This window comes from Scleropages formosus, chromosome 17 (genome assembly GCF_900964775.1).
Source record: "Scleropages formosus chromosome 17, fSclFor1.1, whole genome shotgun sequence".
NCBI lineage: Eukaryota > Metazoa > Chordata > Actinopteri > Osteoglossiformes > Osteoglossidae > Scleropages > Scleropages formosus.
Genome location: NC_041822.1, coordinates 372,063 through 444,151, shown reverse-complemented (window position 1 = coordinate 444,151; position 72,089 = coordinate 372,063). Strand labels below are relative to the sequence as shown.

General features: G+C 47.2%; 1 protein-coding gene across 1 annotated transcript; it reads left to right on the top strand.

Moving 5' to 3' along the window:
* The first annotated feature begins 19,251 nt into the window (after positions 1–19,251).
* On the top strand, positions 19,252–41,090 carry c17h5orf22 (chromosome 17 C5orf22 homolog). Its single transcript, XM_018733985.2, has 9 exons — positions 19,252–19,413; positions 19,641–19,786; positions 22,804–22,953; positions 23,378–23,870; positions 27,582–27,644; positions 27,904–28,025; positions 30,920–30,986; positions 32,605–32,744; positions 40,648–41,090. Exons 1-9 carry the CDS (start codon positions 19,345–19,347, stop codon positions 40,790–40,792), a joined length of 1,395 nt encoding a protein of 464 aa, XP_018589501.2. The 5' UTR covers positions 19,252–19,344; the 3' UTR covers positions 40,793–41,090.
* The last annotated feature ends 30,999 nt before the right edge of the window (positions 41,091–72,089 follow it).

Here is a 72,089-nt window from a genome sequence, read left to right as displayed (position 1 = left end):
TTGATACTTTGAAGCCCTCCTCCCAATTGAAATTGTCAGGGTGCTTCTCTATCTCGATTGCCTCCCTCACTCTGCAGCTTTTGTATCCGGGAGCAGGTCCACCACTGTGGTCTCCTCAAAGCGGATCTCGTGACCGGTCTGCAGCGAATGTTCGGCCACTGCTGAGTCGACGTTATTGTTCCTCGTGGCTCTTCTGTGTTCTTGGAGACATGTAGAGATAAGTTGACTTGTCTGCCCAATGCATGTTTTTCCACAGCTGCAGGGTATTCAGTACACTCTGCTGGTCTTCAGTGGCAGGTTATCTTTAACTGTGTCGAGTAGTCTTTTTGTAGTGGAATCGGTGGTGAAAGTAGTTTTGATGCCGTGCTTTATGAGTAGTTTACTTATTTTGTCGATGGTGCCTTTTACGTATGGGAGGTAGGCAATTCTGGCTGGTTCGATCGTTGTATGTTTCGTATTATCTGAGGATTTTCGGATGTTTAAGATCTGGTTGCGCTCATAACTGTTCGCTGAGAGCGCTTTCAGAAGTGTCTGTTTTTCCTCCTTCCAGGAACCTTCAGTCAGATGCCTCTTGTGATCAAGGTGTCCACGACTGCATTCTTCTGAGCCGGGTGGAGGGGGGATGCTGCATGGAGGTACCGGTTTGTATGGGTCGGTTTACGATGAACCTTGTGGCTGAGGCTACTACTGTCACTCCTCCTCATCACAAGAACATTTAGAAAAGGGAGGTTGCCGTTCTCCTCTTTCTCCATCGTGAACTGGATGTTGGTGTGTCTTGAGTTCATGTGCTGTAAAAAAATCATCCAAGGCGGTCGCTTCGTGTCTCTAAATCAAGAACGTGTCATCGACGTATCTCCACAAGCAGATGGGTTTCTGTGCAGCTGATTGGAGCGCACATTCCTTGAAGTCTTCCATGAACAGGTTGGTGACAACGGGTGATAGAGGGCTTCCCATAGGTGACCCTTCCTTTTGTTTGTAGTATGTTCCGTTGAACAAGAAATAGGTGGAATGGAGGCAGAGATCCGCGAGTGCCAAAGTCCTCTGGCAGTTTTTCTTTTATTATTTCTTTTATCCGTGTCTTTAATGGGAATGTTAGTGCAAAGGGAACAGCGGAAGCCTATGGATTTTGATGTGTGTGTGTGTGTTGTTCAAGTTGCCAAGGTGTATTCACTTTCTACTTGTGTACCTTAAACTTACTTATAGATCGTTTACTTTTGCAGTTTGCTGTGATTGTGATTTAAAAAAAAAATAAAAAATCCTGTTGCTCTGTCCTTCACAATATTTTCATTATATTCACATATCAGCATCTTGGTTACAGTCTTTCCAGTAGATACACATTCAATACTCATGTTATTGCTTTAGCCCAGTTGGCAACCCTATTAAATAATCTGCTGGATGGTGGAACTGTACAGCTTCTCAATACATGCACGATAGTTTGCTCAATGTGAATTACAGACAATACTGATAGTGACTTGCTCAAATTTTGCTTAATCTTTCAATAGATTACCCATCACTGCAGCACAGGTCAGCTTCTGTGCAGTAGCCTAAAAAGCATGTTGACCAGCTCTTGTGCAGTCAATTTTCATTAGCTGCACGTCTGCTGAAAAATCTTCAGAGTACTGTATCGTAAGATGTCACAGTCCTCTCAGTAAACTTGACTTGTCTTTTGTTCTTTTGTTATTGATTTGAAGAGCAGCAAGGAATGTCAAGTTGTTCATTTTAACGCAGGCTCCAGTTAGACAAATGGTTTCTTCTAACTGAGTGTTACAAGAAGAAATTTGCACTTCAGTGAAAAATGCAGTACAGCCAAACCTGTTGTTCAGTAAACACACTGACCTAAAATGGTTATTAAATCACTGCCTGAGCCAACACTCACACAAACACAGAGTGATTCAAATACTATTGAACACACATAGCAATGCCCTTTTAGGCAAGTTTCCTAATGGACACTTACATATTTCCAGCAAATAAGTAGCTTGTTGGAGTTAAGGAATACTTTTCATGTTTAGTATGATAATAAAAAATATAAATTTTTCCCTGTTAATCCTGCTGTTCAGTATTATTTCTTATAGGTCTTAAAGAAGATTAAGGAGGTTACAGGTTTTCACTGAACAACAGCATTAATGTGCTAAATGTAACTTAACAGAACTTATTTTATTCAAAAGAGCTTCATGACTTCTACATTTCAGATTTTTTTCAGTTTTTTTTATTCAAATGATTTTACATAATGTAAGACCTCCTGGAACATTAAGTTCCACATAAATATGTACACCCAGGCAACATTATTCAACACGTTTGTCACTTGAAGCAACTACACCTGTTGCCTAGGAAATACATACATCTGTACTAAGGCAAAAGGAAAAAAAAATCCTACAGCCTTTGCGTTAGATCTGTACTTACTAACAGTAGCTTGGCATCTAATTCTTAATTTGGCTTGGTGTAAAGTTACCACGCAGTACTGCAAAAATTGTAAGAACCATGGAAAATCATGACATCAACTGCTCCTACACTGTCCTTCAACTGGAGCTAGTATTTACCCCCTGACATCCAGTTCTATTATTACACCACATTTACATACTGTATATGTAGACCTAAGAACGGGCTTGACTTAATGCCGAGTATGCGGACACAGCTCCCGCTCCCGTGTGTACAGAGACCAAATGGCCCGCAGTAGTGGCCCCGGCACCCCATACTCTCTAAGCACCTATCACAGAATTTCTCGGGGAACACAGTCATAGGCCTTCAAGTCCACAAAACACACGTAGACTGGATTAGCAAACTCCCATACCCCCTCAATTATCTGTGAGAGGGTAAAAAGCTGGTCCACTGTTCCACGGCCAGGACAGAATCCGCATTGTTCCTCTTCAATCTGAGGCTCAGCTATTGCCCGGATACCTCGATAGTTGGCACACACTCTCCGATCCCCATTCTTAAAGATAGGGACCATCACCCAAGTTTGCCAACCTAAACGCACCTTCCCCAAGGTCCACGCAACATTGCAGAGGCGTGTCAGCCCTGACAGCCCTACAACATCCAGGGCCTTAAGCAGTTCCGGGCAAATCTCATCTACCCCCGGTGCTTTGCCACTGTGGAGCTTTCCAACTACTTCAGTGACTTCCACCAGGGAAATGGACTCTGATAGCCTGGAAGCCTCTGGCCCTGACTCCTGTAAGAGAGGCATATCTCCCCAGTTTAAGAGTTCCTCAAAGTGCTCCTTCCACCTCCCGACAATGTCCTCATTAGAGGTCAGAGTTTCTCTGGTTTTGCTGAGCACAGCTTGAGCGAAGCTCCTCCGACCCTTCCTGAGCCACCGGATGGTTCTCCAAAACCTCTGTGAGGCTGACTCATAGTCATTTTCCATAGCCTCTCCAAACTCCTTTCATGCTCTGGGTTTTGCTTCTGCAGCTGCAGCCGCTGCTGCCTTTTTTGCCTGCCAGTACCTATCTGCTGAGTCAGGAGTCCCCAGAGCCAACTCTGTCACTGTGTGAGAAGAGCGCTTCTATAAAAAATTTAAAAAATACACACACACACACACACACACACACACACACACACACGTTTTCAGAACCGCTTGTCCCATACGGGGTCACGGGGAACCGGAGCCCAACCCGGCAACTCAGGGCGTAAGGCCGGAGGGGGAGGGGATACACCCAGGACGGGACGCCAGTCCGTCGCAAGGCACCCCAAGCGGGACCCGAACCCCAGACCCACTGGAGAGCAGGACTGTGGTCCAACCCACTGTGCCACCGCACTCCCCTCATTAAAAAAATAAATAAATAAAAATAAAAATAAATAAAACTAGGCCCTAAAGGCCTCCTTCTTCAGCTTGGCGGCTTCTCTCATTACCGGTGTCCACCAGCAGGTTCTTAGATTGTTGCCATGACTGGCACCAACAAGCTTTTGGCCACAGCTGTGTCTGGCTGTTTCCACAATGGCGGTTTTGAACAGACTCCATGTCCCCTGCCTCCTCCAGGACATGGGAGAAGTTCTCCCGGAGGTGTGAGTTAAAATCATTCCGGACAAGGTCCTCCGACAGTCGTTCCCAGCACACCCTCACTAAATGCTTAGCTCTGCCGGGTCTGTCCGTCAGTTTTCCCCGCCATCTGATTGAACTCACCACCAGATGGTGATTGGTTGACAGCTCAGCACCTCTCTTCACCTGAGTGTCCAGAATATGTGGCCTCAAGTCATATGAAACGACTACAAAGTCAATCATTGACTTTGGCCCAAGGAACTCTGGTACCAAGTATATGTATGAGCATCCTTGTGTTCGAACATGGTGTTTGGTGTTTGTTAACCATGACTAGCATAGAAGTCCAAAAAAATTTCATCATTCGGGTTTAGATCAGGAAAGTGGTTCTTCCCAATCACCCTCCTCCAGATTTCCCAGTCATTGCCAACGTGAGCACTGAAGTCCCCCAGCAGGACTACGGAGTCCTTAGGTGGGGCCCTGTCTAGAACCCCACCCACACTCTTCAAGAAGGTTGAATACTCTGATCTGCTGTTTGGTGCATAAGCACACACAGCAGTCAAAGTTTTCCTCTCTGCGACCTTAAGTTGCATTGAGGTGACCCTCTCGTCCACTGGGATAAACTCCAACTGTATGGCAGCCAGCCGGGGGCTTCCCTACACCCACCCGGCGCCTATCACCCTGTGCAACTTCTGAGTGGAAGAGAGACCACCCTCTATCAAGGAGTTTGGTTCCACAGCCAACACTGTGAGTGGAGGTTAGCCCAACTATATCTAGTTGATATCTCTCAACCTCCCGCACCAGTTCCGGCTCCTTCCCCCTCAGTGAGGTCACATTCCACGTGCCAAGAGCTAGTTTCTGTTGCGAGGTGCCACGATGCCACGCGGCACCCTGCCGGCTCCTGCTGCCTGAAAAGCATCGCACCTGACCCTATGTTGTACCTCTCGGGTGGTGGTCCCACATGGCTCCTCCATGTTACCTTTTCGGGCCGAGCCCGGCAGGGTTACATGGGCTACCCAGCCACCAGGCGCTCACCTAAGAACACTTCTCATAGGCCTGGCTCCAGGTGTAGGTCCCGGTGACCCTATTTCGGGCAGGGTAAACGTTCTCCTGTTTCCTTTTTCATGGGTTTTTTTGGATCAGATATGGTTACGTATATTAATACTAGGTTGTTTTTTTTTTCAGGTGTTATTCTGTCCATGTCTCTGTATTAATTGGTTCTAATGAAACTGGCTAGAAAGACAGGGTCCTGATGGGAAAAAGTGATAGGCCGGGCTGTAATGTACAAATTGTATTTTCTCTGAGATGTACATCGCTTTGGAGAAACGTGTCTGCTAAATGAATAAATGTAAATGTAACCTAGTTTACTCATTCAGAAAACATTGCTTAAAATATGTTTCATACAGAGCACAAGGATTCCAGAGTTTTTTTTTTTTTTAAAAAAAAAACAAGTACCAAGTGCAATAAAAGATTAAACCAGGCCCTCCAGGAGCTCAGATAAATCCTGGGATGTTGCACATTGTGACCCCCCCTTGTTTGGGGAGAGGGATATAAAACATTTTAATGCAACAAAAGGCACACACACACACACACACACATTTTCAGAACCGCTTGTCCCTTACGGGGTCACGGGGAACCGGAGCCTACCCGGCAACACAGGGCGTAAGGCCGGAGGGGGAGGGGACACACCCAGGACGGGACGCCAGTCCGTCGCAAGGTACCCCAAGCGGGACTCGAACCCCAGACCCACCAGACAGCAGGACTGCGGTCCAACCCACTGCGCCACCGCACCCCCAACAAAAGGCATTTAAAACATATTCATAGACGGTAGGGCAGTACAGTTTTATTTAGCTTTACCTTTAAGCACTCTGGGTGAAGTAGTCTACATTATACCATAATGCACTACTGGTTTCCTAATCACTCATTCTTGGCTTTTCAGCATAGCACATTAGATTTAAGGCAACCTTCTCTGCCAGATCAAATAGATGCACAGGGTTCAGATATGGATTTTAATTTTTAGTTATTAAGTATTATAGAGCTAACAGTTTTTTTTTTTTTTTTAACTGAAAGAAATTTTGGGTAACTGTAAACCTGAAGCCCAAAAATGCTGCTCTGACTAAGAGCTGCAAAATCATTTTGCTGCATTTTGAGTTGTGTAGGATAGTTGCGAATGGTCTTTAGGTACAAGACATTGAGTGGACTGAGTTAATGCAGGGATTTCAACATGGAGGAAGATTCTTGGGGTTTTAGAATTCTAACATTTTCAGAGAACAAAGCATGGGTTTACATTTCAGTATTTTCTGAACTGTTGTTGTTTCACAAACCTTGCTCAGGCTTCACGTTGACTGGACCAAAATCCAGTCCAGCCTATCACTTTTGCCCGTCAGGACCCTGTCTTGCAAGCCAGTTTCATTAGGAGAGATGAATACAGAAACATGGACAGAATTACACCTGAAAAAACATCCTAGAATTTATATACGTACACTAAATTTATTCAAATGACAATGCTGCCAGTGTAATAGTTTATTCGGTTTCATTTTTCTGAGATAGCAGAATTTAATTTCAGCTGCATAACAATTATAACCCTTCTCATAGTAAGATCTGAAGGAAATAACATTAATAAGGTAAATTAGCAATTAATGGCTTTCCTCTTGCCACAGTAATAATAGGAGAACTGCTGGTGCTAGGTATAGGGATGAAAAACTGTTTTCTGCTAATGGACTCTTCTCAGGGCTTGCTGCCCTCCTACCAGGAGCGGTAAAGGAGAAAACAAACAGAAGCGCAGTCCCAAGAGTCGGGGAGAAAACTACTTAAATAATCATCTGAAGCAACAACTAAATTATGTTGTTGCAGTCAGGGCAATCTGGGATGAAATATTGATGCACTGTGTGGTGAATCTTACTGCAGTGTTGCCTGCTGGTCAAGCACAACACAACTGGCTGACAAACAAGCAAACAATGTCTCATACACCTTTTCTTGGCCACAGTTGAGAGCAGGATAACAGGATTGAAATAAAAGCTAACCCAGTGCACAATTACTTCTGTTTTTCAGTTTTCTGTTATCCTCCTATGATGTTGTTTAAACTAGATAGTTTGTCTACTGAGTGTGTCTGTTTTCAAGCTACAAATGAGTTGCACTCATTCTTTAAAACCATGCATAAAAAGAAATGGTCCATTTGGTAGTGATTTGGCATTTACTCTCAGCAAGCACATACACAGCAGTTTACGCTGAAGCCACCAGCTCTGAGAAGAGCACAGCTGTCTTGGAGGATGTGAATAATTTAGTCTGACAGTATTACTGCTCTCTCCATCTCTGCTCAGGAGCTGGAGTTTCAGGAACTGACATTTCTTTCCTATGGTGTGTGAGCTTGTGAAGCCCCCATCCCATTAATTGTTCTTACTTGTGTGAAACAGCCACCTGATTTTAGTCACCCTTTCAGATTATTTATTTTCCCTTTGGAGTCATTTATGCAATCATCATTACAGAAGGCATCTTGGATGAAATTTAGCAGATATTGCATAAATTCAAAGACAACGTAATTTGACATGTTCACTGCAAAACTATCCTTTGTGAACCAATGTGTCACACCCACACCCACAAGCCAAGCAGCCGCACTTGACATTAATCAATGAGGCCAGGGATAAAGGCAGCGCTGTTCCTGCACAGGGTTGCTGAATCTTACAATGCCTCCCTGCTCGGCTTATAAATTCAGCACTTTGTTCCCTACACCCTGTTCTACTTTCCTGTTTTCACCTGGCTTTCGACCCCGCTTGTTTACCTGTGTACTCAGTATTGTCTTACCCCAGAAACAACATTGAACCTCGGAAGACCGACACCTGTCCCTGGCCACCAATTTCATCTGCTCCTCTGTTCTGTTCTGTTCGAGTTCCCGTCCTATCTACCCCTGCCACTTGTTCTCCAGTCGTGGTCCAGAGTTCCAGTCTGGTATTTCGTCACGCCTCCGTGTTCAAGTCGTACTAACAAACACAGATTCACGTTTCACTTTTTACCCTGTGCGAATGCGCTGTGCTTTTCTTTGTCCCACGTTTGTTGTTTCACCTCCGCCCAGTACTTTACAGTTTGCACTTTACACTTCTAAAACCACTCTGCATGTGGGCTTCTTTCATTTTTAGTCCATGTTTGGACGTAACAGCAACGCGCGTCCGTGTCAGACTCCTGTCTGGACGCTACAAACCTTCTTATAATCATGCAGCAGAAAATTAAGACCAAAAGAAACTGAATGCATGGATATGAAACAGCTACTGACATGGCAACAGATAGCAAAGACTGTACCAGCTTGTGTTAGTTAAATCAGTTTGTTAATAGTACAATTACTTTAATTTATGCTTTAGTCACCTGAGTGCTGATAGCATTCCAACTATTTGTAAATGTGTACATCAATGATTGTAAGACCAATATTACGTCTGTTTTGAGAAATGTAATATTGATTAATAAGTAGCTAAACAATTAAGCACTTTGATTACAGTTCATGATTGCTACATCTGACTTTGTTCTTACAGGCCTTTGTGACAGGATAGGGTGTAACATAGCTTTACTTGGCAATGCAGATTGCCATAGTAATCTATGATGCAACTGCTCTCATCTAGTAGACTACATTTAAATTTATTCATTTAGCAGATTCTTTTCACCGAAGTGACATACATCTCGCAAAAAATACAATGTGTGCATTATGTTAGCAGAAAGGGAGACTTAGATACAGATGTAATGCTTAGTTTCTTTCCACCGTATGAACCAGTGTACTGTACATCACATGAGTAGCTGTACAAGATTTTATCTGAATACTGACAATTCATAATCACCTTACTAGTAATTTTTTGTTATATATATAAAATTTTTTACATTACAAGAGCAGCTGTGTGAAGGTTTATCCATTGTTTAACAGACATGATTTCAAAGTTATAGTGCATGAACATTTACACATTACATGAACTTAATTGATCATTATTGACGTGAGTCCAGAAGAGGTGAGTTTTAAGACCCTTTTAAAATGTGGACAGAGATTCAGCAGTTCTGAGTGAGAGGGGAAGGGGAAGAATCAGAACCGCAAAACCTTTGTGCTTTACCTTTCGTGTGCGGGACCACCAAGCAGGCGGAGGTGGAGGAGCATTGAAGTCTGGTTGGGGTGGAGCAGATGATCAAGTCTTGTAGATAGTTGGGAGCAGTTCCACTGATGCTTTTGTAGGCCATAACCAGGGTCTTAAATTTGATCCGGGCAGCTATAGGAAGCCAATGCAAAGATATGAGACGTGGAGATACGCTGGAGCGCTTGGGAAGTCAAACACAACTCGTGCAGCAGGATTCTGTATCAGCTATAGAGGTTTGATGGAAGTAGCTGGAAGGCCAGACAGGAGAGAGTTGCAGTAGCCCCGGTGGGATATCACCATAGCCTGGACAAGTAGTTGTGCAGAGTCTGTTGTGAGATAAGGACGGCTTCTGCGGATGTTGTGCAACATGTATCTGTAGGTCCAGGTTATGGCTTCAATGTGCTGAGAGAAAGACAGAAGATAGGCCAGCTGGGAGGTGAAAGATTTCTGTTTTGGAGAGGTTGAGTTGTAGGTGATGATCAGACATCCATCCAGAAAAGTCCATAGTTTGCCTGCCAGTCGAACATATCGTTTTCCAGGTGACGTGTCAAAAAATGTAAAATCTCATAGTGAGGAGACATTTATCATAGTTGAAAAGCTTTCAGCAGTGGATGCCATTTATCACTGTTTGCAAGAGAATGCCACCAGTATGATTTGTGTCCCCTGGATCTCTGGATCGGTCCATCAGCTGTTGTTTAGACGGTGCCAATAACAGCACACTCTCCATTTGTCCCTTCTCCTTGCTTTACTCCTCCACATATGGCATTCCCATCTAACAAGTTCATCCTCAACCTCCTTGGGGGTCATCCAGGTGGTCGTTTTTGTTCTCTTGGGTACCACTCAGCTAGGAGTGTGGTCCATCGGTTGTCTGCTATCTGTGTTGTGTCCTGCCCATCTCAAGATGGGAATTGGCTCAACCAAATTAGCTGCGACAACACACTACAATGGGCCCCAGTTTCCTGCAAGTCAAACAGGGCATTCTACGGTGGTGGGGCGGATACCAGGTGACGGGGCTGCAAAAAATCTCTGGTGAAAGGACCAGGCCACCACGGAAATGGACAACTCATGTGTACTTACAAATGTAGAACATTGGTGAGGGAGGAAACGGTAAATTGTCTCTTGGAAGAAATTAATCAAATCAAGCATGTCATGGGACTGAATTCCATAGCAAGCCATGTTTTATTTATTTTATTACATTCTCTCATGGGGAAGAGTCAAAATTTTCAGAGATTATTCCAATTTTATGAAACCTATTACATTTTTAATCTTATTTCAAGGGTATTTTACATTTACATTTATTCATTTAGCAGACGCTTTTGTCCAAACCGATGTACATCTCAGCAAAAGTACAATTTATGTGTCACGGTTGCGCGTAGCGCAGATGGACTCAAGTGAAGAGTGTTCGGATCGACGCGCACGGAAGCCGAATCAGAATCCATAATCGTAGTCGAGGGGCAGGCGAGGGTCAGGCGATCAGCAAATATCATAGGAAGGGCTAGGCAAAGAACGTGGTCAGGAAGAAACAGGCAAAGGGTCGAAGTCGGAATGGGTCTCTCGGTAATACGGTTCGCAGGGAAACAAGAAGGCAAAACAAGGTTCCGCGTCTGGGCTTCCTCGGCTTCCCTCTTTATAGTCGTTCCCATCAGGGAACGGCAGGTGTCGCAGAGGTGCCAGATGCGGAGAACGTGACAATACCCCCCCTTCCACGGGCGGCTCCGGACGCCCTGGGCCGGGAAGGAGAACGCCCCCGGGGGCGCGGAGCCGGGCACTCGGGATGGTCCCTATGGAAAGCGGCCACCAGGTCGGGGTCCAGGATGTCCGAAGCAGCTACCCAGGAACGCTCCTCCGGACCGTACCCCTCCCAATCCACCAGATATTGTAGTCGACCTCTCCGTCGGCGGGAGTTTAGCAGGGCTCGGACCGCATAGACATCGTCTCCTGCGAGGGGTAGTGTCGACGGTGGTGTGGTTGTTTCTACTGGTGGCTGATGCAAGGACACCCCAACCGGTTTCAGGAGGGAAACATGGAATGTTGGGTGCACTCGGAGGTCAGGGGGTTAACTGAAGGCGGTAGGTAACCGGCGTGACACGACGTACTACCTTGAAAGGGCCGATTTAGCGGGACCCGAGTTTCTTGGAGGGGGTCTTCAGCTGAAGGTCTCGGGTGGAGAGCCAAACTCTTTGTCCAGGCAAGAACGAAAGGGTGCGCCGGTGCCGGTCAGCCTGACGTTTGTGGCGTTCCGCACTGCGGAGCAGGTGGGCCCGGACCGTCCTCCAGACGCGGGTGCTCTCGTTATGCCATGTCTCCACAGCCTGAACAGGACTTGGAGAGGTCTCACTAAGGAACAGGACAGGTTGGTAGCCTAACACACACTGAAAGGGCGACATACCTGTGGATGTATGAGGCGTGGAGTTGTGGGCATACTCTGCCCAGGCCAGGTAGCGAGCCCAGTGGTGGGGTTTTTGGGAGCGGTAGGCTCGGAGAAACCTTGCAACAACCTGTTGCAAGTGTTCGACGTGACGTTGGCTTGCGGGTGGTATCCTGATATAAGGCTGACCGTCACTCCGAGCAGGCTCCAAAAGGCCTTCCATACCCGAGAGGTGAACTGGGGACCTCGATCGGAAACAATGTCTTCGGGGAGTCCGTAGAGTTTAAAGACATGCTCGAATAGGACCTCCGACACCTCGAGAGCGGTGGGCAGCTTCGGAAGGGGCACCAGTCTGCAAGCCTTAGAGAAACGATCTATAACGGAAAGGATCATGGTCTTACCCTCTGAGACCGGGAGGTCCACTAGGAAATCCAGCGCCACGTGGGTCCAGGGTCGGGTCGGCGTAGGCAAGGGTTGTAGGAGACCTGCTGCCTTCTCGGGCAGGGTCCTCGTCTGAGCGCAGGTGGCACAGGCCTGGACGAAGTCCCTGACGCCGTCGGACAGTGAGGGCCACCAGAACCGTCCTTGGACCAGGGACAAGGTACGGCGGATCCCGGGATGCCCGGCCTCTGGAGCCTCATGGGCCCACTTCAGCACCGCTGCGCGGAAGGAACTGGGGACATAAACACAGTCGGTTGGCCTCCCGGGCGGTTCTGGCTCGCTGTCCTGGGCTTCTTGGATGTCCTGCAGGAATTGCCAGCGGACCGGACCCACCACGCATCCCTGGGGTAGGATCTCCTCTGGGTTGGGGGGCAGTGGTTCGGGGTCATGAACCCGCGATAAAGCATCGGCTTTCCCATTCTTGGAACCTGGCTGATAAGAAACAGTAAAGCGGAAACGGGTGAAGAACAGGGCCCATCGGGCCTGGCGGGAGTTCAACCGTTTTGCGGTCTCTAGGTACTCTAGATTGCGGTGGTCCGTGAGTACCACAAAGGGATGGACCGCACCTTCCAGCCAGTGACGCCACTCCTCAAGCGCGAGCTTGATAGCAAGGAGTTCCCGGTTCCCAATGTCGTAATTCCGTTCGGCAGGGGTCATCTTCCTGGAGAAGAAGGCACAGGGGTACAACTTGGGAGGGTCACCTTGCCGCTGTGACAGGACTGCACCCACCCCTACCGAGGAGGCGTCGACCTCCACCACAAACGGCAAGGAAGGGTCCGGCTGTTTCAGCACTGGGGCGGAGGTGAACCGTGTTTTTAACTCCTGGAAAGCCTTCTCCGCCTCCGCCCCCCAAGGGAGTCTTCAGTCCTTGCTTGCAGTTAACGCGGTAAGGGGTGCGGCTACTGTGCTAAAATTACATATGAACCGACGATAGAAATTGGCGAACCCAAGGAAGCGCTGGAGCACCCTTACTGTGGTAGGTCGAGCCCAGGAGGTCACTGCACCCACCTTCCTGGGGTCCATGGAAACTCCCTCCTGGCTCAGGATGTAGCCCAGGAAGGAGATTTGGCGTTGGTGGAATTCACACTTCTCTGCCTTCACATACAATCGATGTTGTAGGAGCCGCCTGAGGACCGCCCGGACCTGTTGGATATGCTGCTCTCGGGTCTTCGAGTAGATCAATATATCGTCCAGGTAGACGATGACGCAGTGATGAAGGAAATCGCCCAACACATGGTTGAGAAAGGCCTGGAAAACTGAGGGGGCATTAGCTAGGCCAAAGGGCATGACCCTGTACTCATAGTGACCTAGTGAAGTGGAGAAGGCCGTCTTCCATTCATCCCCCTCATGGATCCGGATGAGGTTATACGCACTGCGGAGGTCTAATTTCGAGAACCAGGTCGATCCATGGATCCCCTCCAGAGCCGAGGTAATCAACAGTAAAGGTACTTGACCGTTATGGCATTCAACCCTCGGTAATCTATGCACGGCCTCAGTCCCCCGTCCTTCTTACCGATAAAGAAGAACCCTGCCGCCGCTGGTGACGTCGACGGCCGGATCAGACCAGCTTCGAGGGCCTCCCTGATGTACTCCTGCATGGCCCGTTGTTCCGGTAACGACAGGGGGTACACCCGGCCCCGAGGTGGTGTGGTACCTGGCAAGAGTATGGGACAAGCGGTTCTGAAAATGTGTGTGTGTGTGTGTTTCATATCATATTAAATCGTTTTCATGATTTGTATTCAGAGGATACATATGTTTTACATTTATTTATTTAGCAGACGCTTTTCTCCAAAGCAACTTCCGATGAACTTTATGTAGTGTTCTCAGCACACACACCTTATTCACCAAGGTGCCTTACATTGCTAGATACACTGCTTACAATGTATCACTCATCCCTACATCAGTGAAACATACTCTCTCTGTCACTCACACACTATGGGGGAACCTGAAGAGCATTTCTTTGGACTAAAGGGGGAACCCAGAGCACCCAGTGAAAACCCATGCAGACACAGGGAGAAAATGCAAACTCCACATAGACTGAGTGCGGATTGAACCCATGTCCTTGCGTACCACCTCAGCACTTTGAGACAGCAGCACTACTCACTGTGTCATGTTCTGAGTGGTTTCTTTAATAATAAAGATAAAATAGATTTAAATAGGTTATTATTCCTCGAGCCCTGCTTGGGGTGCCTTGCGGCGGACTGGCGCCCCGTCCTGGGTGTATTCCCTACCCCTTCGGCCTCGCGCCCGTGTTGCCGGGTAGGTTTCTGCTTGCTGCGGCCCCCGCTCAGGACGAGCGGTTATAGACATTGATTGGTTGGTTACTATTGGTTGTTATTCCATATTATTAATACTACTTTATGCAGTTGTTAAATGCTGGTGAACTAGATTTTAGTGTGTTTTTGAGCAAATGAGTGTCATAGGAATTAAAACCAGACAAATTATTAGATGGAAAGTATGTGGGTTATAATGGTCAAAATTTGCAACCCCACTCTCTGGGAAATGGAAGCTAGCTCCTCTACAGCATGAAATTTGTGCATAACATCCAAGGTTGCAGAAATCTCAAATCAAAATCAGTCACAAAGCTCCCAGTTGTCTTCACATATATCTCATAAAATGATGTAAGGAACATGGTCAGGGAAACTGGTCTTAAGTAAATGAATCACAGAACTGCTTTTTTAGCATCTAACTGCAACCTCCCATAGAGAAAATGTCCACTCACTCCATGCTGACCTTCTGGGAATGATATTTTTCACTGATTGGAAATTTTGAATCTCAAGATTTTAAAACACATTTTTATATCATTTGTCCTGTTGTGACACAAATGTTTTACTTTGACTAAATACATTTAAAAAATTATACTAGATGCTGGAACATTGAGAATAGTTCCTCTAGTGTCAGAAGTCTGCTCTTTGTAAATCATTTTCCAGCTAACCAGAAGGGAGCACTAGGGTTTTACTCTTGGGCTGAGCTGTATTACTATAGCAAAGAGGCCCATTGCATCTGAACATTTATATTCAGTATGTAATTAACAGTCTTGTGACAAATTATATTACACTGCAAATAACTACATTTTTTGCATAGTTTATATAGACACACACTTTTTATGTACTGAGGTTCAAGTTTGTACAATGTTCTCTCATAACAATCTTGTTGATCTTAAGACAATACACAAAACCCACAGAGAATCCACTATGTAGGGCATACCAGAAGTCTGTTTCCTCCGGCTGCAGCGCCAAGTAACTGTAACACTGAAAAAGGAAACTGTTACTGCTGCAGAGCAGGATCAGTTGGACGTGGACACCATAGGTATATTGACAACATATTCAATGCAACCACTTTGTGGTGGAGTTGCTGGTAAATAAATTAATGAATAGGGGCATCAACAAGGACAAGAATAAGAACCAGAACAACAACAGCAGTAGCAATAATAATAATAGTAATACAGTGTCCTTGCATTACGACAATAACGTCATACTGAAGCTCTACTCTTACTGAGAATTCTTGTAAAAACTATTTTTCATTACCATTAAGTGGGAAAGCAAGCATGTTCCTAGTCTACAGAAGGTTCATCAATTTTTTCATCATGCATTCAAAAATTCCTGCTTTATCTTCTAAACACAGGGAAAATGTATTTGTCCAGAATATCAGAACCTCTCTGAACACTTTTAAACCCAGGATTAAGAATCAAATACTCAAACTATGCATTTAAATTTATATTTATTTATCTACCAGATGTGGGAGTGCAGTGGTGCAGTGGGTTGGACTGGGTACTGCTCTCTGGGGGGTCTAGGGTTTGAGTCCTGCTTGGGGTGCCTTGTGACAGACTGGTGTCCTGTCCTAGGTATGTCCCCTCTCCCTCCAGCCTTACACCCTGTGTTGCTGGGTTAGGCTCTGGCTCCCCATGACCCTGAATGAGACAAGCAGTTCAGAAAGTGTGTGTGTTTACCAAATGCTTTTTCTTCCGTTTTATCTTCATTCATGGTGGCATGGTGGCACAGCAAATAGCACTGCTGTCTCACAGTGCCTGGGTGGTGCGAGAGGACATGGGTTTGATCCCCACTCAGTCTGTGTGGATTTTGCATGTTCTCTCTGTGTGGGTTTCCTCTGGGTGCTCCGGTTTCCTCCCGCAGTCCAAAGACATGCTGTTCATGTTCATCCATAGTGTGTGTGACCAAGCGAGTGTGTTCCACTGATGTATGGATGAGTGACTCATTGTAAGTATTGTATCTAGCAGTGTAAGTCACCTTCGTGAATAAGGTGTATGGGCTGATAACACTACATAGTATCCATTGGAAGTTGCTTTGGAGAAAAGTGTCTGCTAAATGTAAATGTAAACTCGTGGCTGTGGGTTAAAACATAGATAGACAGTGTGTGTGTGCAAGTGAGTGAAGGTGTGTGTCATTGCTGTATGTCCAGTGTGTACCATACCTTACAATATATGATTCTGGGTTATTTTATAGACTGCAGTAATCCCACACTGGACAAAATGAACCACTGAAACTTAGGGCACTTCTTTGTGACCTTCACCCTATTGTTTCAAATAATTGCATGTCACAGATTTGTGAAAATGTTAGTGTAATGTAAGCAATAGTGTTATCATTGAATCAGGTGTGACCTGATTTATTTTGTCTACCTCAAGTTTTCAAGTTTTCTAGTTTAAGCACTTCTTGAGGAAATGTCTTTTTTTCTACAGTCTGTTAATGTTTGCATTTATTTGTGCAAAGAGGTTGATTGTGGCAAAAATGTTTGAAAGCAATGCATTTAACCTTAATGTGGTGTGTGGGGTTTTTTTTTTTTTTTTTTTTTTGGAGATGTGTATGGGCACCAGCTAGTATGTCTTGCTAGCTCCTCTTTTTGCTGACTTTTGAGTTTTGTTACTCCCAAAATAGCCAAATGTCTTCAAGTATTAATACATTGATAAATGTGAAACTATGTGGTCTAGCTGTTCTTTTTTGTTTATTAGATTTTGTTGTAGAATATTGTGATTGGGTAGGAATAGATAAATACAAATTTATAAATGTTTTAAAATGCATTTGGTTTATTATTAAAAAATGTGATGCATTTTAAGTAAATTGGCTTTATTACAGAAGAATACATACTTCTGTTTCTTATGAATTTAAAACAAATTGGATTTATTGATACACACACATTTTTAGAACCACTTGTCCCATACAGGGTCACAGAGCCTACCTGGTAACACAAGGCATAAGGGACACACCCAGGACGGGACGCCAGTCTATCATAAGGCAACCCAAGCAGGACTCGAACCCCAACCCACTGGAAAACAGGACTGCAGTCCAACCCACTGTGCCACCACACCCCCTTGGATTTGTTGATACTGTTGCATAAATCTTATTCTTACCTGTTTCATTTACATATGATTTACAAATATGTATTTCATTAAGTTTATTACTTTGTTAAGGTTAAAAATATATAATTCAAATGGATGGAAATTTTATATGCAATCAAAATACATAAATCTTAATTATTAGGCCTAAATATTTCTTTGAGTGTACTATCTTGAAAGAAGAGGGCAAACTGGATCTAACCATGGCGGAAAAAGAAGCAGAAGCCCCAAATACAGAACTCCCCAAGGGGACAGGTACATAGCTGATGTAGCTACTTAATATGGTAGCCCCACTGACAGAACTACTGAAAACAGATTCAGGAGACAAGGCTCTGAACAGGTTCTCTTCATTGAATGCATACATATCCCTGGTAGCAACCTTGGCAAAAGTATGACATACAAGAAATAAATTTAAATTTTGTGAAAGAAAGTCTCCGAAATACATGTGCAGAGGGGCTTGGGGTGTGTGTACATATATGCACACACACAGAGTCTGAAACTGCCTGTCCCGAAGCCTAACCCAGCAACATATGGCACAGGGCTAGAGGGGGAGGGGACACACCCAGGAGAGGATGCCAGGACGGGACACCAGCCCGTCACAAGGCACCCCAAGCGGGACTTGAGCCCCAGACGCACCAGAGAGGAGGACCTGGTCAAACACACTACACCACCACACCCCATTTAGATTCTTAACTGATGTATTTAATGCATAGTTATATACATATTTTTAGCTAACACTTCCTTACCAAATTTTAATAGAATATTTTTAATGTTATTACATGTTGTATGCTACTAAATTGAGAAAGAGACTGAAATAATGCAATATTATATGAAACTTAGGTAAAGGTAAAGCTTGGAGATTCTCGGTTCTGGGTCCGTTGTGGTGAAATGACCTTCCCCTGTCACTCAGAACTGCGGAAACTGTCTATATTCAAGAAGGGTCTGAAAACTCAAATTTTCCAGATCCACTTCGCCCAAGATCTCTCTAGCTCATTTACGGTGTAACTGTTAACACATCGTATCTCCATAAGCATCCCCGGATACAACCTTTATTTAGCCACTATTCTGGCATTGTACTTGCTTTTTTGTGTATCTTATAATATTTTAAAAAAGTGGTGGGAGGGTATCGGGATTTGTCTAACCTGTGTTTTATGCACCTACTCGAACGATGAACCTCGGTGAAGCAAGTGGTAGGTAACAAACTAGGTTTGCTGAGACTTTCATGTCTGCTGCTTCTGTGTGCATTTGTACTTTTGCTGAGATGTACCTCGCTTTTGGACAAAAGCGTCTGCTAAATGAATAAATGTAAATGAATAAATGTAAATACACACACACATTTTCAGAACCGCTTGTCCCATACGGGGTCACGGGGGAACCGGAGCCTACCCAGCAACACAGGGCGTAGGGCCGGAGGGGGAGAGGACACACCCAGGACAGGACGCCAGTCCGTCGCAAGGCACCCCAAGCGGGACTTGAACCCCAGACCCACCGGAGAGCAGGACTGCGCCACTGCGCCACCGCGTCCCCCTGATAAATGTAAATATTTCAATATTATTTTTAGACTTTTTTAAATTCTGGATAACGTGTATATATTTAAGAGGGTGGTGCGGTGGCGCAGTGGGTTGGCCCACGGTCCTGCTCTCCACTGGGTCTGGGGTTTGAGTCCCGCTTGGGGTGCCTTGCGACGGACTGGCGTCCTGTCCTGGGTGTGTCCTCTCCCCCTCCGGCCTTACGCCCTGTGTTACCGGGTAGGCTCCGGTTCCTCGCGACCCCGTATGGGACAAGCGGTTCTGAAAGTGTGTGTGTGTGTGTATTTATACGTTATAGACATATAATTCTGCCCCATCGAAATGATCGACGTCTTTGAGCTTCTTGAAACTTGGCGCTCCGAAACGGAAAAAAAAAAAAAAAAAATTGTTTCTAGCCGACAGATATTATTTGATGGACACACGAACACCAATCACAAGCTACCATGACAAATTCAGCCAATAGGAGAAATAGGAACTTAGCGCCGCTGGTGTTTTTTTTTTTTTTTTCTTCGCATGGCTGAAAGCATGCGTACAGTAGATGAAAAACGTATTTATTTATTTCGGTTATAACGATAAAGAGCATGAACACTCAAGCATCGAAAAGGATATACCCACGCTTGCCTGTGTGGATAGTCGAGGATCATAACGATGTGAGCATGATTTACGTGTGTGATTCGACAGTGTGGCCCACGCAGTTAGGTTATCATAATCATTATCGTCATGTTACGCTCATCTATGATTTACAACGAGGAAAAAAACCCTAGTCTAGAGCGAAGAATCCGCGTTTTTATTTGCTCATGATGCCTTTACTGTTCTTATACTTATAAGTTGCATCCCGATGTGCTTTACAGTGGTATATTCAATATATTTTCTTCAGGTCGTGCAGCACATATACCGCGCGATGGGCTCGAGACACCTTCCAACGAATAACGTGAAGATGGTCCATCTGGACTCACACCCAGACCTCCTGATTCCGGTCAACATGCCCGCGGACACCGTGTTCGATAAAGAAGCTCTTTTCAGGTGGCAGAGAGTGAACCGATGCCACGCACGTCGTGTATCTCGTATCGCACACTCACGTTAGCCTACCTACTTAAACTTTATATTTCATTAACAGACACTTTTCTCCAAAACGACATGAAACTCAAAGTAAATATTTACATTTATTAATTTAGCAGACGCTACAAATCGACGTACATCTAAATGTGGTCAGAGATTCAGCAGTTCTGAGCGAGAGGGGTAGGTCGTTCCACCACAATGGAGTCAGAACTGAGAACCTCTGTGCTTTACCTTTCGTACGTGGGACCACCAAGTGGGCAGATGTGGAAGAGTGTAGCAGCCTGGTTGGCGTGTTGCAAATGATCAACTCTTGTAGATAGCTGGGAGCAGTTCTGTTGATGAATTTTATAGGCCATAACCAAGGTCTTAAATTTGATCCAGACAGCTATGGGAAGCCAGTGCAGAGATACGAGTAGAGGAGATACATGTGAATGCTTCGGCGAGTCAAACACCACTCGGGCAGCAGTATCTGTATCAGCTGTAGAGGTTTTATGGCAGTAGCAAGAAGGCCAAATGAGAGAGTTGCAATAGTCCAGATGGGATGTCACTATGGCCTTTACAAGTAGTTGCGCAGAGTCTGTTGTCAGGTAAGGATGGATCCTGCAGATGTTATGCAGGATATATCTGCAGGTCTGGGTTATGGCTTCGATGTGCTGAGAGAATGATAGACTTGAGTCTATCACTCCCAGACTCTTAGTCGAGGAGGTAGGCAAAATGAGTGCGTTTTCCAGTTTGATTGAGAGATCATGACAGGAAGACAGGCCAGCTGAGAGATGAAGGATCTCTGTTTTGGAGAGGTTGAGTTGTAGGTGGTGATGAGACCTCCATGCAGAGATGTACAACAGGCAGGCAGCAATGTGTGTGGAAGTGTCTCATGCTCCAGGTGGAAAGGAAAGGAAGAGCTGGGTATCATCAGTGTAGCAGTAGTATTTGAATCAAACTAAAGTGAATTTCACGGTAGACAAAGACCTTTAAATATAGACACATGGTTATCAAAGTACAGAATAGTTTTTTCAGTACCACCACTTTTGCCAGTACACATTATACAAGCTGTTGCCTGGAGGATAGGAAATACAAAGGTGATCATGAAAGATAGTCTGATGCAATAATATAGAGGAATTAGGAGATAAGAGAAATGAGTCTAAAAGAGTTGTGATTTGAGACCCTTCATGAATGTTGATAAGGATTCAGCAGTTCAGAGGGATAGAGGGAGCTCATTTCACCGCAATAAAATGAGTGAGACAGAGGTGGAGTAGAATATCAGTCTTGCTGGGGTTTGAGTGATCAGGCCCTGCAGGTGTCAAGGTGGAGATCTTTTTACCATTTTGTAGAGCTTAACTAGAGTCTTGAGCTTGATATGGGAAGCTAACAGGAAGCCAGCACTTTGACTAGTTAGAAACAATTTATGCTGCAGCGTTCTGTATCTGCTGTAGAGGTTTGATGTAGCAGGCTGGGAGACCAGGTTGGAGAGTGTTACAGTAGTCCAGGTGGGATATTACCATAGCCTGGCCAAGAAGTTGCATAGTGTGTGATGTGAGATAATAGCAGATTTTGTGGGTGTTATGTAGGATGTATTTGCAGAATCAGTTTATCACTTGTATATGTAGAGAGAAGGACAGACTTTGATTTTTACTCCCATGGTCTTAACCAACGAGGTGGATGAAGTGAGCGAATTTTCCTGTTTGACACAGACTTCTTGACATGTGGATGGACCAGCTGGGAGGTAAAAGATCTCAGTTCTGGATGGGCTGAGTTGTAGATGGTGGTCAGTCTTCATAGCAGAGGTCTTAGAGAGGAAAATTGAGATAAGAGAAGATTCATCTGTGGAGGCTGGGAGAGAAAAGAAAAGCTGAGTATTATAGCATAGTAGTTATAGGTCCTTGAGAGGCAATGACATCACTAAGGAAACAGATGTAGTTGGCAAAGAGTAGAGGCTCAACACAGAGACCACACGTTATCTTTTCTGTCTCTCTTGCAAAAATAATCTAACACACTGTTTTCATTTAGCTGACATGTTTCTCCAAAGCGACTTACAATATTAAGGTATTTACCCCTTTGGACAGCTGGGTAATTTTTTACTGAAGCAATTTAGGGTAAGTACCTTGCTTAAGGGTACTACAGCTAGAGGTAGGGATTGAACCTGCAACTTTTAAATCCAACAGCAGTAGCTGTAACCACTACGCTACCAGCTGTTCCGACTAGTTTCAAAATCAACTTTATTGTCATTCCACCTGTAAGTGAGTTACACACATAGGAGAACAAAATTTAGTTTCTCTTTGGACCTCCGTGTCACATAGAACATATAATTCAGTGTCTTACAAACAAGACAAATGCAAATACAGGACAGTGCAGTACACATCATATACACAGAGCATAAGTACTAGAGACAGTAAAACCTAGACATGAGGCAAAGCAGGCAAGATAGGAGTAGCAATAAAATATAATAGGGTAACAGTGTGTGCCATGACAGTTTGACAGTTTGAATTGTTTTTTTGGGGGATAGTGCCCCCAAGGAGCAGAAGATTCAGTTATTTGCATAACATGCTATTTTAATTTAAGTGACATGTGCTTTGCTCAAAGAGGGGATGCAGTGGTGTGGTGAATTTGACCGGGCCCTGCTCTCTGATGGGTCTGGGGTTCAAGTCCCGATTGGGGTGCCCTGCAATGGACTGGCATCCCATCCTGGGTGTGTCCCCTCCCCCTCCAGCTTTATGCTGTGTGTTGCTGGGTTAGGCTCCAGTTTGCCATGACCCAGCTTGGGACAAGTGGTTTTGGAGAGTGTGTGTGTTTGTTTGAGAGACTTGTGCAGACTTTTCTTTTGTATATGGAAAAACAGCCAACTCTTTCATGAGATGAGTATGCATATGGTCTGGGAAGAAGCTGTTGCACAGTCTGGAAGAGGAGTTTGCCTTGTGATCAACTTTTGCATTTAACTATAATATTTGCCAAAGTCCCTTCTGCATTTATTTTCAAATCTGCAGTGAGCTGAGCATTGAGAACTGGATCATGCCCATAGTTTACGCTGGACACCTCTCTCATGTGATGTGGCTTCACCCATACTGGGCGCAGCAGATCAAGGAGGGTGAGCACAGTATGTTTGTTGGACGAGACTCTTCGACAACCACCATCAGGTAGGTGTGACAAAACACAGTGCTGCTTGGCTTCTTCATTTTAATTACTGGATTTGTACACAAGACACCTCCTTGGGCTTTGCATGCCTTTGGTCGCTAAAGCTGCCATACTGTTACCATATAACTTTTTAAAAAAGTATGGTACATGTGTTAGCAGTGCAACTCAGTTCTGTGTTGCACTGTTCCTGGTACATTTACATTTTCAAGATTTCTCGTTTTAACACCCTCTTCCATATAATAGAACCATCAGAAATATAGGATAGGCTATGTTGTTGTGCCCTGAGTAAAAGCACTTAACCATAGCCAAATAGCTTGATAAGAAAGGATCAACTCTCTAAGAAAGTTTCCATGGATAAAAGCACTTTCCAGTAAATGCTGAAATTTAATATAATATGGTTCTTTTTTTGATTCTTTTGAAATTTAGGGTTACAAGCAAAGATGATTACTTTTTAAGCGATGGCCTTTACGTCCCTGAGGATCAGCTGGAAGAAGAAAAGCTGTTCAAGCTGAATGTTATGAGAGTGCATCCAGCCCCATCCAAAAGCAGTAAAGCTGAGGTCGATGGAGCATGTACTTCTAAAAGGTCAAAAAGTGCAGCCATTGGTCCGGATGCTGAACAAATGCAGTCCCTGGGTGACCCTGAGCAAACCGTAGCAGAGGAGGCAGAGGGGAGTTGGACTCCTGGATCAGGCATGATTGAGCCACCGGGGGGCAGCAGAAGCTCAGATTGTGATGCCTCCAGCTGCGAAAATGGAGATGAGTCACAATTCTGCACGCTGTCTGCACAGGAAGCAGGCACTGCATCACAAATCCTCAACAGCCTCCTTTCAGTTATAGAGCACACAGATCAGTACATCCTTGATATAGACCTGGATTTCTTCTCCTGCAAGAACCCTTTTAAAGAGATGTACACAAAGGTAAATGCAAAGTCTCATGGCACAGTCTAAGAGGACCCACTGCTCTTTTGTTTGCATGTCATCTTCTGTTAATTCAATACTATTGCCCCATTGAAAAATTTAATGTGGTCTCTGGTGTTTCTGACCCCAGAGAATACACCTCTATTTGATTCTGTCTGTCTCATATCTAGTCCGAGTAAGATTTGTGTTTCAGCTGAATTACACTCTTATATAGAAAGTGACAGGGGGAAAAAGTTCAGCAAGACCCTAAGGTTACAGGTTACCTTATCTGTGGAATTGATACAAACCACATTAAACTAAATGGTCATTGTGACACTTAGTTCTATCACAGTCATCTTGAGGTCATAATGAGGTGCCCTGTGGCAGTAATCATCAGGGTTACCTGTAGCAGAATCATTGCGGTGCAGTGTTTGTGACATCTAGTCTCCAGTTTAGGGACAAGGGGATGGGTCATTTTTGAGATGTGTAAATCCCAGGTGAAAATTTAGGGGTGGTATGTGTGTGTGTGTGTGTGTGTGTGTGTGTGTGTGTGTGTGTGTGTGTGTGCATGGAGAGTCAGATCTAGTAAAAAGCATGTGAAAAGATCTAAGCTGCCTGCATTTTACCGCCGAGTGACAAATAAAAACAAACGCATCACTTGTACAGAGACTGGTTTGTGATGTTGTGAGATCCGAGACAGCTAAGCAACTGAGTATTCCGCAGTCTGTAATTCATTAGTCCAGCAAGAGCAGTAGCGACCTGGACTTACAGTGATAACCGTGAGTTTGTGCTTGCCATTCTCTTCTTGCCAAAAAATGGTTGCAAAAGTTTTAGATGGCATAGATGATGTGCGAGGGAAAGAAATTGATTAGACAGTAAAAAATAAGAAATTGTGATGGGATTGGGTAAATCGCATAGTAACAATCAGGATCGGAGACAATGATAGAAGTGTGCACTGCGTACTAGGTGAGTGCTTTTGTAAGATCCACGTACTGGGAAAAGTTCTTTGTAATTTTTGCAAAGACAGTTACACTTCTGAGGGCTGCAGTGGCACAGTGGGTTTGGCCTGTGCCTGCTCTTTAGTGGGTCTGGGGTTCAAGTCCCGTTTGGGGTGCCCTGTGATGGACTGGCATCCTGTCTTGGGTGTGTTCCCTCCCCCTCCAGCCCTGCGCCCTGTGTTGCCAGGTTAGGCTTGCTGCGACCCTGCTCAGGACAAGCGGTTTCAGTCAATGTGTCTGTGTGACTTACACTTCTCATAGTATGAAGGCATTGGACAGTCATGTGGTCAGTGTAAACACTGCAAAATCATCAAAACCAGAATGACAAGCTACACTTTGCCTGGTGGAACAGCCAATCAGTCTTTGTATGGAATCTCTCATCTTCAAGATAGGATGCATTCTACATGTAGGTCAAAACCAAACCAGTTGTTTCAGTGGACAAGAGGGCTAGAAATATTGAAGTAGAGCATGATAATGAGAAAAGTACTAATTGTTCTTAACCTGCTTTTATATGATTTAATTTTTTTCTCACCCTTGACCTATAGCTAGGAAAATGAGCATTGATATTTTCTATGATGGAAACGTGTACAGAACGATTGGAACCTTTGAAAAGTGTAACAAAAAACAAGATAGTTATCATATTAAAACACATAAGCTTTTGCGGCCAGTGTCAACTGACTGGGGTTTTAAGTCTTCTGGATGAGACCGCGTCGTGTAGGAAACTGGTTCCGACGTTTCACTTCCCTTGTTGGAAGCATCTTCAGGGAGCTTCCACATCTTGCGAAGGCTGGATGTGAAATGGAGTGTTCAACAAGGGTGGGTGTATTTATAGGCGGGGTCGAAGGTCATAGCGGGTGGTCCCATTGGGTGGTGTCCCTGCTGTGTTTTCCACCTGCACTGTATCTGTCTAGTTACTGGTCGGCTCATTGATCTGAGCTTCCGTGTGAGGCAGTCGGGTCGTCGTGGGTCTGGAATGAAGATTGGAAATGAGGGGTGTCCAGGTCCTTGATAGTTTGAAACCGTCTTCTCGATTGATTCTCTTACTACGTGGCTCTTGTATCCCGGAACAGTTGCAAGAACTGTGGTCTCTTCGAAGTTCACATGACCGGTCTGCAGCGAGTGTTCAGCTACTGCTGAATTGATGTTATTGTTTTTCATCGCTCTTATGTGTTCCTGGAGCCGGGTTGAGATAAGTCATCCTGTCTGTCCTATGTAGTTTTTGCCAGAGCTGCAGGGTATCTGGTAAACTCCGCTGGTCTTCAGTGACAGGCTGTGTTTTACTGTACCGAGCAGGCTTTTTTGTTGTGGACCCGGTGGTGAAGGTGGTCTTGAAGATGGTCTAGTAATCATTAATTTTATATTTTTAAATGTTTTTCCAGCAGCTCTGATTAGGACATGGTAAGTTAAGATCATCTTGGTGTGCGCTTTGAAATATCCAGGATGTTGATTTTTTTTTTTTTCTTTTTTCCAGTGAGTACCTCTTGAGATATAATTAACTGAAAATTGCCAATGTATATGTTGTATTGTAATAATCTTGTTTTCAGTTTCAGATTTTGTCAGTTTCCATTACCTATTTCACCTGTGCAGTATATTTGAACAGTCATGAGTGAAATTTGTCCAAAAACTTCATCACACTTAAGTGCCTGAAATACCCCCAGATTGCATCTAAGATGCTCGATTGCTTCTGAGATTCAAAATTTTCTTGGGCTGAGGGCATGTCCCCAGGCCCCTCTAACACTGTTGCCACTTTCAGTTTTTTGCTTTTTCTCATTTATTTGTACTTACATCCCTGGGAAGAGAACCGCAGGGCAGCTGAGTCATCCTTCATCAAAAGCCCTTAACTGAATTAACCAGTTTTTGTTTCTAATAGCACCTTCAAAGCAAACACAATATGAAAAAATTATACCATCTGTAATGTCAGTGTGAGTTGATTAATTTCTTTCTGACTGAATATCATTTATTTTGTTGCCCCAAAACTTGAATGCTACAACAGAATGATCATTGTTTACATTTATTTGACACTTTGCTCCAAAGGCACTTATAGCATTAAGATACTTAAATGATTTACCCATTAAGGTCATTTTCACTGGAGAAATGCAGGGTGAGAAGTTTGATTATGGGTAGGAGTACGGATTTGAACCTGGGTTCTTCACATACAAAGAAGTGATGTACAAATATGTATAATAATGTAGCAGACGTTAAAGGACTTGCTTATGAAGCTGTGAGGGGGAAATGGGTCCATATATATTTTGAATGTGTTTGGTGTGAAATGCCCAGCTTACTCAGAGGACATCTGTTTTACGGGCTGTCTACTAAATGAATAATTGAGAATTTAAATGTAAATCATAAATGGGAATCGTGATTAAAATGTCCTGACAAGACTCTGGACTCTTTGCGATTAAGGAATTACATGAAGCTGGTAAATATGTGACAACTTTGCTCACAGCGGCTGTTCACATAATTATGTTCAGTTCACACTGTACTCTGCTGATTTCCTGGCTGCAGACAAGGATGGGGTTGAGTACAGATGAGAGTGTGAAGCAGGGTATGCCATGGATAGGATGCCAATCCATCACAAGACATTTAAACACAAACTGTTATATATCTAAAGCAGAAAGTTTTTTCCTCTCTGGGTGGCTTTTCACTTGCTGATATTTCATTTTTGAATGTACAGCAAACTATTGATCAATTAAAAAAAAAAAAGTACAGTATAAAATACTTTCAATGCTTTCAGGAGGAGTACAGTTTTCTCCAGGAGTTGTACAGCTTCCGGAAGCCCAGAGAAAACTCAGATGAGGTAATGCTTCATGTTTACTATTATTGCAATGTTATTGGATTTGCATTAATCCATTATTGAAGTTACTTAACCGATACATGTAATTGTTTAAAACATAAACAAGTAATTAAGTATTTGTTACTAATGCAAGTCCAATTTAGTTCTTTGCTGATGGGGACAGAAGGTGAACATCAAGCATTACGCAGTTTCCTGCCTACTGTGTATTCAGGGATGTGACACATTGTGCCAGGTGTGTTTCAGCTTCTGGGTTTTCCTTCAGGATGAGGTGCTTGATTGTGTGGACAAACGGATACGGCAACTGGAGGACCTGGAGGCTGCCTTTGCTGACTTCATTGAAGATGACGGCGATGAAACCCTTAAACAGTGGGCAGCAAAACCAGGGTGATTCAGACAAAGACACTCCAAGGCTGTTGCAAGAAAGTAGCCACATGTGGTTGAACCATTTTTGTTTTTGTCACTGAAATAATCAGTTATCGCTAAAGGGTCAGTGAGTTCAAACCTTGCCAGTAGTATAAGAATTTCCTCTAGGACTTCTGGAGATGCAGTGCAGTTTTTTGAAGTCAAATAAAAAATTAAACAGATTGTTCATACATACTTTATATTTACTTATTTATTTATATTTATTTACTTTCTCTTAAGGGGTGCGGTGGCGCAGTGGGTTGGACCGCAGTCCTGCTCTCCGGTGGGTCTGGGGTTCAAGTCCCGCTTGGGGTGCCTTGCGGCGGACTGGCGTCCCGTCCTGGGTGTGTCCCCCTTCCCCCTCCGGCCTTACGCCCTGTGTTGCCGGGTAGGCTCCGGTTCCCCGTGACCCCGTAAGGGACAAGCGGTTCTGAAAATGTGTGTGTGTGTGTGTGTACTTTCTCTTAATAAATAGTCACCTTGGTGAATAAGGTGTGGGCTGATAACACTACATAAAGTTCATTGGAAGTCGCTTTGGAAAAAAAGCATATGCTAAATAAATTAAATGTAAATGTAATAGCGTCTAATTTGTGAAGAAGTAGGCAGCTGCTGGGCAGAGACCAGCAATGGTGTGGCAGTGAGTGATAAGAAAGCTTTTCATAGTGTAAAGACAGTTTTTTGCTGCAGAGTAGAGCATATTCTTATGCAGGTAGTTTTAATTCAAATGACAAAGGCCTGTTTGCTGACATGGACACTTTTTCAACCTTCTTAATTTACACTGTGGTACTGCCACTGCGCACATCATTTTCTATGCTGTAAATAAATGGGTGGAACCACACCTTCTTCCCAGGATATGCGAAATGCCACGATTGTAACTCTCTACAAGAACAAGGGAGACCGAAGTGATTGTAACAACTACCGTGGCATCTCACTCCTCAGTGTTACTGGGAAACTCTTTGCTCAAGTTGTCCTCAGAAGGCTTCAAAAAATTGCAGAGCGGATCTACCCGGAATCACAATGCGGCTTCCGTGCCGGACGATCAACCGTTGATATGATCTTCTCCTTGAGGCAGCTGCAGGAAAAGTGTAGAGAGCAAAGGAAACCCTTGTACGTCGCTTTCATCGATCTGACCAAGGCGTTTGATACCGTCAGCAGAAGTGGGCTTTTCCGGGTTCTCAGTAAAATCGGCTGTCCGCCTAAGCTACTTAAGCTGATTCAATCCTTCCATGCTGATATGCAGGGCACAGTCCGTTTTAATGGATCAACGTCTGACGCTTTTAGCATCAAAAGTGGTGTCAAGCAGGGATGCATGCTCGCTCCAACTCTTTTTGGGATCTTCTTCGCAGTGCTGCTGAAGCAAGCCTTCGGAAATTCCACAGAGGGGGTCTACCTACATACCCGAAGTGATGGGAACCTGTTTAACCTCGCAAGGCTTAAGGCCCGGTCGAAGGTACAAAAGGTTTTCATCCGTGATATGCTGTTTGCTGATGACGCTGCTCTGGTGTCACATACACAGGAAGAGCTTCAGCGGCAAATGGATTGCTTCTCTCGCACAGTTGAGGCCTTTGGTCTCAAAATAAGCTTGGAGAAAACCAATGTTATGGGACAAAGTACCCCTCAACCTCCATGAATCTCCATCGGCAACTACACTCTTGAGGTCGTTCACGCATTCAATTACCTCGGGTCGACCATCACAGATACCATGTCACTGGAGCCTGAGCTCAATAAAAGAACAGGAAAAGCCGCCATGACTCTGTCCAGCCTCAGCAGGAGAGTGTGGATGAATGGCATGCTCTCCAGGCGTACTAAGATCAAAGTTTACTGCGCTTGCGTTCTTGGAGTTCTGCTCTACGGAAGTGAAACATGGACTTTGTATGCCCACCAGGAGAAAAGATTGAACACATTCCACCTGCGTTGTCTCAGACGCATCCTCCAGATCTCGTGGAAGGACAAAGTTACTAACAGTGACGTCCTTAATCTGGCTGGATTGCCAAGCATGCAGACCATCCTCAGGCAATGCAGGCTACGGTGGCTAGGGCACGTTCGTCGGATGGATGATGGAAGGATCCCGAAAGACATCCTGTATGGGGAACTGGCCTCTGGTGTACGACCAACCGGACGGCCTCATTTGCGCTTCAAGGATGTGTGCAAAAAGGATTTGAGAGAGCTTGACATTAATGTGAATGGCTGGGAGGAGCTGGCAACTGATCGTTGCAGCTGGAGGCAGGAACTTCATCAAGGTCTGGGACGTGGCGAACAAAAGCTGCGACTACAGGCTGAGGAGAGGCGAAGACGCAGGAAGGTCAGGCTTCAAGTGGAACATATGAACAGCACCCAGCACATCTGTTGCAACTGTGGCAAGGATTGTCATTCTCGTTTGGGCCTTCACAGTCATGGCCGGCGATGCAAACCACCGTGAAGTGGACAAAACCAAGGCGCAATTCCATGGTCTTTCTAGACTGATGGATGCCAATGACTCATGATGAAATAAATGGGTATCAGCAGGTCTTTTCAACAGGAAGGAAATTTTTTAAATATGTAATCTTCATTAAAGAAAACTAAAAAACATGCTTGGATATCTCATACCCTATGCGTTTCACACACAAAACTGTTTATATTTCCCCCTCATATCTGTTGTTGTTGGGCAAATTGTCAGATTAAAAACCATAGTTTCTCAGTGAAACCCTGATTTGTGCTGTGATAACACCAGTTTTTTGTTTTATTTTTTATTTCAAAAACAGGATTTTTACACTATGAGTTACAGTGACACTGAGCGATGACAAAACTGGCACGGTATATTTGTACGGCTGTCTTGCCTTAGCTTATAGGTTGTCCAGACACTGTCAAAGTTACATGGGTGTGTTCTGTCTTTTCAGAATGAAGTCGATTATGAGACTGGTACAGAGCCTCCGGAATAGAATGAAGTCCCCAGACTATGAAATGGTAAAGAAGCTTCCTTCATCTTCATTGTCATTGTTATCAGCAGCAATAGAAGATTCACTAAAATGCAGTGCTTGAAACAAAACACTGCATCTCCACTTTATTAGGCACACAGCCTTGTTAATGCAAATATCCTGTTCTTCTAAGCAGCAAATCAAGCTATTGCAGTTCAGTATGTATAAAGCATGCAGACAAGGTATAAAGTTTCAGTGAGTTTGGACAGAATGCTAGAAGGGGCATGATGTGATCTAAGTGATTTTTGAATGTGGTATGATTGTTGGTGCTACATGTTGTGGTTCTAGCATTTTAAACATGCCTGCATAACTGAGATTTTCAGACACTGAAGTGTTTAAAAGTTTATAATCTTGCAATAAGCAAAAAATATATTCTCTGCTACTCTTCGTAACACCTTGCTAATGAGACAATGGCTACAAGGAAGACCATAAGCGCAAACATAACAGCGAAGTACAACATCGGTGTGCAGAAACACACACACACAGTCTAAAACCGCTTGTCCCTACCGGGGTCGCGGCGAACCGGAGCCTAACCCAGCAACACAGGGCTGGAGGAGGAGGGGACACATCCTGGACGGGACGCCAGTCCATTGCAAGGCACCCCAAGCAGGACTTGAACCCCAGACCCACCAAGGACTTGGACCTGGCCAAGCCCACTGCACCACCACACCCTCCTCGGTGTGCATAAAGGTAGCTTTAAAAGCACAAATCATCAAACCTTGAACTGGATGGGTTCCAGCGGCAGAAGCCCACAACAGGTTCATGTTTTGTCCACTAAGAAGAAAATGAGGTTAAAACTCTGTAAATATGATTACTAAAACTGGACCACTGAAGAAAGGAGAAAAAGCCACCTGGTCTGACAAATCTCGACTTCAATTGGAACATGCTGATGGTAAGATCAGAATTTGGCCTCAATTGCGTGAATCCATAGATCCATCTGGCCAGATATCAGCAATGCAGACTGACGTTGGGTGTAATCATGTGAGGAATGTTCATTGGCACATCTTAGGCTACTTAATATCAAATAAGCATGTTCTGAATGCCACAGTGTACCTAACCATGGCTGCTGAGCATTATCCCCTGTAGTCTACCCTATTTCAAATGAGTACTTTCAGCAGGGAATGCAGTATGTCACAAAGCACATGACATCTCAAGGTTGTTCCAGGAATATGAAAGACTTCAGTTACAGTTTTCAATCGGTAGCCTACACCGTGCTCACATCTCCACCCACTTGAGCACCTTTGCAGTGTGGTTGAACAGGCGATTCATGGCATGAACATGCGGCCAACAAATCTGCAGGAAATGCATCATCTTTCTTTGCCGGGTTGGAAATTTTCCAAGAAAAAAATAACATCCTATTAACTTGTGCAAAGAGCCCTAGGGAATGAGAGGGAATTAAAATAAGCAGACAGGAGTTTCACACCTGAAGAATATAAAGTGTTCTTTAGGTTGACATTTTCTAATTGATTAGGATGTATGTTAGTTTTAATAATAATGTTTTCACTAACTATTTATTATTTGAGCAAAATGTGTTTCTTTGGGTTTGATTGATTTCATTAGTCTACCTGCATTTCCTGAAGTGTTGCAAATTGTGTTGTGCTTCCCAGGTCCACCAAGCAGGCCTGACCTGTGACTACTCCGAGTTGCCTCATCACATCAGTAGTGAGGAGGAGATCGACCGGCTCCTCCACACAGTACACCTCATCTTGAAGGGCCTTCCTAAGCCTACCCTGGTCACCATCTCAAGGTGAGGTTTCCTACTATCATTAGCTATTTCCAGGAAGTCTTTTCCAACCCTGATCACCATGTTCACTGTGTCATCTTGGGTAGCTCTTGCCTATTTGTTTGTTAATGAATATTCCCTGTTAATGAACACAGTCACACCACCCAGTAGTTACCCCATTATGGCATTTAAATATTAAAGTGCAAGAAACTATTTAAATAGTTTATAGTTAATAGTTAAATATTAAAAAAAAAAAAAAAAATTCAAGGGAGGGTATCGGGATTTGTTTATCCTGTGTCTTATGCACCTACTCGAATGATGAACTTTGGTGCAGTGGTAGGGAACAAACTAGGTTTGCTTGAGACTTTCATGTCTGCAGCTATGTCTCCTTCTCTTAATATAATGCATAAATTGTACTTTTGCTGAAATGTACGTCGCTTTGGACAAAAGCGTCTGCTAAATGAATAAATGTAAATGTAACTATTTATACTAAAATTATTTATACAGAATGGGCACAAAAACTCAATATACGCATTATGTTGAGCATTAACTTTATTAAAGACATTTTTATTGGGACATCCTCTGTCCTAACAGTACTAATTACCAATGGTCCCCAACGTACGATGGGGTTACGTTCCGCAAAACCCATTGTAAATCGAAAATGCATTTAATACACCTAAGCTACCAAACATCATAGCCTAGCATACGTGTGATCCCCATTACGGGCTTGCTGCCTTCATGCTGGGCAGTATCTTGAGTTCCTCCTTAAGAGTAATTGCCCTCCTCTTCTTATTCCCAACAGTAGCAGGAGACAGAGATGGGCATTTCTGTGACTTTATGGATGTACAAAACACAACACAAAAATTTCTTGACAGTTTTTTTCTTGGACAGTTCAGACACTTAAATTCAATGTCCGAAAACAATTTCTTTTTAGCAGTACTAAGGATGCACTGTATTTATATATGGATTTAAAAATCACCCTTCCATGAACCGCCACCTTAACGTGGTGGAGGGGTTTGAGTGCCTGAATGATCTCAGGAGCTATGTTGCCTGGGGCTATATGCCCCTGGTAGGGTCTCCCAAGGCAAACAGGTCCTGGGTGACAGACGAGACAAAGCGCGGTTCAAAATCCCCTTATGACTATTAAATCAAGGTCCTCGTTTACCCCGCCCGGTATGGGGTCACCGGGGCCCCACCCTGGAGCCAGGCCTGGCAGGGGGGGCTCACATGCGAGCGCCTGGTGGCCAGGTCTATGCCCACGGGGCCTGGACGGGCTCAGCCCAAAGCCAAGACGTGGAGCCACTCTTCGGTGGGCTCACCACCCGCCGGAGAGGACATAAGGGGCCGGTGCGTTGTGATTTGGGCGATGGTCGGGGCCGAGTGCCCGGCCGATCCAAACCTCGGACGCCAACTCTGGCTTTTGGGACTTGGAATGTCACCTCACTGGCGGGGAAGGAGCCTGAGCTAGTGCAGGAAGTTGAGAGATACCGTCTAGATATAGTCGGGCTCACTTCCACTCACAGCTTGGGTTCTGGAACCACTCTTCTCGACCAAGGGTGGACTCTCCACTATTCTGGCATTGCCCAAGGTGAGAGGCGGCGGGCGGGTGTGGGCTTATTAATAGCCCCCCAGTTCAGCCGCCATGTGTTGGAGTCTACCCCGGTGAACGAGAGGGTCGTCTCCCTGCGTCTTCGGGTCAGGAAACGGTCTCTCACTGTCGTTTGTGCTTATGCGCCTAGCGGCAGTGTAGAGTACCCGGCCTTTTTAGAGTCCTTGGGGGGCGTGCTGGGGGTGTATGGGGTGTCAGGGAGGGGTAGCACCTCTGGTGGATGAACATGTCGCGCCCTCTTCAGGGTGGTTTGTCTACCCTTGGTCCCCACCTGATGCTCGGCTCTCACCTGTGGCTTCCCGTAAGCTGTTTGCATGCGACAGTGGCCACACCCCGGGCAACGGCTTCGACAGGCCAGCTAAACCAGGTGAGGGTAGCCGATGGGCCTCAAACCCTCGGTGAGTTAGGGGATCTTTACCCAAGCATGTGAAGATGGAGTTCAGCGGACTGAGCGGATGAGACCCACGAAAGGTCCAACGGTCCAACGGTCAAGAAGGCGGTCTCAGTAATGCTATGGGAGTAAACCGACAGAAAATCCGAAGTGGAGCCCCGAAGGCGGATGGATGTCCTTGACACCCTACCGGCAGCTTCTGCAGTCAGACTGTCATCAAATGTATTGCATTGCTCTCTTTTGGAACATGCCAACTCGGCCGAGGGGGGGGTTCTGTTGATTGGGCATCTCAGGACCCCCGAAATCATTGCCCAGCTTTGCACCTTGGAGAGGTCACTCCAATGAAACAACACGGGAGACAATAGATACCGGTTATAAGTTCTTACTCGATTGGCGTAGAGAATGAATGCCAGGGATTGTCTCCGACGGTGGGAGAGATCATCACGTCTCACTGGACAGCTACCGCCCGTCTCAAGCTGGGCAGCCCCCGGCCAATAAGGTGCTGTCCCGCCACAGTTCACCTGCCTCACTGGGTGCGTGGGGCTTAAGGTTTTCAACCCGACAAGTGGACTGAAATTAAAGCACCAGGCAAAAAGATAACCAAGAAAAACAGGCTTGCCTGCTGGAATGTACAGTCTATGCTAACTGGCCTGACTGATAATCTACAAAATGTGAGTGACGCACAGAAGACTGCTGTAATCAAGAATGAACTGAAGAGGGTTCGTGTTGATGTTGCCGCACTGCAGGTGACAAGGCTAGCTGCGTCAGGATCCCTTATGGAGGCTGACTACACATTTCTCTGGCAAGGAAAATCAGACAGTGAACCAAGAGAACACGGGGTGGGTTTCGCTATCAGAAACGGTCTCTTGCAACTGGTGGAACTATGTCCGGGTGGATCAGAACGGATACTTTGCATCAAGCTACAAACCTGTGCCGGCTGTGCTCACCTAGTTAGCGCCTATGCACCAACCCTCGGTGCTTCACCCGAAACAAAAGACCGGTTTTACGACGATCTGCATGCCGTCCTGGAACGCATACCTGCAAATGAGCAAGTATACCTTCTGCGTGATTTTAATGCAAGAGTAGGAGCTAATCGGGATTCTTGGCCCTCATGCTTAGGCTATTTCGGTGTGGGAAAAATGAATGAAAACGGACAGCGCCTTCTGGAACTCTGCACATATCACAACCTGTGCATTACTAACACCTTCTTCAACGCAAAACCACAGCACAGGATTTCCTGGAGACATCCACGCTCGAAGCACTGGCACCAGCTGGACTTGGTGATCACTAGGCGTGCAAACTTGAACAATGTCTTCTTTACACGCAGCTTCCAGAGCGCTGACTGCGACACGGATCACTCGCTTGTGTGTTCAAAAGTTAAGCTGATGCCCAAGCAGTTACATCATCCGAAACCGTATGGAAAGCCCCGCATCGATGGAAACAAGGCACTGCATGTAGAGACGGCAAAGATATTCCGTGACTGCCTTGAGAAAACGCTACCCACCAGATGCGTTACAGAAAGCGTCACCTCGAAGTGGGATCACCTAAGGGACACAATTCGTGACACGGCCTTGGCAGTTTTCGGGAGGAAGTCTAGAAAAGTGAACGATTGGTTTGAGGAGTACTCTGACGTGATGATTCCAGCCGTTGAGAAGAAACGTGCCACTTTTCTGGAACACAAACGATCATCCTGCGAGAACACCAAGTGAGCGCTGAGAGCAGTCAGAGCAGAAGTTCAATGAACAGCCAGGCGGTGTGCGAACGACTACTAACTCAACTTGTGTAACAAGATTCAGATCCATGCCAGCTTCGGTCATCTCCGGGAGATGTATGATGACATCAAGCAAGGTATCGGTCCCTGGCAGAATAAGACAGCTCTTCTGAAGTCCAAGTCAGGTGATATTTTAACCGACAAAACCAAACAGATAGAGCGCTGGCTGGAATATTTCTCCGAACTGTATGACCTCGAGAGCACAGTGTCAGACACCGCTCTTGAAGCCATTGAACAGTTGCCACTCATGAATGAGCTGGATGACCTGCCCATGGTGGAGGAACTCAAGAACGCCATCAACCACCTAGTTGCTGGTAAAGCTCCAGGACAGGACGGCATACTGCCAGAAGCCATCAAGTGTGCGAGAGACACTCTTCTGCAACCTCTCCATGAGTTACTGTGTCAGTGCTGGGAAGAAGGTGTGGTACCACAGGATATGCAAGATGCCACGATTGTAACTGTCTACAAGAACAAGGGAGACCGAAGTGACTGTAACAACTACTGTGGCATCTCACTCCTCAGTGTTACTGGGAAACTCTTTGCTCAAGTTGTCCTCAGAAGGCTTCAAAAAATTGCCGAGCGGATCTACCCGGAATCACAATGCGGCTTCCGTGCCGGACGATCAACCATTGATATGATCTTCTCCTTGAGGCAGCTGCAGGAAAAGTGTAGAGAGCAAAGGAAACCCTTGTACGTCGCTTTCATCGATCTGACCAAGGCGTTTGATACCGTCAGCAGAAGTGGGCTTTTCCGGGTTCTCGGCAAAATCGGCTGTCCGCCTAAGCTACTTAAGCTGATTCAGTCCTTCCATGCTGATATGCAGGGCACAGTCTGTTTCAGTGGATCAACATCTGACGCTTTTAGCATCAAAAGTGGTGTCAAGCAGGGATGCATGCTCGCTCCAACTCTTTTTGGGAATTTCTTCGCAGTGCTGTTGAAGCAAGCCTCCGGAAATTCCACAGAGGGGGTTTACCTACACACCCGATGTAACGGGAAGCTGTTTAACCTCGCGAGGCTTAAGGCCCGGTCGAAGGTACGAAAGGTTTTCATCTGTGATATGCTGTTTGCTGATGATGCTGCTCTGGTGTCTCACACACAGGAAGAGCTTCAGCGGCTGATAGATTGCTTCTCTCGCACAGTTGAGGCCTTTGGTCTCAAAATAAGTTTGGAGAAAACCAATGTTATGGGTCAAAGTACCCCTCAACCTCCATGAATCTCCATCGGCAACTACACTCTTGAGGTCGTTCACGCATTCAATTACCTCAGGTCGACCATCACAGATACCATGTCACTGGAGCCTGAGCTCAATAAAAGAAAAGGAAAAGCCGCCATGACTCTGTCCAGCCTCAGCAGGAGAGTGTGGATGAATGGCATGCTCTCCAGGCGTACTAAGATCAAAGTTTACTGTGCTTGCGTTCTTGGAGTTCTGCTCTACGGAAGTGAAACGTGGACTTTGTATGCCCACCAGGAGAAAAGATTGAACACATTCCACCTGCGCTGCCTCAGACGCATCCACCAGATCTCGTGGAAGGACAAAGTTACTAACAGTGGCGTCCTTAATCAGGCTGGATTGCCAAGCATGCAGACCATCCTCAGGCAACGCAGGCTACGGTGGCTAGGGCATGTCCGTCGGATGGATGATGGAAGGATCCCAAAAGACATCCTGTATGGGGAACTGGCCTTTGGTGTACGTCCAACCGGACGGCCTCATTTGCGCTTCAAGGATGTGTGCAAAAAGAATTTGAGAGAGCTTGACATTAATGTGAATGGCTGGGAGGAGCTGGCAACTGATCGTTGCAGCTGGAGGCGGGAACTTCATCAAGGTCTGGGACGTGGCGAACAAAAGCTGCGACTACAGGCTGAGGAGAGGCGAAGACGCAGGAAGGTCAGGCTTCAAGTGGAACATATGAACGGCACCCAGCACATCTGTTGCAACTGCGGCAAGGACTGTCACTCTCGATTGGGCCTTCACAGTCATGGCAAACCACCGTGAAGTGGACAAAACCAAGGCACAATTCCATGGTCTTTCTAGACTGATGGATGCCAATGATGGGGGGCGTGCTGGAAAGCTCTCCCACTGGGGACTCTGTCATTCTACTGGGGGACTTTAACGCCCACGTGGGCAGCGACAGTGACACCTGGAGGGGCGTGATTGGGAGCAACGGCCTCCCTGATCTGAACCCGAGTGGTGAGTTGTTATTAGATTTCTGTGCTAGCCACGGTTTGTCCATAACGAACACCATGTTCATGCATAAGGGTGTCCATCAGTGCACTTGGCACCAGGACACCCGAGGTCAGAGATCGATGAATGACTTTGTAGTCGTTTCTTCTGATCTTCGGCCATATGTCTTGGACACTCGGGTGAAGAGAGGGACTGAGCTGTCAACTGATCACCACCTGGTGGTGAGTTGGATTCGATGGCGGGGGGAAAAGCTGGACAGACCTGGCAGGCCCAAACGCATAGTGAGGGTTTGTTGGGAACGTTTGGCGGAGGCCCCTGTCAGAGAGGTCTTCAACTCCCACCTCCGACAGAGCTTCAGCCAGGTCCCAAGGGAGACTGGGGACATTGAGTCCTAATGGACTATGTTCCACACCTCCATTGTCGGGGCGGCGGTTCGAAGCTGCGGCCGTAAAGTCTCCGGCGCCTGTCGCAGCGGCAATCCCCGAACACGGTGGTGGACACCGGAGGTAAGGGATGCCGTCAAGCTGAAGAAGGAGTTCTGTCGGGCCTGGCTGGCTCATGGGACTCCTGAAGCAGCCGGCGGCCCAGACGGAACGCAGCTCTGGCAGTCACCGCTCCAAAAACTCGGGCTTGGGAGGAGTTCGGTGAGGCCATGGAGGAAGACTTTCGGTCAGCCTCAAAGAGATTCTGGCAAACCTTCCGGCGACTCAGAGGGGGGAAGCAGTGTTCCGCCAACACTGTTTACAGTGGAAGTGGTGCGCTGCTGACCTCAACTGAGGATGTCCTCGGGCGGTGGAAGGAGTACTTTGAGGATCTCCTCAATCCCTCTGACACGCCTTCCATAGAGGAAGCTGAGGCTGGGGACTCGGAGGGCGACTCGTCCATTACCCCCTGGTTGAAGTTGCTGAGGTAGTCAAAAAACTCCTCAGTGGCAAGGCTCCGGGGTTGGACTTACAGCGTGCACTGGAGAGGTTTGCAGCCGAGTCCGAAGCGGCGGGGATGAGAATCAGCACCTCCTAATCCGAGGTCATGGTTCTCAGTCGGAAAAAGGTGGATTGCCCCCTCCGGGTCAGGGGGGAGTTGCTCCCTCAAGTGGAGGAGCTTAAGTATCTCGGGGTGTTGTTCACGAGTGAGGGAAAAATGGAGCGGCAGGTTGACAGACGGATCGGTGCGGCGTCCACAGTAATGCTGTCATTGTACTGTTCTGTTGTGGTGAAGAAGGAGCTGAGTCGTAACGCGAAGCTCTCAATTTACCGGTCGATCTACGTTCCTACCCTCACCTATGGTCATGAACTCTGGATCATGACCGAAAGAATGAGATCGCGGATACGAGCGGCAGAAATGAGTTTCCTCCGCAGAGTGGCTGGGCGCACCCTTAGGGATAGGGTCACCTGGGAGGAGCTCGGCGTAGAGCCGCTGCTCCTCCGCATCGAGAGGAACCAGTTGAGGTGGTTCGGGCATCTGTTCCGGATGCCTCCTGGACACCTCCCTGGGGAGGTGTTCCGGGCATGTCCCACTGGGAGGAGGCCTCGGGCAGACCCAGGACACGTTGGAGAGACTACGTCTCCCAGCTGGCCTGGGAACGCCTTGGGGTTCCCCCAGAAGAGCTGGAGGAGGTGTGCGGGGAGAGGGAAGTCTGGGGGGCTCTGCTTGGGCTACTGCCCCCGCGACCCGGTCCCGGATAAGCGGAGGAAGGTGGATGGATGGATGGATTTAAAATCAGTTTGTACAGAATGAGTATGAAGAAAACACTTGGCTTTAACAACTGTAGTTTCTTCTGCTTACAAATAAATATAATATATAAATTATTTATATATTCATTTGCCGTCTTACTAGCTACCAGAACAAGCATGTGTCTTTGTGAAGTTTGCATGTTCTCCATATGTTTGTATAAATTTAATCCCACAGTCCAAATGCTCGTGTTTCAGATGAATTGGTGGTTTTTAATAGTCCTTTGGAAATGTGTTCCACCAGGTCCAGTTTGGACGAGTACTGCCCAGCTGCACAGGTGGATTCCATCCAGGCTCAGCTGCTCCTGATTCTGGAATCACTCTACAGCTCCCTTGACATCCACAGGGAGTATGAGGTTGTGGCAGACTCAGACAGGGCCTCCCTCTGAGCATAACACTACAAAATACAGAGGATAAAAATGCATTTCTTCTCTGTCGTGACATTTTTTTCATTTTGTAACTTTTACCTTAAGAGTATGTTCTGTACAGAGTGTAAATGTGTTTGAAAAATATTTCTTTTAAATGACAGCAAATAGACCTTGGCTTCATTATGGAACACCATGCATCTGTTACACCTTGTACAGAAAAATGACTGCATTCAGGAGGATTTTATTACGTCTTTCGAGCAGTTGTGAGCAGCTGCAAGTTTGACAGTCCCCTTGACACCAACTATGCATAAACACTAATACCAACTATTTTATAATATATATTATATATATCATGTATATATAGTACTATATATATATCGTGTATATATACATACATAGATATGCATATATAGATCATTCACTCATAGGTATATGTGTTATGTTGTTGTATTTGTATATTTAATATTTATACTTACATACTGAGACGAGATGAGATACTTTATTGTCATTGTATAAAATGCAATGAAATTTTGTGTGGCAACCCTCAGAAAACAGAAGCAGAAAGAACACAAATAGAATTAATAAGAATTAGGTTAAAATATACATATATATAATATGTATTGCACATCCATGCAATGACCCAGTCTTCTGAAATAAAAAGTTCTCTGGCTGGGCAGGGAGGGGTGTGATGGAGGCCACTGCTCTGGGACAGAAGCTGTTCCTTAGTCTGTTGGTGTGGGATCTTATTGTCCTAAATTGTTTGCTGGATGGCAGCGGTTCAAATGGAGTGGCTGGGGTGTGTGGTGTCCTTGATGATATTACCAGCCGCCTTCCTCAGTTGACTTGCATATATAGTGTCCAAGTTAGGGTTAACTGTGGATTACTGCCGAAAAGACAACGCTGAGCCCTCTTGAAAAATGAACACCAGCAGTATCTCAGTGAATTCCAGAAATCCAAACCAACACATGCATTATGTGTTACAGTTATATAGTGTATATATAGTATCAAAGTTATATAGTATTATGTGTCTATGTATCTGTTACAACAGTGTCCAAAGACTGAATAACAATGAAAAACACTGAAATGCACATTTTAGTTGGTATACAATCTATCAAAATTTAAATGAGATTCAGATGGTCTGGCATTATTACAGCAGTGCATGTTGTACCACTCTTTTGTACAGTAACACACAGTCTTTGCCATATATTATCTGTCTATATCTATTGTGAGAGAAAATTTCATTTCATCAATTTTTCATTTTACTTTTTGTAAGGCTCTTTATTTGCCTTTAAACTATGAATTAGGGATTGTCTGTAGTAATTGCTTGCAAGAATATGTAATACACCCAGTGTTGAGGCTGCAAGGCCACACTAATAACTGCTCCTGGTCTGCTGCTACGCAAAGATAAGATGGCAACATTGCATGAAAAAACCGTTCCCGTGGGATGAAAGGAGTTAGCCTACCCACGTGTCTACAAGAGGCACAAAGGCTGAACTAACGGCTGTAATAGTGGAACTTTAGTAACCCCGCTCCACGGTGTATAAATATCTTTATTCTGCTTGCCCACGGTGTGACTCTTTCCAGGAGGCTCACCCGTGCACACACACGTGTTGCATTAAAGGCTTCTGTAACCTGAGACCAAGTGTCACCCTCATCCATCATTTTTCCTACCACATTATATCTGTCACTTGCAGAACTCCAAAAAACTTGACTTTTCTACACATGTATGTTCGGAAGCGAACAGAAGCAGGACTCGACTTCTGTTCTTTGAATAACGTCCAAAAATTCTGTCTGTGCTCTTTTATGATATTTTCTGTATCCTTCCTTTTTGAATTTACACTGTGGGAAGGTGGAATGGGCAGTAACATGGATTTCACAATTGTTTTCTTTGTCGCCACGTTGTTCATGTTGCTGCCTGTTGCTCTGCTCCACAATTCTGGTGCATCTTTTGCCATTGTTTACATGGTCATTTCTACTGCCTGCTTGAACATGAGATCTGCTTCAGTCTCTTCTGCATGCCTTCATGTAGGATGCCACACACCAGATGATTACACCGTGTCATTCAGTGATCAAACAGACATATTAGACATAACTAATCTATCACTGATTAGAACTCACAAATACACTACAGGTAGAGAGCTGAATCACTGCATGTTCTCATGTATAGTATGGGTTTGTATGGGTTGTGCCATTATTGAAAGTGCTAGTTGCCATAGCAGACATCAAGCAAAATAAATAAACTGCCATGTCAAGCCCTCTCTCCTGGTAGTCTCATTCAAGAGCATCTGATCATTTATTTATAAGCCATTTTTTATGGCACAGAGGACAAAGTCACCAAAAAAACACAAACACACGCACACACATTTTCAGAACCGCTTGTCCCATACGGGGTCGCGGGGAACCGGAGCCTAACCCAGCAACACAGGGCATAAGGCCAGAGGGGGAGGGGACACACCCAGGACAGGACACCAGTCCACCGCAAGGCACCCCAAGCAGGACTCAAACCCCAGACCCGCTGGAGAGCAGGACCCAGTCCAACCCACTGCGCCACCACGCCCCCACACACTTTCTGAACCACTTGTCCCATACGGGGTCACGGGGAACCGGAGCCTAACCCAGCAACACAGGGCTTAAGGCCAGGGGGGGAGGGGACACACCCAGGATGGGATGCCAGTCCGTCACAAGGCACCCCAAGCAGGACTCAAACCCCAGACCCACTGAAGAGCAGGATCCAGTCCAACCCACTGCGCCACCGCACCTGTCACCAAAAACATGATTCTGAATTACCATTGATCATTTTGCAGGTAGACTGTAGACCAGGGGTCACCAACATGGTGCCCGCGGGCACCAGGTCGCCCGCAAGGATCACGAGTCGCCCGCGGGCCTGTTCTAAAAATAGCTCACCATAGCGCCACTTACCACTAAGCTGCATCTAATTTTTTTTGTTGCTATTCTTTTTAAATCACACTTGCATTGGTGTAAATTTGAAAATGACAATATTAAAAAAAAACTTTAAAAAATCTTTCATATTAGATTAGAGCTAGCTGGTCTCCACGGCAACCGTTGCCGTAGAGAGCAGCTAGCGGGCGCAGTGAAGGGGAGGAGATGATTTACCCCCGAAAACATGGCAGAAAAAAGAAAGAAAACATATCATTTTCACAGTGAATGGGAGGAAGAGTTCTTTTTTACCACTGTGAAAGATTCCTGCGTGTCTCATTTGCGGGGCGACTGTGGCGACGGCAAAGCGGCACAAATGAGAGACATTTCAGAACGTGACACGCAAGCTACCATGCTAACTACCCACCGGGCAGCGCATTACGAGTGGAAAAAGCCCGCGAGTTAAGTGCATGATTTGTTAAAAATTGTTAGTGGCTAGTGAAAATGTTGTAGAAGTGATCATTTGAAAATGTAAATACTTGCAGAGATTTATAGAAATAAAGTGTTGCATATTGATATTTATCTGTTTCCTACCTTGTTAAATCATTGTTGATAATTATTGTGAGAAATCATTAACATGATCAGTGTCTTCACATAGATGAATATCATTAATTATTAATAATAACATATAATTAAAGGTAAATTGAGCAAATTTGTTATTTGAGAATTGTGTATCAAACTGGTAGCCCTTCACATTAATCAGTACCCAAGAAGTAGCTCTCAGTTTCAAAAAGGTTGGTGACCCCTGCTGTAGACCCTTAATATAATCTTTCTCCTAAGAAACAAATCAGACAGTTTTACAGTTTCTAAACTGCTGCCTGTCAATTGTTCTTTCTCAGTGAAGTGACACTAAATGGGATGATTGTGCTTTGTAATCTTTCTTTCTGATGGCATCCTTCTTCTGACATTGTAATTTGTGACGAAGTGATGCTCTGCTAATTGCATTAAAAGCCGTGTCACACTGATTTACATTCTAGCTGGGCACATAGAAGTGCTGCAAAGAAAAATGGCACTGTGCCCTCATATCCATTATGCCAGCTGCACCGCTGATGCTAATAATTTAGGTTTTAATTTCAACCATGTATGAAGAAGCAGGGGTGGTGCAGTCGGTCGCTACTTTGCAATGCGCATCAAAACACAGAGCCTCTACAGCGGTTTGTTGGCTCGTAGGTGGGGTGCGTGAGCCCAAGGTAGGACAAAGACTTTCATCTTTTCCTGTTAACAGTGTCTCATGTGTTACTGGATTTGGCTTCAATTTTTTTTTTTTTTTACTCGTAATCATGGCATCAAAGCGTAGATGTGATGCAAATGATGGTGATGCAACCAAGAAAACGATCATGAAACTAAAGTGGAAATAAAGCGATCGGAAAAAGGTAAAACGCCAACAAACACTGGAAAAGCAAACATTAACGTTTCTTTAATGCTTTGCATGCACGCACGTGCACACACACTTTCTTGCTTTCTCTCTATATTATAAATACTGTAGTTGTCACAACTAGGCCTTTACCTAAACCAGCAGCTTCAATCAGAGCATCCATCCATCTTCCTCCACTTATTCGGGACCGGGTCACAGGGGCAGTAGTCCAAGTAGAGCCCCCCCAGACTTCCCTCTCCCCGCACACCTCCTCCAGCTCCTCTGGGGGAACCCCAAGGTATTCCCAGGCCAGCTGGGAGACGTAATTTCAGTGCTGATTCTCATCCCCGCCGCTTCGCACTCGGCTGCATACCTCTCCAGTGCACGCTGTAAGTCTTGACCTGATGAAGCCAACAGGACCACATCGTCCGCAAAAAGCAGAGACGAGATCCTGCGGCCACCAAAACAGACACCCTCCGTTACCTGGCTGCGCCTAGAAATTCTGTCCATGAAGATAATGAACAGAATCGGTGACAAAGGGCAGCCCTGGCGGAGTCCAACATGCACCGGGAACAGGTCTGACTTACTGCCGGCAATGCGAACCAAGCTCCTGCTCCGGTCATACAGGGAACGAACAGCCCGTAGCAACGAGCACTGAACCCCATAATCCCGAAGTACCCCCCACAGGATGCCACGAGGGACACGGTCGAATGCCTTCTGCAGGTCCACAAAACACATATGGACTGGTTGGGCAAACTCCCATGAACCCTCCAACACCCTAGTGAGGGTATAGAGCTGGTCCAGCGTCCCACAGCCAAGGCGAAAACCGCATTGCTCTTCCTGAATCCGAGGTTCAACTATCAGTCGGATTCTCCTCTCCAGTACCCCGGCATAGACTTTCCCAGGGAGGCTAAGGAGTGTGATCCCCCAATAGTTGGAACACAATCTCCGGTCTGCCAGTCCAGAGACACCGTCCGTGAACTCCACGCGATGCTGCAGAGGCATGTCAGCCAAGACAGCCCCACAACATCCAGAGACTTGAGAAACTTGGGGCGGATCTCATCCAACCCTGGAGCCTTGCCACCGAGGAGTTTTTGACTACCTCAGCAACTTCAGCCAGGGTAATGGACGAGTCCCCCTCCGAGTCCCCGGCCTCAGCTTCCTCTTCGGAAGGCGTGTCGGAGGGATTGAGGAGATCCTCAAAGTACTCCTTCCACCACCCGAGGACATCCTCAGCTGAGGTCAGCAGCGCACCACTTCCACTGTAAACAGTGTTGGCGGAACACTGCTTCCCCCTTCTGAGTCGCCGGACGGTTTGCCAGAATCTTTTTGAGGCTGACCGAAAGTCTTCCTCCATGGCCTCACTGAACTTTTCCCAGGCCCGAGTTTTTGCCGCGGCGACTGCCAGAGCCGCGTTCCGTTTGACCCGCCAGTACCCGTCAGCTGCTTCAGGAGTCCCATGAGCCAGCCAGGCCCGATAGAACTCCTTCTTCAGCTTGACGGCATCCCTTACCTCCGGTGTCCACCACCGTGTTCGGGGATTGCCGCCGCGACAGGCGCCGGAGACTTTATGGTCGCAGCTCCGAACCGCTGCCCCGACAATGGAGGTGTGGAACATAGTCCATTCAGACTCAATGTCCCCAGTCTCCCTCGGGACCTGGCTGAAGCTCTGTCGGAGGTGGGAGTTGAAGACCTCTCTGACAGGGGCCTCCGCCAAACGTTCCCAACAGACCCTCACTATGCGTTTGGGCCTGCCAGGTCTGTCCAGCTTTTCCCCCCGCCATCGAATCCAACTCACCACCAGGTGGTGATCAGTTGACAGCTCAGTCCCTCTCTTCACCCGAGTGTCCAAGACATATGGCCGAAGATCAGAAGAAACGACTACAAAGTCATTCATCGATCTCTGACCTCGGGTGTCCTGGTGCCAAGTGCACTGATGGACACCCTTATGCATGAACATGGTGTTCGTTATGGACAAACCGTGACTAGCACAGAAATCCAATAACAACTCACCACTCAGGTTCAGATCAGGGAGGCCGTTCCTCCCAATCACGCCCCTCCAGGTGTCACTGTCGCTACCCGCGTGGGCATTAAAGTTCCCCAGGAGAACGACAGAGTCCCCAGTGGGAGTGCTTTCCAACATGCCCCCCAGGGACTCTAAAAAGGCCGGGTACTCTACACTGCCGTTAGGCGCATAAGCACAAATGACAGTGAGAGACCGTTCCCTGACCCGAAGGCGCAGGGAGACGACCTTCTCATTCACCGGGGTAGACTCCAACACATGGCGGCTGAACTGGGGGGGGCTATTAATAAGCCCACACCCGCCCGCCACCTCTCACCCTGGGCAATGCCAGAATAGTGGAGAGTCCACCCTTGGTCGAGAAGAGTGGTTCCAGAACCCGAGCTGTGAGTGGAAGTGAGCCCGACTATATCTAGACGGTATCTCTCAACCTCCTGCACTAGCTCAGGCTCCTTCCCCGCCAGTGAAGTGACATTCCAAGTCCCAAAAGCCAGAGTTGGCGTCCGAGGTTTGGGTCGACTGGGCACTCGGCCCTGACCACTGCCCAAATCACAACGCGCTAGCCCCTTACGGCCTCTCTGGCAGGTGGTGAGCCCACCGAAGAGTGGCTCCACGTCTTGGCTTTGGGCTGAGCCCGGCCAGGCCCCGCGGGCATAGACTTGGCCACCAGGCGCTCACATGCGAGCCCCCCCCCAAGGCCTGGCTCCAGGGTGGGGCCCCGGTGACCCCATATCGGGCAGGTTAAATGAGAACCTTGATTTTATGGTCATAAGGGGGTTTTGAACCGCGCTTTGTCTCATCTGTCACCCAGGACCTGTTTGCCTTGGGAGACCCTACCAGGGGCATATAGCCCCAGGCAACATAGCTCCTGAGATCATTCAGGCACTCAAACCCCTCCACCACGTTAAGGTGGCTCAATCAGAGCACTCAGCTATAAACACTTCTCAACCTCTTCCCAGTTGCAGAATCTCTCTCACAACAAACACCCCCTCTGTGTTCTCAAACCTATCTTCCTTTGGCTCTTCCAAGTTCTATCCCTCGTTCCCCAGTCCTGTTGCACACCTCTTGGATAACAACCAGCCGCCTTGTCCCTCAACTACAAATTCAGATTCTCGCCTCTGTTCAGTTCATTGATTGAGCAACCATTCGATTCGCCTGTCCCCGACCACAACAACGTCTAACATCATTACATTTCATTATTATTACTGTATTGTTATATTAAAGATGTTTTAATGTATCTGGATGTGTTTCTTTCATGCTTTTTATGCATAGAAAGATACACAATATTCGATATAGCAAGACAACCATTTGACAAACTGATGTTAGATACCCACCATACCTAACTATTCCGAATTACATCTGACTTAAAGACAGACCAAGGAATGGAACTCGTTCATAATCCGAGAACTGCCTGTATTTGATTAACAGCCATGCAATATGATTAGTTAAAAATGTTTGGTACAATAGTCCTGGCTGTTATTAATTTCACCCAAAAAACCAAGCACAATCACAGACAAAGGATTTTGCAGCAACCTGCCAACAGCAAAAGACATGAGCAAAACTTTCTGAGAATACATGGCTAAGTATTAATCCACACTGAGAGTGTTTCAGTGCATGCCAGCGGCTGTACTCCTCAACAATGTTGAACTGTGTTGCTCAAAATATTTTACTCAGACTTGTGACTTCTAATAAGACCACGATTTCATTCCAATGATGTGTACACTAAGAACTGCCAGCTACCACTTTCTATATCATCAGCCACGATGGGTTCGAAGCTTTTGAAATTAATGGAGTAGATCTTGAAGTCTGTGGCAAGCTATTCAGACCATCACAGACTACAAGCCTCTGCCACAGGCCTGTGATGACGACACATCCCTCCCAGATACACTCAATGAGTTCTATGCACGGTTTGAAATGCAGAATGACAAACCTGCACACAAACTACCCACACCTCCCAATGACCAGGTGCTCTATCTGTCTCCAGTCGATGTAAGGAAGACCCTATCTAGGGTTAACCCACGCAAGGCTGCAGGTCCTGACAACATACCAGGCCGCATACTGAGAGACTGTGCTGAACAGCTGACAGATGTCTTAACAGACATCTTTAACATCTCATTAAGCCAAGCAGTTGTCCTCACATGTCTCAAGTCCACCACCATCATCCCAGTACCAAAGAAGTCACCTGTGTCCTGCCTGAATGACTATCGTCCCATAGCACTGACCCCAATCATGATGAAGTGCTTTGAGAGGTTAGTCATGCACCATATCAAATCCAATCTCCCCAACACACTTGACCCGCTCCAATTTGCATATCGTCCAAACCGCTCTACGGACGATGCCATCTCCTCCACTTTCCACCTGGCTCTTACCCACTTGGAAAACAAAGACTCTTATGTTAGATTGCTGTTCATCGACTTCAGCTCAGCATTCAACACAATAATCCCACAACAGCTCATCAGCAAACTAAACCTGCTGGGCCTAAATGCTTCCCTCTGTAATTGGATCCTGGACTTTCTAACCGGAAGACCTCAGTCAGTCCGTGTCGGCCACAACACCTCCAGCACTACCACACTGAGCACAGGTGCCCCACAAGGCTGTGTGCTCAGCCCGCTGCTCTTTACGCTGCTGACCCACGACTGTACTGCCAAGTTCAGCTCCAACCACATCATCAAGTTTGCTGATGACACAACAGTGGTAGGTCTCATCAGCAACAATGATGAAACACCCTACAGAGAGGAAGTGGCACAACTGGTTGAATGGTGTGGTGCAAACAACCTGTCCCTCAATGTGAGTAAGACAAAGGAGGTTGTGATGGACTTCAGGAAGAACTCTGTTGACTACCCCCCACTGACCATCGACAGCTCGACTGTGGAGAGAGTCAGCAACACTAAATTCCTGGAGGTGGAGGTGCACATTACAGAAGACCTCACCTGGACCACCAACACTACATTACTCTCCAAGAAGGCGCAACAGTGGCTCCACTTCCTGCGCTGACTTAAAAGAGCAAGTCTCCCTCCTCCCATCCTCACCACATTCTATAGGGGAACAATTGAGAGTGTGCTAACCAGCTGCATCACTGTCTGGTACGGGAACTGTAGTGCAGCAGACCGCAAGACCCTACAGCGGACAGTGAACACAGCTGCAAAGATCATCGGTGCCCCTCTCCTTTCCATTCTGGACATTTTCCTTGCACGATGCTCCAGTAAAGCCACCAGTATCGTGAAAGACCCCACTCATCCCTCTCACAGTCTCTTCCAGCTCTTGCCATCAGGAAGACGATATCGGAGCATCAGAGCCCGCTCTGCCAGACTGCTCAACAGCTTTTTCCCCCAGGCTGTGAGAGCCGTCACTTCCAATCACCTTACCCCCCTCTGAAATCTCATCCACAACCTTAGCTCCTGAAACCAGGATCATCTCTCCCCCCCCATCCCACCACACCACACGTACCACATGAAAACTGTTGGAAACCTCCTGTAGAAACATACTCTTTTCCTCTCTATATGCAAACCACCTGTAGGAACACACTTTTTTCTCTCTATATGCACCAGACACTTTCTTATAAAACCCCCCATGTTACAAGGACTTAATAAGATAACACAAATGTTTACTTGTCAATGCACTACAAATCATATTGCACTACTTCCTTCTTAAATACCTCTATTGCACAATATCATGTACAGTTATTATGTAAGTACTTGTATAGTCTGTCTTAGGTTATGTGTATGTATAGTTAACTGTTTATAATATATGTATATTTAGATTACCGACTTAGTAAGTTAGCTATGTAGGTCTAAAAACTATCCTTATGTCTAGTGTTATATATTTATGCTTATTTACGCAGCACCGTGGTCCTGCGAGACACGACATTTCGTCCCACTGTATGTCCACACATGTAGTGGAATGACAATAAAGCTCGACTTGACTTGAAGTAGCACAGAGGTAATAGCTACAAATCCAGATCTGCAAAAAAATTATGTGTATTGAATCATTTTCTTTGTATCTATTTTCTTTGTATTGGGGCAGCACTGTGGTACAGTGAGTAGCACTGTTGTCTCACAGCGCCTGGGTGGTGCAAGAGGACACGGGTTCGATCCCCGCTCAGTCTGTGCGGAGTTTGCATGTTCCGCCCGTGTCTGTGTGGGTTTATTCTGGTTGCTCTGGTTTCCTCCCACAGTCCAAAGACATGCTGTTCAGGTTCCCCCATAGTGTGTGAGTGACACTGAGAGAGTGTGTTTCACTAATGTATGGATGAGTGACCCATTGTAAGTAGTGTCTCTAGCAGTGTAAGTCACCTTGGTGAAGAAGGTGTACAGGCTGATAACACTATATTGAGGTTGTTGGAAGTTGCTTTGGAGAAAAGTGTCTGTTAAGTGAATAAATGTAAATCTATCTATCTGGCAGTAGAATAGCACAGTGTGTTTGTTAATGATCATTTGACCTGTTCAACACAGCTCCCAGGGATTGTATTAAAAAATGGGAAGAGATGTATAAAGACAGGTAAAGAATCTTGAAATATGTATTGGAAAGTAAATTTGCAATTTAAATGTTGATATGAGTTTATTTTGATCTCCATCTATTTCAGTTTTAAAATCTGGTACCACAGTGTTTACCCCCATCACTCCATATAAAATGGTACTGCACTGTTAAAGATGATTGCCAATTGTGCAAGAGTAATAAAAATTAGACTTTACAATGGGAATCGTTGACAATAACATGACTGGTTACACTTAAACTGGTTACTTATGCGGACGTGTATTGCTGTAACATCCAGACACGGACATAAGGGGTAATGATCTCAGTGACAGAGTGGATATACAACTGGACAGTGCAAATTAAAGGATGTGTTTAGGTAATGTGAGGACCATAGAACCAAACACAGGGTGTTCGCACAAGGATCATGAGAGGAACAGAGGCACTGAAACAGAACTGATACACAGAAGTGTGACGTAGAAAGGACTGGGACATGGAGCCGGGATAGGAACACATAGGACAGACGCTGACAGGACAAAAGCTTGGATTGGAACAGAAACACACTGTGAATGGGACTTTGGAAACAGGTAAGTAAACATGGAACTAGGTATTCACAGTCAAAAGCTGATCAAGAATCAGCAACTAAATGTTTGTCTATCACTCCTTTTGATAGTGCTGAGGATCTTGGGTTCATTGAGTTCAGGTGTGCTGATTTGGCTGAGTGGAAAGAAATAGAAGTAACAAATAAATTAGTGGTGGAATGTTACAGTTTATTTTGATTTATTAACAGAACTGGAGAAACTCCAGCTTTTTTGTTTATATTTGTTTGTTGGGGGAGGCAGGTAACAAAAGTCACATCAGGAAATCAAATTTGTAAACACTGGCCAGATGGTAGCACTACAATTTTTTTTTTTCTATTCCTTTTGCAATGTCTTCAACTGCTCATCCCAAGCAGGGCTGCGGCAAGCCAGAGCCTACCCGCCAACACTGGGCACAAAGGGAAACACCCTGGATAGGACGCCAATCTGCTGCAAGGCACCCTAAGCGGAGCTTGAACCCCAAACCCACCACACAGTGCACACAGGCTAAATCTGCTGCACTACCACACCACTCTATCCTCCTCCTCATTTAAATCAATAAATAAAATGCTTTTCTGGGTCATTGCCCCCTGAAACAGGTGTTTTTTTTTTTTTTTTTTTTGAAAAGCTTCACATGCGTATGATATTCGGGAACAGCTGTGGGAAACTTATGAGGCGCAGCTCCATCTAGCAGTGCGGCACAACGGCCGGGACGCGGCAACTTCAGCAGCACAGCTGGGGCTAGCCTTGGAGGGGAAAGCGCTGACCGTGCTGCTGGACGTGAGAGCAGACCAACACCACGAGCTGCCTGCGCTCACGGCTGCCCTGAGATGCCATTTCGGCCAACAAGAAACAGCAGACTATTACCGCGGGCAGCTCACAGCGAGACAACGCGGCAAAGGAGAAGCCCTGGAGTGCTGGCCGCGGATATCCAACTCCCGGCACGGCGGACGTACCCGCAATACCCCGCAGCCATCCAAGAAGACTTGGCGCTGCAGGCAATTCCTCTGAGCGCTCGCCCCAGAATGCCTGCAGCAGCACGTTAGGCTTGCCGCCCCAGCTAACCTGGATGCGGCGCAGCGCGAGGCGGAACGCGCTGAAGCCGTCCTAAGGGAGGCGAAGGAGCCCGCGCATTCTTGCCACTCCCTGGAGGACGTCACTGATGACGAGGCGGAGGGAGAAGCTGCATGCCAAGTCGAGGCACCGCCTGCACACCAACGGCTGCTTATCATCTGCTGGCATTGTCGGAAGCGGGGTCACCAGGTGCGCAACTGCAGAGACCCCGCCCCTGCGTCGTCTCAGGGAAACGGCAGAGGGGTGGCGGTGCTGTGAGGGGGGTTTTGCCCTGTGACTCCACCCCTACTTGGGGCGTACCCTCGTTCCCGGTGGGACGCCTGGGGAAACTCCGCTGCCTCTGGCTGCCTTGCCTAATAGAGGGCGGCACGTAGCGCTCGTGGACACGGGGTCTATAGTCTCGATCGTCCGCACCGGGGTACTGCCTGGAACGGCGGGCCATCCCCCGAAAGTATGGACCAAAGTGTCAGCGAGCTTGCGTACGGTCACAGGAGAGACCGTGGTGATGTGGGGGAAAAGACTTTTGCGCGTGGCTATGGGCAACCAGCTATTGGAGCACAAGTTCTGGCTCGCGGAGATCCAGGATCTGTGCATTGTAGGAATGGACCTCCTGGCCAAGTCGGGGGTGGTGCTGGACCTTGGCAGATGGTCGCTCCAGCTGGCAGGTGAGAACATTGCCCTTATTCACACGCGGCAGCGGCGGAAGATCCTCAAAGCACGAGCCCTCTTCGCCAGTTCGCGAGTGGAGAGGACCGGGGCTGCGCACCAAACGGCAGTTGAGGGAGAGCCCGAGGCAGACAGTGGGGGCTCCGCCGATGCAGGGCGCGTCACACAGCCCTCGGCTACAACTCGCGAAGCGGTGCAGATGCTGTGGCAGCACAGCTGGGTGGAGTTAGAAGAGGGTCAGCGAGAGCAGTTGAGGGAGATCCTGGATGCTTTCGTGGACATCTTCGCAGCCAGGGATGAAGACTGCACCAAGACGGACCTGGTGCAGCACCACATTGAGACCGGTGACGCGGCCCCCATCCGCCTGCGGCCGCATCGCTTAGCGCTGGCAAAGAGGCAGATTGCAGAGGAAAAGGTGAGGGAGATGGTGGCAGCAGGCATCATTGAGCCCTCCAGCAGCCCCTGGTCAGCGCCGGCGGTCCTGGTGCAAAAGAAGGACGGCAGCTGGCGGTTCTGCGTGGATTATTGTCACCTGAATGCCGTAACCAAACAGGACTCCTACCCCCTGCCGCGCATTGACGATGCGTTGGACTGCATCGTGGGGTCACAGTGTTTCAGCTCTCTGGACCTGAGGAGTGGCTACTGGTAGGTCGCTTTGGCACCGGAGGCCCGCAAGAAGACGGCCTTCACCCTAGGGGGGGGCCTCTGGCACTTCACGGTCATGCCTTTTAGCCTCTGTAACGCGGCCGCCACCTTTGAATGGCTGATGGAACGGGTCCTGTCAGATGTGTCCAGGAGCCGGTGCATTGTCTACCTGGACAACCTGCTGGTGCATGCCTCCTCCTTTGAGTCTGCGCTGGTGGATCTGAAGGAACTGTTCACTGCCATCCATGTGGCCGGGCTGAAGCTGCACCCCATGAAGTGCAACCTCCTCCAGCGGCAGGTGAAATTCCTGGGCCACGTCATGGACGCAAATGGAGTGTCCACGGACCCCGACAAGGTGCAGCAGGTGCGAGACTGGCCAACCCCAGAGAACGTGTCGGAATTGCAGAGTTTCCTGGGGCTGGCGTCGTATTATCGTTGCTTTGTGCATGGTTTTGCAGATATCGCAGCACCGCGGCACCGCTGTACCGCCTCACAGCTAAAGGCACCCCGTTCGAGTGGACCCCTGAGCGCGCAGCTGCTTTTCATTGCCTGAGGGAGGCTCTGACATCTGCCCCCGTCCTGGCTCTCCCAATCTCTGGGAGAGCTTTCATCGTGGACATGGACGCCAGTGATCAAGGCATTGGAGCTGTGTTGTCGCAGGCGGGAGATGGAAGTGAGAGGATGGTCACATTTTACAGCCGCCGGCTGAGTTGCCCAGAGAAGAACTACTGTGTCACATGGTGAGAGCTCCTGGTCGTGGTGGCAGGGATTAAACATTTCTGTCCCTACCTCTATGGGACCAGGTTCCTGTTGCAGACCAACCATGCCTCGCTCACATGGCTCCTAAATTTCAAGAAGCCAGAGGGGCAAATAGGGCAGTGGCTGGAACTGCTGCAGGGGTATGACTTTGAGGTCCAACACCGGCCAGGACGCCTGTACGCCAATGCCGACACACTTTCTCGGCGCCCCTGCAGCGCAGGCTCGCGCAGGCTCGTGCAGGCACTGCGTTCGGCTGGAGGAGAGCCAAGCGACTGCAGACGAGACCTGCACTGTGCTGGTGGCGGATGCGGTGAGCGATGGGGGATCCGCTGACGACACAGAGCTGTTCCACCAGGCCCAGGAAGCCAATCCAGAGATGGCGGTGCTGTGGGGCTTCCTGCAGTCGGGGCAGTGCTCACCCTGGACTGCTGTGGCCCCACACAGACCCACCGTCAAGTCGTACTGCTCACAGTGGGATAGCCTTGCAGTGAGGGGGCGGCTGCTGTATCGGCATTGGGAGGGGCCAGTGCCAGGCCAAGTCCTGTGGCAGCTCCTCGTCCCCCTTAGCCTCAGGGAAGACGTGTTGCAGCGAGTGCACAGTCCCACCAGCATTGGGCACTTCGGCGTGGTGAAGATGCTGCACCGGCTGCGCCAGCGGTTTCACTGGCTGGGGTGTTGCCAAGACGTGGCTGTTCGTGCACTGCTGCGATGCCTGCACGGTGTGTAAGGGCCCCAGTGACCGGTCGCATGCCCCCCTGCAACGACTTCAGTCAGGCACCCCAATGGAGCATGTGGGTGTGGACGTGCTGGGACCTTTTCCCCACACTGATCAGGGGAACCACTATGTGCTTGTGGCCATGGACTATTTCACCAAGTGGAACGAGGCATACGCAGTACCGGACCAGAGTGCCGCGACCACAGTGGACCAGTTGGTGGAGGAGATGTTCTGCCGTTTTGGGACACCGGAGGAGCTGCACAGTGACCAAGGCAGGAACTTTGAGTCACAAGTCATGAAAGAGGTGTGTGACCGGCTGGGGGTGCGGAAGACATGCACCACGCCCCTTCATCCACAAAGCGACGGTCTGGTGGAACATTTCAGCCAGACACTCACCACGCAGCTCTCTGTGCTCACCTCCCGACATCAGCGCAACTGGGACAGACACCTGCCCCTGGTCCTGTGGGCGTGCCACTCTGCCATCCAGGAATCCACGGGCTGTACCCCCGCCCTGCTCATATTCGGACGCAAGCTGAGGACTCCGGTGGACTTAGCTTTCGGCAGCCCGCTGGAGCCTGAAGTTGGGGGGTAAAGCGGGTCCGGAGTACCTTCAGCAACTGCGGCGGCGCTTGGAGTCCGCACACGCTTTTGCCAGGCGCCATCTGACGGAGGCGGGGGGGGCGGCATAAAGCAAGCATACGACACGCAGTGTCGTGGGTGCCCCCTGGCCCCAGGAGACTGGGTGTGGGTATACAATCCCCAGAGGAAACACGGGCTCTGCCCTAAGGTCGCGGACAGCTGGGTGGGTCCCTGCGAGATTCTGGATCGGCTGTCAGACATCGTTTACAGGGTGCGAATGGGCCAGGGCGTCGGCTGGTGGTTCTACACTGTGATAGACTCGCCCCTTACCATCCCAAGGAACCTGTGCCGGGGCCTCCCGGAGCGAGTCCACCAGGTCCAGTGGGCTCACCGTCTCCGCACAGATCCAGGAGGGTGCGCAGGTTGCCTCTGTGCTTCAGGGACTTTGTGCTTTCGGGGCCGACAGTTGCCGGGACGGACAACTGCTAAAGGGGGTAATGTAACAGCGCTGAGGGGAGTAAGTGTGTAAATAGTTGGCATTAGTGTTTATGTGTGTGTACATAGTTGTGTGTGGTTTCTAATTGGTTGTCGTTCTATTTATGTTCAGTGTTCAAGAGTGGGATTCTGGGGAGTCCCGGGGGGATTCTGAAGCATCTTTGTTAAGACTGTGGCTGAGGGACACATACGCTTCTAATCAAGAGCACGTTTCTTTTACCCCATCTGCTGAGTCGGTTTCTAGTAGCTCTGGGGGGGGGGGGGGGAACGCTACAATTTTTTTTTTTTTTTGCATCTTAATTAAAAATGTCACTAGACATTGAAATGCAGTAGAAAAGCATGGATGCCTAGAACACAGTAACTACAGTTTATTTTATCTGATCCATAACATGCATTTTTTGCTTTTTTTTGTCTTTGCTGTAAGGTTTTTCAGACTAAAATGCACAAATATATTTTAACTCTGGTTTTCAGGGGACATTAGACCTGTCAGATCTGAACATTTAAATTCTTTCTCACTGATTCTTTTAAATTTCAAAACTGAAAATAGCCAGTGTTGTCAAGCCAAGGTTAGACTTGTACAGAGTGGTTTGTATCGATTACAATGAAAATGCTTTCTTAATTTTGTATTTCATTGACTTGGAGGGGACAATGTTTTGTTGTTATGGTTACCTTTTTGGAAATTATACAATTCACATTTTATGATTCTATTCCATTTATTAATATACACCTCTTTTCCAGACTTAATTTTTACCATAAAAAAGTTTAAATCATCTTCCAACAGCAGTCAAAAGGGATCATATATGTGATTTTATCAGTAATTTATTTTTAGGATGTGAAAATTTACTGCTGGAAAGCATAGCTTACTTCTGTGCATGATTCTGGAGAACATCCAGTACTCTAAACAACATGCCACATTTGTGATCTTTGAAGAAACAGTTTTAAGTGAATGCAGTGTTCTGCCACACTCCTCTCTTGGGTTTCTAAGACGAATAAATGAAGAAAGCTTTCAGTTCTTATAGAACCCATCAAAAGAAACCATTCCAAGCACAAAAGTGATGGGCTGCAACTTATATTTACATTGTCCCTTTATTATGTTTTTAAACAGTGGTTTCCTAGGTTGATTTGGAATCCATCCTACAGGCTTGGTATATTTATATTTATATATATTTATTTCTGTATTCTTGTATATGGTTTTCTTTTTTCCCCCCAGATATTCTGTATGGTGCACATAAAAATATTAGTTCTAGTTTAGATCTAGTGTGTGAGTGACAGAGAGAGTGTGTTTCACTCATGTATGGATGAGTGACCCTTTGTAAGTAGTCTATCTATGTCATGGTCGGGTCTTGAAGGAAGCGGTGGACCCAAGTGCAGAGCAGTAATCGTGGTGTCTTCGGGGAAATCCAAGAGAGGAGGTCAGAGAACAGGCAAAGGGTCTTCGAGGTGCGAACGTCGTAACAGGGAGGATCCAAAAGGCGAGGTCAGTACGCAGGCAAGAGGTCGATGATCAGAAAGAGGCAGTAGATCGGGGGAACAAGGGACGGGTTCGGGGAAGGCGTTCGGGAACAGGAAATGGCTAGAGAAGGTCGCTAACGAGGAGGCAGATCAAGGTTCCGCATCAGCTGGTGGTCTGACGCAGCCTTTTATGCTGTAGTCTGCGTTGCGTCCCAGGTGTTCCGTGTCGGCCCGGAGGTGTGGGCGTGGCAATCTAGCAGTGTAAGTCACTTTGGTGAATAAGGTGTGTGGGCTGATAACGGTACGTAGAGTTCATTGGAAGTCACTGTGGAGAAAAGCATCTGCTAAATAAAAAAAATGTAACTGTAACAGACGAGACAGGATGACAGGTACTGTGCTCGTCTGTGAGACGTGGGTTTTATTTATTCCCACGTCGGGGAGAAGGAAAGGGAGGGAAAAGGGGGAACCGGGAATGGGGGCTTGGCCCAGTCTTGGCGACATCGTCCGTGGGCTCGGGTTCGGGGTCGTACTTGCACTTGTACTCGTGCTTCTGCCCGTATTCGTAGTCATGATGGTGATGGTGATCATTCTGGTGCGTTTTCATGTGCCTTGCCATTGACTCTCCTCTGCCATCTCGCGCTCTCTCTCTCACTGCCGTGCGCAGGGGAAGAAATAGGGTAAGTGATTAGCCTCGGCTGCGGCTGCTTTGTTTCCATCTCCACCCCCTTTCCCTGCCGCCTCGGCGTGCTACACCAGTGTAATGTAGTTAAAACTAATCATGGAGATCTGATATCGTAGATCTTCAGAAGAAATTTAGGGGAATGTGTGTTATTAATGTACATATAAAGCTGATTCACAGTTAATTCAGTATTCATTACAAAGTAATGAATTAATGAATGAATTATCAAATCATTACTAATCCCAGATAGTGTCATGGTTTCCAGAGACGACACACCAGACTCTTCAGGTAGTTTGTAAATGCAAGTAGACTTTATTACAGAGTAACAAAGCCGAGTTGGTGTGCAGAGCAACTGCCAGACAACTTGCAAACAGTACCTTTTATACAATTTTGCATACATGTGCAATTTTATACAATTTGTTTTTCTTGCCTTATGGCTATTTTGGTTAATGGTCCTTCAGTCACAGTGGCGCCTACTATTCAATTCAATTCAATTCAATTTATTTTTAAAGAGCGCTCTTCTCACTCAGTGACACAGAGCGCTTTAACACAGATGTAAGGCAAGAAAAACAGATACAAACAAAGAAGACAGTCGACTAATGGCTACTATAGTCTGCTTGATTCTTATCTTGACACGGATCGTAACTTTGGGGCTCTGTTTCCTGATGTGCTGTTCTCACTACTCCACTATTATATTTTACAGGCACAACTGCCTTCAAGATATCCCCTTAATCAATTGTTACTGGTTTAAAGTACCCTCATCACAGAGCGTATACCCCAGCTGTGTTTACTCTTGTCGGGGTTAGTTTCAGGTCACATACACAAATCACACTTAAGCTTTACCATAATAGAACTTGCACATGTATAGTAAGCAGGTTCCTTCAACAGAGTAGTTTTTACATAGTGCAGCAGCAGGCAGTTTTGTGGTTAGTCTCCTTGCAGTTTGCAGGTGGATGGATACATACATCCATGCATAGGCAGACAGACAAGCAAGCATTACTGGGATATTTAGTAACATTACTGCAGTACTGAGCCTGTTGGATCTCTAGTTTCAAGTTTCCAGTTTATTGTCATAGGTAAAAGTACCATGTACAAGTATCATGAAATTCTTCTTGAATGCTTCTCCACAGACTATGGACAAGACAGAGACAATACAAATACTGTACAAACTAAACAATGACAGTGAGTAATGCTAATAGCAATGACAGTAATAACGGTAACAGTAATAACAATAATACCAGTAGACAGCCAGAGAAGTCAGAACGTGAGAGAGAGAATGCGAATGCTTAAAGTGACAGTGTAATTTACCAATATGCTTGGAAGGAGCAGTCCAACTCTAGTTAGTAAAGGTGGCACATTGGTGACTGTTGTATACTCGTACAGCACTGGGGTAAAAGCTGTTCCTGTACTTAGCAGTGCGGGTTCAAATAGACCTGAGCCACTTTGCAGAAGGCAGAGAAAAGAAAAGTGCCCGTAAAGCGTGACTATGATCTTTCATGATGCGCATCATCTTTCTGAGGCAGCGTGTGGTGTAGGTGTTCTGGACTGCTGGTAGCTGTGTCCCGATGATTTCCTGAGCTGTTTTGACCACCCTCTGTAGGGCTTTCTTGTGCTGTATGGAGCAGCTGCCACTCCAGGATGTAATACATCCTGTGAGGACGGACTCCACAGCACACCTGTAGAAAGTGGTGAGGACTGTAGTGGGCATTCTGGCTTTCTTCAGATACCTGAGGAAGTGAAGACACTGATGGACCTTTCTGATGTTGATGCTGTGTGCTCAGACCATGTGAGTTTGGCAGTGAGGGTGACCCCTAGGAATCTGAAGCTGTTGACCCTCTTTACAATGTCCCCTCCTATGTAAATGGGTACATGAACCGTATCCTGTTTCCTGAAGTCAATCGCCAGCTCCTTAGTTTTAGTGACATTGAGAGACTGGTTGTTGTCCTCGCACCACTCTGCCAGGAACCTCACTTCCTCTCTGTAGGCTGTCTCATCGTTGTTGGTGATCAGACCCACAATGGTGCTATTGTCAGCAAACTTTATGATGGTGTTGGAGCTGTGACTAGCCACACAGTCATGTGTGAACAAGGAATACAGCACCGGGCTCAGGACGCTTCCCTGTGGAGTGCCAGTGTTGAGGATCAGTGGAGAGGAGGTATTACTGCCAATCCGCACATGCTGGAGTCTGTTGGTGAGGAAATCCAGGATCCGACTGCACAATGTGGCACTCAGTCCCAGTCCTGGTAGTCTGTGGATCAGCTTGGTTGGGATGACAGTGTTAAATGCCAAGCTATACTTGTCCACAAATAATAGTCTTGCATAGCAGTTTTTATTGTCCAGGTGAGCCAGAGTGTTGTGAAGGGTGTGTGATATTGTATCTTCAGTGGATCTGATATTGCATCTTCAGTGGATCTGTTATGGCGGTAGGCAATCTGCAGTGGGTCCAGAGTGTCTTGGATGGTGTCCTTAATGTGTCCCAGCACCAGCCTCTCAAAGCATTTCATTGCAATGTGGGTCAGTGCCACTAGGCAATAGTCATTAAGGCAGCTCACTTTGTTTTTCTTAGAAACAGGGATAATGGTGGTGTTTTTGAAACAGGTGGGTACAGTTGAGCTTTTTAAGGAGCTGTTAAATATGTCTGTGAAGACAGCAGCCAGTTGCTCACTGCATGTTTTTAAAACTTGCCCTGAAATTTTGTCCGGACCAGCAGCTTTGCAGATGTTGACTTGGCTGAAAGTTTTTTCCTCACTTGTGCCACAGAGACAGTGAGACTGGGATCATTTAGTGCTATAGGGATTCGTACTAGGGGGGTCTTTGTTCAAAAGCTCGAAATGGCCATAAAACGCGTTCAGTCGGTCGGGGAGAGATGCAGCGGCACCTGTTAACGTTTCGCATCTGTGGTTAATAATCTGTTAAAGTTTGGATTCCCTGCCACAGCCTATGTGCGTCTTGTGTCAGTTCACCTTCCTGCTGTATTCCCGTTTCGCGCTGGCGATGGTTTTGCGAAGCTCATACTTGCTCTTCTTGTACAGTGATTACAAAAGATGTTTATGCCTACTAAGGTGCAAAGAAGCAAGCAGTCTTACATTGCTCAAAGGCAGTGTTTCCACTGTACTTCTTTTAACTGAAGAAAGACTTTGAAAGTGTTAAATACTCTTGTTGCATAAAAGACAAAAATAAACTAAATAAACTATCCATCCATCCATCCATCTTCCTCCGCTTTTATCCGGGGCCGGGTCGCGGGGGCAGCAGTCCGAGCAGAGTCCTCCAGACTTCCCTCTCCCCGCACACCTCCTCCAGTTCCTCTGGGGGAACCCCAAGGCGTTCCCAGGCCAGCTGGGAGACAGTCTCTCCAACGTGTCCTGGGTCTGCCCCGAGGCCTCCTCCCAGTGGGACAAGCCCGGAACACCTCCCCAGGGAGGCGTCCAGGAGGCATCCGGAACAGATGCCCGAGCCACCTCAACTGGCTCCTCTCGATGCGGAGGAGCAGCGGCTCTACTCCAAGCTCCTCCCAGGTGACCGAGCTCCTCACCCTATCCCTAAGGGTGCGCCCAGCCACTCTGCGGAGGAAACTCATTTCTGCCGCTTGTATCCGCGATCTCATTCTTTCGGTCATGATCCAGAGTTCATGACCATAGGTGAGGGTAGGAACGTAGATCGACCGGTAAATTGACAGCTTCGCCTTACGACTCAGCTCCCTCTTCACCACAACAGACCGGTACAATGACCGCATTACTGCGGACGCCGCACCGATCCGTCTGTCAACCTGCCGCTCCATTTTTCCCTCACTCGTGAACAAGACCCCGAGATACTTAAACTCCTCCACTTGAGGGAGAAACTCCCCCCTAACCCGGAGGGGGCAATCCACCTTTTTCCGACTGATAACCATGGCCTCGGATTTGGAGGTGCTGATTCTCATCCCCGCCGCTTCGCACTCGGCTGCAAACCTCCCCAGTGCACGCTGCAAGTCTTGACCTGATGAAGCCAACAGGACCACATCGTCCGCAAAAAGCAGAGACGAGATCTCGCGGCCACCAAAACAGACACCCTCCGTTCCCTGGCTGCGCCTAGAAATTCTGTCCATAAAGATAATGAACAGAATCGGTGACAAAGGGCAGCCCTGGCGGAGTCCAACATGCACCGGGAACAGGTCTGACTTACTGCCGGCAATGCGAACCAAGCTCCTGCTCCGGTCATACAGGGAACGAACAGCCCGTAGCAACGAGCCCCGAACCCCATAATCCCGAAGTACCTCCCACAGGATGCCACGAGGGACACAGTCGAATGCCTTCTCCAGGTCCACAAAACACATATGGACTGGTTGGGCAAACTCCCACGAACCCTCCAGCACCCTAGTGAGGGTATAGAGCTGGTCCAGTGTTCCACGGCCAGGGCGAAAACCGCATTCACGGAGGAGCTAAATAAACTAAACTAAACTAAATAAACTAAAGCTGAAGCGATGAAACATCCCCTCTGCGAACCGCCACCTTAACGTGGTGGAGGGGTTTGAGTGCCTGAATGATCTCAGGAGCTATGTTGCCTGGGGCTATATGCCCCTGGTAGGGTCTCCCAAAGCAAACAGGTCCTGGGTGACAGACGAGACAAAGCGCGGTTAAAAACCCCCTTATGACTATTAAATCAAGGTTCTCGTTTACCCCGCCCAGTATGGGGTCACCGGGGCCCCAGCCTGGAGCCAGGCCTGGCAGGGGGGGCTTGCATGCGAGCGCCTGGTGGCCAGGTCTATGCCCACGGGGCCTGGACGGGCTCAGCGCGAAGCCAAGACGTGGAGCCACTCTTCGGTGGGCTCACCACCTGCCGGAGAGGACATAAGGGGCCAGTGCGTTGTGATTTGGGCAGTGGTCGGGGCCGAGTGCCCGGTCGACCCAAACCTCGGACGCCAACTCTGGCATTTGGGACTTGGAATGTCACCTCACTGGCGGGGAAAGAGCCTGAGCTAGTGCAGGAGGTTGAGAGATACCGTCTAGATATAGTCGGGCTCACTTCCACTCACAGCTTGGGTTCTGGAACCACTCATCTCGACCAAGGGTGGACTCTCCACTATTCTGGCGTTGCCCAGGGTGAGAGGCGGCGGGCGGGTGTGGGCTTATTAATAGCCCCCCAGTTCAGCCCCCATGTGTTGGAGTCTACCCCGGTGAATGAGAGGGTTGTCTCCCTACGCCTTCGGGTCAGGGAACGGTCTCTCACTGTCGTTTGTGCTTATGCGCCTAGCGGCAGTGTAGAGTACCCGGCCTTTTTGGAGTCCCTGGGGGGCGTGCTGGAAAGCGCTCCCACTGGGGACTCTGTCGTTCTACTGGGGGACTTTAACGCCCACGTGGGCAGCGACAGTGACACCTGGAGGGGCGTGATTGGGAGCAACGGCCTCCCTGATCTGAACCCGAGCGGTGAGTTGTTATTGGATTTCTGTGCTAGTCACGGTTTGTCCATAACGAACAGCATGTTCATGCATAAGGGTGTCCATCAGTGCACTTGGCACCAGGACACCCTAGGTCGGAGGTCGATGATCGACTTTGTAGTCGTTTCTTCTGATCTTCGGCCATATGTCTTGGACACTCGGGTGAAGAGAGGGACTGAGCTGTCAACTGATCACCACCTGGTGGTGAGTTGGATTCGATGGCGGGGGGAAAAGCTGGACAGACCTGGCAGGTCCAAACGCATAGTGAGGGTCTGTTGGGAACGTTTGGCGGAGGCGCCTGTCAGAGAGATCTTCAACTCCCACCTCCGACAGAGCTTCAACCAGGTCCCGAGGGAGGTGGGGGACATTGAGTCTGAATGGACTATGTTCCGCGCCTCCATTGTCGGGGCGGCGGTTCGGAGCTGCGGCCATAAAGTCTCCGGCGCCTGTCGCGGTGGCAATCCCCGAACACGGTGGTGGACACCGGAGGTAAGGGATGCCGTCAAGCTGAAGAAGGAGTTCTATCGGGCCTGGCTGGCTCATAGGACTCCTGAAGCAGCTGATGGGTACCAGCGGGCCGGACGGAGCGCGGCTCTGGCAGTCGCCGCGGCAAAAACTCGGGCCTGGGAGGAGTTCGGTGAGGCCATGGAAGAAGACTTTCGGTCGGCCTCAAAGAGATTCTGGCAAACCGTCCAGCAACTCAAGAGGGGGGAAGCGGTGTTCCACGAACACTGTTTACAGTGGAAGTGGTGCGCTGCTGACCTCAACTGAGGATGTCCTCGGGCGGTGGAAGGAGTACTTTGAGAATCTCCTCAATCCCTCCGACACGCCTTCCGTAGAGGAAGCTGAGGCCGGGGACTCGGAGGGGGACTCGTCCATTACCCTGGCTGAAGTTGCTGAGGTAGTCAAAAAACTCCTCGGTGGCAAGGTTCCGGGGTTGGATGAGATCTGCCCCGAGTTTCTCAAGTCTCTGGATGTTGTGGGGCTGTCTTGGCTGACACGCCTCTGCAGCATCGCGTGGAGTTCAGGGACGGTGCCTCTGGACTGGCAGACCGGGGTGGTGGTCCCTCTTTTTAAGAAGGGGGACCGGAGATTGTGTTCCAACTACAGGGGGATCACACTCCTTAGCCTCCCTGGGAAAGTCTATGCCAGGGTACTGGAAAGGAGAATCCGACCGATAGTCGAACCTCAGATTCAGGAGGAGCAATGCGGTTTTCGCCCTGGCCGTGGAACACTGGACCAGCTCTATACCCTCACTAGGGTGTTGGAGGGTTCGTGGGAGTTTGCCCAACCAGTCCATATGTGTTTTGTGGACCTGGAGAAGGCATTCGACCGTGTCCCTCGTGGCATCCTGTGGGGGGTACTTCGGGATTATGGGGTTCGGGGCTCGTTGCTACGGGCTGTTCGTTCCCTGTATGACCGGAGTAGGAGCTTGGTTCGCATTGCCGGCAGTAAGTCAGACCTGTTCCCGGTGCATGTTGGACTCCGCCAGGGCTGCCCTTTGTCACCGATTCTGTTCATTATCTTTATGGACAGAATTTCTAGGCGCAGTCAGGGAACGGAGGGTGTCTGTTTTGGTGGCCGCGAGATCTCGTCTCTGCTTTTTGCGGACGATGTGGTCCTGTTGGCTTCATCAGGTCAAGACTTGCAGCGTGCACTGGGGAGGTTTGCAGCCGAGTGCGAAGCGGCGGGGATGAGAATCAGCACCTCCAAATCCGAGGCCATGGTTCTCAGTCGGAAAAAGGTGGATCGCCCCCTCCGAGTTACGGGGGAGCTCCTCCCTCAAGTGGAGGAGTTTAAGTATCTAGGGGTCTTGTTCACGAGTGAGGGAAAAATGGAGCGGCAGGTTGACAGACGGATCGGTGCGGCATCCGCAGTAATGCGGTCATTGTACCGGTCTGTTGTGGTGAAGAGGGAGCCGAGTCGTAAGGCGAAGCTCTCAATTTACCGGTCGATCTACATTCCTACCCTCACCTATGGTCATGAACTCTGGATCATGACCAAAAGAACGAGATCGCGGATACAAGCGGCAGAAATGAGTTTCCTCCGCAGAGTGGCTGGGCGCACCCTTAGGGATAGGGTGAGGAGCTCGGTCACCCGGGAGGAGCTCGGAGTAGAGCCGCTGCTCCTCCGCATCGAGAGGAGCCAGTTGAGGTGGCTCGGGCATCTGTTCCGGATGCCTCCTGGACGTCCCCCTGGGGAGGTGTTCCGGGCATGTCCCACTGGAGGAGGCCTCGGGGCAGACTCAGGGCACGTTGGAGAGACTATGTCTCCCAGCTGGCCTGGGAACGCCTTGGGGTTCCCCCAGAGGAGCTGGAGGAGGTTTGCGGGGAGAGGGAAGTCTGGGGGGCTCTGCTTAGACTACTGCCCCCGCGACCCGGTCCCGGATAAGCGGAGGAAGATGGATGGATGGATGAAACATTCTTTTGTCATTTATGCACTATTAACTTTTTGCATTTTATTTATTTTTCTCCAATGACTTACGATTCAAACTTCAAAACCTAAGTAATTTGCCTTTATGTAGATTCTCATATATTCATGGTTTCTTCCACTTATATTGTCAAAATTTTTCATTAAATATACTTCTTCATTTCTCATAAATCTTGTTAGTTTCACATAAATGAGCATAAATTCCTACACAATAAGGATGTCTGCCTGCACTGTTGGTCCAAACAGTTTAAAACCCAGTTTTCCTCAGAGCAGCTTTCTCATTAGAAAAGGATTAGTGGCAGACTGCATAGATCCATGAAATAAACTGACACAGTGAGCTCTCTGATGGACTGCCAGGGTCCAGGCCAAGCATTGCAGAGAATTTCTCCGAAATAATTTCCCCACAGCCAGTCCCATCATTTCATTGTGAGCTCGTCGTGGTCAATTCATTGTCACACCTGCTCACACCTGTCTGGGTAGGTGATGAGCAGAAGGAATGTTACCAGAATGTTGATAGAGCAGAGGCTTGGAAAAACAAGAAAGATGACCACTCTGTAGTGTTCTTGGGGTTATAAGACGCTTCATATTTAAGCTCCGACACAGACATTTCTTTAATACTGCTTTATTATGCGGGTGCCGCCATGTTGGTTTCTTGTTATACCAGAACGAGGCAATATAAAAGAAGAACCTCCCACTACATCCCCCTCATTATACAACGAAAACAAATATCACATTAGACAAAGTTACTTACAAACTTTGAAAAGATCTTTCAATTAGAATATACAACTGCAAGACCCATCAATAATATCCCTCAACATAACGATACTTTCACAAAAGGAATATACAAGCTTAGTCTCCCCCCCAAGTCACACTGCTAACTAAAAAATGTGAACATAACTAATATACATAACGTAAGACAGCAAGAGTTCGTGCCCTCTTACGTCTTCACAATGGAACCGAAATATTCTAAAAAATTATCAGTAAAATTACCTAAGGGCAGACCGTCGTACTCGTGTTGAGATGTTCGCTTCATCGTGTTGTGTTCTTTTCCTTTATTGATATCTGTCTGGTTTCTTAATGGTACGGCCAGATAGTGTACGGATCACATCAGGGTGATTTCCCACCTCGGTTTTGGTAACCGGGCACTCTTGCGCGGTATCATCAGTGATCTGGGGTGTGTCACTTTGCGATGTGGTTGAACTTGGTGGTAGGCGCGCTTCTCTCAAGCGTCTCCTGTTTCTCCTTAGGGACGCGCTGCTGGAAGTCTCAACAACATATGACCTTGGTTCCGGGCATTGAGTTATGACTTTCCCTGGAGTCCAGGTTTTCGTAGAATCGTCCAGGACCCTCACTTCTTGGCCTTGGTACAGTGGTGGAAGTGGATCTTTCCTGGCATGGGCATCATACTGGTGCTTCATCGTCTCATTTCTCTGCATGAGCCTGTGTTTGACATTGTCATCTGCATCTCCTTTTCGTGATGGCAGAAGGGTGGCAGTAGTTCTGCCAAACAGCATTTCTGCAGGGGACGGGAGTTTATCGTCAACTGGAGTGGCGCGAATGTTGAGAAGAGCCTGTGATATGCTTTCTCTGGCTTTTATGCACTTTTTAATGCATGATTTCACGGTTCGGACTTGGCGCTCAATAAAACCGTTGGATTGGGGATAGTGGGGCGACGATGTTGTGTGTGTTATACCCCATTCTTTGCAGAAGTTAGTGAATTCTGTTGCTGAGTATTGTGGGCCGTTGTCAGATCTTATTTGGTCAGGCCTTCCGAGCATACTACATAACTCTTTAAAAACGTTTGTGACAGACTTGGATGTCACCGGACTTTGTAGTTCCTTTACAAAAGGATACTTTGAGTAATAATCCGCGATGATGATAAACTGCCTTCCTTCAATCTCAAAAAGGTCTGTCCCAATAGTCTGCCATGCCTTCAGTGGCACCTCGTTCTCGATCATTGGCTCTTTTCTGTTTTGGTCTTGATCCTCTTGATAGAATCGACATGCCTTTACAGTCCTCTCTATATCCTTGTTCATATTCGGCTAGTAAACTGAATCCCTCGCAAGCAGTCTTGTCTTCTCGATACCAAGATGGCTCCTGTGAAGCTGTGTAAGGATGTCATGCCTCATTCTTTCTGGAATAATGACTTGCTTTCCTTTAAAGAGGATGCCATTATCGATGCCGATTGTGTCTCGATATGGCCAGAATATTCGCAGATCACTGGGTAGCCCTGTGAGTTTCTCAGGCCATCCCTGGTACACCACCTCAGCAAGTGCATTGAGGACGGGGCACTGTGGAGTCTCGACCTTCAACTCGTTTTGTTTCACGAGGCTGAAGTTTATGAGGTCAAAGGTGATTGCGTGGACAGTTGGTTCCACCTCCATAGCGGTGTTGTCCTCTGGGTTTGGCAGTCGTGATAGCGTGCCGGTCAGAACCATTAGATGCCCTGGCTTATATGTGACAGTGAAGTCATATCCTTGGATTCGGAGGCGCATGCGCTGCAGTCTTGGTGGGGCTGTTATTATTGGTTTCTTGCAGATCATCTCCAAGGGCTTATGATCTGTGCTGATGTAGAAATGCCGGCCATATAGGTAAGTATGGAACCTCTCTATTCCATGCACAAGTGCAAGCATTTCCCGTTCGATGTTGCTATAATTAGCTTGAGTAGGAGTTAGGGTCTTTGACGCGAATGCCACTGGGCGCCCATTTTGTAGGAGTGCCGCACCCAGTCCTTCCAGCAAGGCGTCAACTTCAAGTGTTACTGAAGTCGTGGTGTCAAAGTATGCCATACTGGAATGCTCTGATATTGCATCTTTGAGTATATCGTAGGCTTGTTGGTGGTCTTCCGACCAGTCGTATGGCGTTTCACTTTTCAGTAACTCACGCAGGCTTGCAGATTTCTGGCTCAAGTTTGGTATGAAGGAACCCATGTATGTCAGTAGTCCTAGAAAGCGTTGGAGATCTTCCTTGTCCTGTGGGCTAGGCATGTTTTTTTTATATCTTTTACCTTATATGGGTCTGGTGAGAGTCCATCTTCGCTGTAAACATTCCCGAAGAATGCAATTCGTCTCTGCTTTATGAAGCACTTGTCCGAATTGAACACCAGCCCTGTCTCCTTCGCTCTTTCAAGGAGTGACAATAGGCGTTTGTCATGCTCTTCTTCTGTCTTGCCAAACACACAAATGTCGTCTGCAATTCCAACACACCCTTCCAGGCCTTCCAAGATTTCGTCCATGCGCTGCTGGAATATGTCTTGGCTTATGTTGAGGCCAAAAGGTAGGCGTGTGAAGCAATAACGCCCTAGGGGAGTGCGGAATGTAGTAAGTGCCTGCGATTGTTCATCGAGTTGTACACTCCAGTACCCAGCTTTAGCATCGAGCTTGCTGAATCACTTTGCTCCATGGAATTCAGGATTTACCTCTTCTAATGTAGGGGTTTTGTGGGACATCTCTTGATCGCTTCATTAAGCCTCTTAGGGTCCAGGCACAAACGGAGTGACCCGTCTTTCTTGAGGCTGCATACCATACTGGAACACCAGTCTGTGTGTTCCCTCACTTTCTTGATGACCCCTTGTTTCTCCATACGACAGAGCTCATCCTTAATTTTCGGTTTAAGGTTGATGTTAAATTTTCTTGGGCAATCAACGTGTGGCTCTGCATCTTCCTTCAAAATGATTCATGCTGGGCCTTCTAATTTACCAATCATGTCAAACTGCGTTGGGTATAATTTTACTAGATCCTCTGTAGCGCTCACTTTGATTGGAGCCTTTTCTAAGGATTCGAGACGGCATTTGAAAGTGAGCAAATTCAGGACAGTGCACATTGGTAACCCGAGTAACACTGGGCCATTAGCATCTACGACATGGAATTCTGTACTCACCCACCCGGACGTGTCATATTTGCATTGCATGGGGAGCTTCCCAAAACATGATATGGAGTGACCATTGTAAGATGTCAACTTCATCATACCCATCGGTTTCAGGACCTCTGTCGGGTCAATATTGCTATACATCTGTCGGAAGGTACGGAGTGGGAGTGCATTCCCTTGTGCACCCGGATCTATTTTTAGTTTCATGAGTTTTGACTTGTTGCAGCCAGGATATTTTATTTTAATTGTTGTATAGGCTTCATCTCGGGTGTGAACCTCTATGCTGTGTATGTCTATGCTATGAAACTTTTCGGCAAATTCATCTTAGGGCTGTCATCGGTTGCCTTGGAGCAATCATTGCTTGCCCCCACAGCGTCAACCTTCTTTGCACCCTTTTTCCTCCTGCCATCTCTCTTCTCAGGCCTGTTTCGTCTCTCATTACATTTTCTACCTTTTTCAGATCGACACATCTTCTTCCAATGCCCCTTCTTCCCACAGCCCTTGCACACATCCTTATACGCCAGGCATGTGCAGGGTTTGTGGTGTAGCCCACAACGGCCACATGGCTTTTTCATCCCGATGTGATCGATTCTCTTATCCTGTAGAGTCTGTAACTGCCGGGTGCCGATGAGTGCAGCTTCATGTTTTCTGCCTTCCATGAGCATGTCCTGAAGCGTGAAGCCTTTTTCTTTTCCCAACAGCTCTCTGCGGAAGTTATCCATGGGCGTGCTCATTATGACAAGCTCTACGATTCTCTCCTGCATTTCGTCCTTGGAGAGTTCACATAACTGTGCTTGTGCTCGGGCTCTAGTGACGAACTCATCAAGGGTTTCATTTTCCCACTGTCGATATTGCATTAAGCTTAATCTGTGAATCCTGAAGTTCACAGCAACCTTTAATTGCTTTTCAAATAACTCCCATAATTTTTCGGGACGTTTCTGCTCGTCGTCAGTCAAGCCGGACGCATTCAGTCTCTGTAGTCCTTCATCGTCGACCCCTATTTTAATCTTCCTCGCTACATCGGGACCGTTCGCGATGCCATTATCCTCGCACACCAGCAGCATCTTCTGCTTGAACAGCTTAAACGCTTCTGCGAGATCAGCTGCATCCCACTGCATAACTGGATATCTCGACGCCATTTGTACGGGCGATTATTGCTGAGTGGCGACAGTAATATGAAGCGAT

Excerpts from the sequence above, each read along its gene's own strand:
- c17h5orf22 (XM_018733985.2), top strand. The coding sequence starts at position 19,345 with ATGAACACTCAAGCATCGAAAAGGATATACCCACGCTTGCCTGTGTGG. Across the intron at positions 23,871-27,581 it reads TTAAAGAGATGTACACAAAG|GAGGAGTACAGTTTTCTCCA; the intron begins GTAAATGCAAAG and ends CAATGCTTTCAG. Across the intron at positions 32,745-40,647 it reads ACCCTGGTCACCATCTCAAG|GTCCAGTTTGGACGAGTACT; the intron begins GTGAGGTTTCCT and ends GTGTTCCACCAG.